General features: G+C 42.8%; 4 protein-coding genes across 4 annotated transcripts in view; all 4 read right to left on the reverse strand.

The window, feature by feature from the left end:
- Window positions 1-3,093: 3,093 nt before the first annotated feature.
- LOC125377589 (clumping factor B-like) lies at window positions 3,094-15,415 on the reverse strand (the record flags this gene model as incomplete). The annotated part of the gene is made up of 2 exons (XM_048391564.1): window positions 14,993-15,415; window positions 3,094-3,486 (listed from the first exon to the last, which is right to left on the reverse strand). Coding segments are annotated over exons 1-2 (816 nt in total), but the record flags the coding sequence as incomplete, so codon positions are not given.
- Window positions 15,416-30,689: 15,274 nt separating this feature from the next.
- LOC124121206 (mucin-2-like) lies at window positions 30,690-41,542 on the reverse strand. Its single transcript, XM_046484206.2, has 3 exons — window positions 41,166-41,542; window positions 33,009-33,462; window positions 30,690-32,564 (listed from the first exon to the last, which is right to left on the reverse strand). The coding sequence occupies exons 1-3, from the start codon at window positions 41,478-41,480 to the stop codon at window positions 32,296-32,298; spliced, it is 1,038 nt and encodes a 345-aa protein (XP_046340162.2). The 5' UTR covers window positions 41,481-41,542; the 3' UTR covers window positions 30,690-32,295.
- Window positions 41,543-45,992: 4,450 nt separating this feature from the next.
- Window positions 45,993-60,185, reverse strand: LOC124121204 (uncharacterized protein K04H4.2-like). Its single transcript, XM_048391565.1, has 10 exons — window positions 60,071-60,185; window positions 59,439-59,459; window positions 58,474-58,579; window positions 58,028-58,135; window positions 56,423-56,555; window positions 50,342-50,384; window positions 49,172-49,192; window positions 48,373-48,478; window positions 47,973-48,080; window positions 45,993-46,166 (listed from the first exon to the last, which is right to left on the reverse strand). The coding sequence occupies exons 1-10, from the start codon at window positions 60,101-60,103 to the stop codon at window positions 46,033-46,035; spliced, it is 813 nt and encodes a 270-aa protein (XP_048247522.1). The 5' UTR covers window positions 60,104-60,185; the 3' UTR covers window positions 45,993-46,032.
- Window positions 60,186-70,166: 9,981 nt separating this feature from the next.
- The window catches only part of LOC125371586, a 7,863-nt gene continuing 5,940 nt past the window's right edge, over window positions 70,167-72,089 (reverse strand). Inside the window, exon 5 of the mRNA XM_048386575.1 lies at window positions 70,167-70,360. Within this exon, the coding sequence (XP_048242532.1) occupies window positions 70,227-70,360 (134 nt within the window). The 3' untranslated portion in view covers window positions 70,167-70,226. The remainder of the gene's footprint in view (window positions 70,361-72,089) is intronic.

A 72,089-nucleotide genomic window follows, 5' to 3' on the forward strand; every position in this document is an offset into this window, starting at 1 on the left:
TCCTTGTTAACGGATCGTTCTTAACGGATCGTTCTTAACGGATCGTTCTTAACGGATAGTTGGATACTTAACTCTCTGTCCCTCGCTGAAGCTCAGATCCTCAATTTTGGATAAATCACCAACCATTACATGTCACTTTGTTAAACTACTTTTTCTCTACTTCATAACAGTATCTTAAATTATAGTGATGAGTTGGTACAAATATACAACTTGTTCATGCCATTTTAGACGAATTGCTGCTTTTGAATGTATATCCACTTTGCATTTCATCGGTACGATATTGCAGCAAACGGACTATAATGTACATATGTTCTTCTGTCGCCCAAAGTGAATGACTATGGTTTCATGCCGTTTTTAGCAATATTGCAGCAGTATCACGGCGGGGCACACCAGAAATGGGCTTCACACATTGTACCCATGTGGGGAATCGAACCCGGGTTTTTTGTGTGACGTTCGAACGCCTTAACCACAATGTTCCCCAAAGCAGGTTCATAGCAATATCTTATCATACATCATACGTCATATGTCAAAGGCCAACATCACTTCGGGATTTCCTCCCATATTAATACTGACACACTGTAATATAATTGAAAGAAGCGTTAAAACTCACAATATGTGGTGATTACTTAATCCCAAAACGAGGCTTACATTATCTTGCTATTTTTAAACGGACCTAGACTTACATTTATCCTCTGAAATCCTTTTATTACACGTCAATATCCTTCTTGACTCTGAAAATAAAATATGAATTCCCAATATATGCTGATTTCATAGAGCCAGATAGCGCTGGCTAGACTTTTGTATATGTGTCTAGATTAAAAAATTTTCATAAAACATATATATTCCACGGTCATGGTGCAGGACTAAAACGAGCCTAATAGGTAGTTATAACAATAGAAGAAAACTTTTAGTTATAACAGCACGCAGAAAGGGTATCATTCCATCGTGACGTATTTATGTCACGTGTTACATTAGGCTTTCCAGCCTTTGGGTTTTCTGTCGATGGCTTCCTTTAAACGTGGCCCACTTAAGCGCTTGTGGGAAGGATATCACAATTGCGCAAACGTTCGAAATAATCTCCTCTCGGGTCCGATGTCCACACACTGCTGGGAGCGTCATCCTTCACGAAGGATTGCAGGAAACACCATTTTTCGCTATAATAATATTCATAACTCTTGCACGTGAAAGACGGGTATTGTACGCAGAACGTTTCACACGTAGATACGGAGGAGACGCCGAAATAGCTGACGTTGTTAAGCAGCCAGACCACGTAGCCCTGAATTCTGCTGAAGGAATTAGAATACGTCGAGCAATCTGCAACAGAGGTAAGTTAAGATTGAAAATCGTAGCGCTCGGAGAATGGGCTTGTGGGTTAATATGGCGCAATATTTATTTATTTATAGGATTGGCAAAGAAATAGCATGTCTCGAATATCGTTTTCTCACCGAATAATAAATTCAATTTGTGACATAAATGGCCTTTGTTGAACGAAACATATATATACTCACACGCAAAAGAAACGTAAGTCGAGTATGCAGTATACATGTTATTTATTTTCAACAGTAAAATCAAAAAAATTGACTGAAGGCAGTTTAATGGACAGGTGACATAATTTATTTTTTTTCAATTGTTCAGGGCTTACACAGTTTCGAGTCAATACCCAAAATGTCAGTGAATACCTGGTGTGAACACCATTAGCATTGATCACTGCCACAAATCTCCTGTACATTGAGTGGATCAGACGATTTGTGAAGGCCCTAGGGATCCTCCTGCACATATCCAGAGCAGCCGTGCGTAGTTCATCGGCAGTTGTAGGGATTTGGCGCACATTGTGCAGACGCCTTTGAACCGATTGGGTTCAGATCAGGGCTGAGGGCTGGCCACGGTAGAACACGGATGTTCTGTTGTTGCAGAAAGGCCATGGTAGCCCTGGCAACATGGGGACGAGCGTTGTCCTGCTGGAAAATGTGTTGTTGATGTTGTGCCAAAAAATGGAACAACGTGGGGTCTGATAACTTGCTCGATATACCGCTGAGCAGTGAAGCCGTGTTCCCGACCTTGACCAACATTCAGAAAGTACATGGGTCCAAGTCTCGCATTGAGTCCAATCCCTGCCCAAATCATGACCCTAGGTCCACCCCATGGATCCCTTTCCACAACGTTTCTGTCAGCGAAACGATCATCTCAACGCCACCAAATTCTGACTCTTCCGTCTGCATGGGAGACACAAAAGCGACTTTCATCAGAGAAGATGACACGCCTCCACTCACGATGACGTCAATTGTGATGACCCTGTGCCCACTGAAGTCGTGCTTGTCGATGTCGTGGTTGGAGAACAGGACGACGTGCTGGTCGGCGACATCTGAGGTCGTTGGAACGGAGACGTCGGATCACAGTGTCCCGGCTAATGTGTCGATTATGTGTTCCTATGGTCTGTCGATCACTTTCACTTGCAGTTGGTGTTGACGGGTAATCTGCCGATCTTGTCGAGGTGTGGTGACCCTAGGACGACCGCTCCGAGGAAGGTCATCTGTGATCTGTGTAGCATTGTATCGATGCAGGAGACGGTAAATTGTGGTTATGTGAACGTTGAAATGACGGGCAACATCTTGGACAGACTCTCCAGCTTCCAAACGTCCGATAGCCTGGTTTCTCTGAATTTGAGTTAGGCGTGGCATTGTTGACCAAGGAGTGGTAGGTCCAAGAATCGGCCACAGTTTTATACCCACTACAGTTCGTGACAGTTCGTGCATTTTAGATTTCGCGAGAAATGGGTGCATGATACCCACATATTCATTGAAATGGTGCGTTTTGGCGATTCGTTTTTATGTTGCGTTTTTACTCGGGGCTTCCAAAAATATCGATAACACCATCATGCTTCACTACATGCTAAAACTCGTATCAATTTATGGTTCCATGTTTGTTACCTATTTGCTTAAAACCACTTGCGTTTCTTTTGCGTGTGAGTATATAATATTTAGGTGTTCAAAAGTACAGATATTAACATCAAATCTATTGTATGTATTTTCCCTACCTGGCGTCGTAGTTGTTGTTGTCGTTGTTGTTGTTGTTGTCGTTGATGTCGTTGTTGTCGTAGTCGTTGTTGGAGTCGTTGTTGTTGTTGTTGTCGTTGTCGGAGTCGTTGTCGTCGTAGTCGTGGTCGGAGTCGTTGTCGGAGTCGTTGTCGGAGTCGTTGTTGGAGTCGTTGTTGGAGTCGTTGTCGGAGTCGTTGTCGGAGTCGTTGTCGGAGTCGTTGTTGGAGTCGTTGGAGTCGTTGTCATCGGAGTCGTTGTCGGAGTCGTTGTCGGAGTCGTTGTTGGAGTCGTTGTTGGAGTCGTTGTTGGAGTCGGTGTCGTTGTCGGAGTCGTTGCCGGAGTCGTTGTCGAAGTCGTTGTCGAAGTCGTTGTGGGTGTCGTCGTTGACGTTGGAGTCGTAGCCGATGTCGTTGTAGGAACAGTTACAGCCGTTGTTAATGTTGATACTTGATCATCGGGAAGCAAGCATACGAAGTTTGTGGTTGACGTCACGGGGATACAAACCTCTCCAAATGCACACGGGCTTGGTATGCAAGCGTGATTCTGAAAGGCATAAATCGATTTACACTTGACTGGCCGATTGATTGATATGATTAATAGATAGGGAGTGAGTGAGTAAGGTTTAACGCCGCTTTGAACAGCATTCCAGTTATATCATGGTGCGTCGGCTTAATGTGGGAGGAAAACCCGAAGTGATGCAGGTCTCAGACGTTTACCACGTCGGTGAAACCCACGAGCACGGGTGTGGTGCTGACAAACCTTGAAACATAATCGGGGCGAAACGGGATTCGAACCCACGATCATTGGCTTCTGGCGTGCCCAAGGCACGCAACTCTGCACAGCGAATATAATCCTATATATTTAAATTCTATGTGATTTCCTGCAATTTGTTAGACTATCGAGGAAAGCACCTTTGTGGTCATAACTCGATGAATCGAACACATATTGTCCAAGTCCCCACCCGAACTACTTTAGAAGCAAAGCCATCTTGTGCCTGTACCCTTCCAAACACGACGTTAAATGAGTACTTGGACTCAATCAAGTAGAATGTACAGGCTTGTGACTTTGAGGTTTAACTTCTTTCAAATAAATTCAAATTATTTCAGCATCAGAGCCTAATCATGTTGTCTTATATTAGTGGTGGGTACTTCATCTCCCAAGTTAGTGAGTGAGAGTGAGTGAGTGAGTGAGTGAGTGTGGTTTTACGCCACTTTTAGCAATATTCTAGCAATATCACGGCGGGTGACACCAGAAATGGGCTTCACGCATTGTACCCATGTCGGGAATCGAACCCAGGTCTTCGGCATAAAGAGCGAACGCTTTAACCACTAGGCTACCCGACCGCCCTCATCCCCCAAGAAGACGTCTAACTGGTAACTACGTTGTAAAAAGTGTTTTATCCATTATCCAAACTAAAACGCGTCTTGATGTCCCCCCCCCCCCCCTCCCTCCCTCCACACACACCACACACACACTCATACCCCCCAGCCCCACACTACCCCCCCCCCACACACACACTCACTACCCCCCCCCACACACACACACACACACACACACCCATACCCCCCAGCCCCACACTACCCCCCCACACACACACACACACCACACAAACCCATACCCCTAGCCCCACACTACCCCCCCACACACACACACCCCACACACACACCCATACCCCCCAGCCCCACACTACCCCCCCCACACACACACACACACCACACAAACCCATACCCCCCAGCCCCACACTACCCCCCCCCCACACACACACACACACACTACCACACACACCCACCCATCCACCCACACACGCGCGCGCACCCACACACCCACACACACACTCCCCCCCCCACACACACACACTACCACACACACATACACACATACCCCCCAGCCCCACACTACCCCCCACCCCCCTACACACACAACCCCACTACCCCCCCCACCCCACCCCCCACCCCCACACACACACACACACTACCACACCCACCCACACACACACACACACACACACACACACACACACACACACACACACACACACACACACACACACACACACACACACACACACACACACTACCCAAACCCAAACCCCATACCCCAAACTTGTTTGGAATTGTTTAGGACGATTATGTTTTAGGTAGAATAGGCCTTCAGCAACCCATGCTTGCCGAAAATGGCGACTATGCTTGTCGTAAAAGGCGACTAACGGGATCGGGGGTCAGGCTCGCTGACTTGGTTGATACATGTCATCGATCCCATTTGCGTTGATCGATGCCCATGATGTCAATCACTGGATTATCTGGTCCAGACTTTACAGAACGCCGTCATATAGCTGGAATATTGCTAAGTGCGGCGTTAAACAACAAACCAAACCAAACCTAAATGTGTTTGAATTCAACGATATTATCAAATAAGAAAATGTGATTGATCACTTACAGACTTTAATGGTATCACACAACGATCGACATTTCTTTTCTGACTTGATTTTTTTGCACTGTGATTAATTTCCCCCGAGACACTGCGTGAGTTTGATATAACGATTGTTAGGACAGTAGATCTGCTGTAAACGTGCGTGCCTCGTATTGACGCGCGAAAGGGATGGGGTAGCTATGGAATGAGATCATGAACAATATTCCACAGTTTTTTTAACAAGCTTTGTTCAAAACATGATAAGATGTTGGGATGTAGAGATCCTTGGTGAGGGGAGGTGAAATTGGTTTTAACGTCGCGTCCAAGATTATTGCACTTATATAGCGACGAGCATGCACGTGTGTGTGTGTGTGTGTGTGGCTGCTTGTACTAGTTCGGACTGATGCCGATTTATAGTGCTAGCCCACTGAGATACCATGCCGCAGTTTAACATGAATACCCCACTCAGACACAGTATACTGACTCCGAGCCGACCAGTCCTTGTTTAGCCCCTTAATGCCGAGCGCCAGACAGGGTAACAACAAGTACCATCTTTTAACGGGAGATCCTGGCATGTGTTATATGTCATAACGTTTCTCTAAGCACGTTTAGAGCTAAATATATCTAGCATCCGTTTTATACCTTCACACAGTATTACAGTGTATAACTGTGGTAATATCTTATGTACACGGCATGAAACAACTCTGTATTGCAGCTGATGGCAGAACAAAGTCATTGTAGTGTGTACGTATCATAAACTAGATTTGATAGTGATAGGGATCATTATACAGCTAGTTTGAATCTTAATGGTCTTATTTTCAAGTGCTAGATTCTGTTCATGTGTGTACAAACAGAACACAATACCAGAGAATACTGCTCTAGGGACCATGTACCGTTCCCTTATATCACACACACACACACACACACACACACACACACACACACACACACACACACACACACACACACACACACACACACACACTTGGAAAGGTCATATATGTTATAAAATCATTTCCATTTAGAACGAGGAAATCAAGGACTAAAACTATGACTATTGTTATGAATATGATAATAATATTAAATTCATGACATCATATCTGATAAACTACCCTTAAAACTTCGTACAGTGAAGGACCGTCTCCGTGGTCCAGTGGAAAGAGGGTCTTCTTGGAGAGCAGAAGGTCGGTGGTTCCACCATACCAAAGGACGTTCAAGATGGCACTTGTTGTCATGGTATCTTTGGGTAGCAGTATAAAACCGGCATTAGTTCTGACGAGTAAACCCCATTACGCGACGTTAAACCCCATTTCACCTATCCTCACCACGCTCAAAGAAACCCCTTACTGAAATATCGTCAGTGCATTTGGTATATTCACACTTGTATCGCTATAACCGGTCCGGCCAGGAAATTCGCGAAAGTCTGGTTGTTATAGCTAGTTGCACTGTTGATAAACCGTTCTCTATTGGTTTATTATTCATAGAAGACTTGTGTCTGGAACGCAGCATGGCGACATAGGTACATTGTTCCTGTATGTCTTGAGAAAATATATTTCTCGCTTTTACTTGTCACTTTTCCTTAAAATTCATTTTTTAATGTTACTTTTAATACTCTACCCCCTCGTCATACCGACCTGTATGTGTTTTGTGATTTAAGTTAGGAACATTAATTTTGTGAATGAGTGAGTGAGTATGGTTTTACGCCGCTTTTAGCAATATCCCAGCAATATCACGGCAGGGGACACCAGAAATGGGCTTCACACATTGTACCCATGTCGGGAATCGAACCCGGGTCTTCGGCGTGACGAGCGAACGCTTAAACCACTAGGCTACCCGACCGCCCCTCTGTGAATGAAGAGTGTACATTACTCTAATACAGTACTGAACGTACCTCACACCAGTTATGCATCTACAGAAGCTTGTAATATTTCTGTTTCATTCCTGAATAATCAAATTTTCCTTGTGTTCATTGAAATTCCTGTATTCTGATTAGCTGAATTGGTCACGTGTTATTGAATTCATTTCCAAATGAATGTAAAAAATTTAGCCACGCCCACCGAGGCGGACTACTTTTATTGCTACGTAATGTCGGGGAATCCCATTATTACAGTCGAGGGAATTCCCTTTCTGCTCACGTGTATCGTCATGCACAGTCATGCATTTAGCGAAATTCATGCATATTCATTGTCCATACAACCCTTGAGACCGAAGGCCGAGAAGGAATGAAACATCAAACGTGCAGGCCCGCTCGCATCGGATCCACAAATTTCATGTCTTCGGGTTTAATTTGTAACTAGCATTTTCCAACTGTGTCTTCCCGTTCTCAGGGATCTAATGTTTGAATATGGCGGCAACTGGCCATGTCATTTGAAACAGCCGCCTTCTCCCGGACATATTTGTTCTGACTCGTGACAGTCTGACCTTTGCAGTTCTTTTCGCCTCTTGCCTTGACTGACAGGTCCTATGAACTTTGCTTTGATTCTACTCTCTACTCTCAAGATATACGCATAAATTAAACAATCACCTGATTCATGTCACGCCACAGTATGTATTCCTACACCTGGAATGTTTATCAATCTCGTCATTTTTTCCTTCTTTGACAATAAACAACTGTTTTTGGTTAAACTATTGTATGTTTTTGTTGTCGAATTTATTATAAGCATTGGAATTTTGTAAGAATCCGCTACGCGGATTCATACAGTATGCACATCGGTTTTTTTATTCATACCTCAATGAACCGAAAAAAATACACAGTCAATCCTTAATTGCACTTATAATGACGATATCACGTGTTTCTGAAACTCTCGATATATTGCACATTATCAATAGGACAAGGCGTAGTTTCCTTTAATTGGCTAAATACGGTCTTCCTGACAATATTCGCAATGTACAGAGAAATGTGATTACGTCCCTCGAATGAGTGAGATCGACATGTGGAATGGAACTCGAGTCTGCGGCGAGCTTAGCGAACACTTTTACTGCAAGGCCATCCTCGCCTGATTACACCTCTGAAAAGCAGCGCCACTGATTCCAGTTAGTTGGTTGGTTTGTTGTTTAACGCCTCACTCAACAATATTCCAGCTACATGGCGGCGGTCTGTAAATAATCGAGTCTGGACCAGACAATCCAGTGATTGATATCATGAGCATCGATCCACGCAATTGGGATCGATGACATGTATCAACCAAGTCAGCGAGCCTGACCACCCGATCCTGTTAGTCGCCTTTTACGACAAGAATAGTCACCTTTTACGGCAAGCATGGGTTGCTGAAGACCTATTCTACCCCGGATCTTCACGGGAAGCCACTGATTCCAAAGATGTTTTGTTTGAGAAAACCAAAACGGAAATGACACTCTTTACAGCAGAGAGCACATCAGCAATGACCATTTCTCGGTGTAAGTTTCACGTTATTTATTGGGTTAAAGGGGCGGTCGGATGGCCTTGTGTTTAAAGCCGTTGCTCTCCACGCCGAAGACCCGGGTTCGATTCCCTACATGGGTACAATGTGTGAAGCCCATTTCTGGTGTCCCCCGCCGTGATATTGCTGGAATGTTGCTAAAACCGGCGTAAAACCATACTCACTCATTTACTTATTGGGTTGAAGGTTTCGACTTAAATACACTGAAGTGTGGCGTAATTATAACACTTCTTGTTGACTCTGTACCACTGTGGTTTGGCTTTAAGAATACACTCCAGATGAATAGATCATGGCGTCAACTTGCAATCGGCAAACAATAGAATTGTACATATTTCCCGTAAAAGGATTGTTTTGTTGTGGCAACGAAAGTCTGAAAGTTCTTTGGCGTCTGTTACAGCGTTTCCACTGTTTACAAAGACATAATATCGATTTGGAACTTTAATTGAGCATGAACACAACACCGGAAAATATCATGAAATATTAATGGCACATTATTCACCTGATTCAAGTCACATAAATGACACGACCGTTAAGTTTTTCCCTGCTTCTTACTCTGAATGTTATAGTTGACAATTGATCTTGTCGCTATGCTACGTTGGTGTAGAACAGGCAACCTGAGAGAACTTTCACATCTGATAAAAAGTTGACTATTTCAGTCTCAAACCTCAAAACAGTATTTGTGCAACTTGAGCTAACTGGCAGTAGTTAATAAAGTTTCATGGACCAGTGAAGATCCGCGGTAGAATAGATCTTCAGCAACCCATGCTTGCCGTAAAAGGCGACTATGCTTGTCGTTAGAGGCGACTAACGGGGGCGGGTGGTCAGGCTCGCTGACTTGGTTGATGCATGTCATCGTATCCCAATTGCCTGGATCGATGCTCATGATATCAATCACTGGTTTGTCTGGTCCAGACCCGATTATTTACAGACCACCGTCATATAGCTTGAATATTGTTGAGTGCGGCGTTAAACAACAAACAAACAAACCAACAAATCTTGCCACATTGCCTCAAGGTTCTATTTGTCATAATTTGTCAACATTTTGAGCATAAAGAATTGAAATTGCATTAGCAACACCAAACGAATGATAGAAAACAAATTCACATCAGGAATCATAATAATGTGCAGTCACTTGGTATACAAAACAACATTCTTAATGTGTTCTTGGTTATGCTTGTTAGTTTTCCGTTACCGTTGTTTTCTGATACTGAACGGCACCCGTTTTTGACATATTTGCCCTAATGTTATCATGAGGTTATACATGTAGCGTGTGCACGAGTGCAAACTTGAATCAGTGGAATAAAACGTTAGCATTAGCATGTTATTGTCATGTAGACTTCCTCACATGACTGGAAGTATAATAATGTGTCCTTACTTAAGAATGCATTATCAGTTACATTTACACAGATGTTTCAGAACAGGGAGGGGGAAAACCACATATATACACAAACATCATACGCAAAAAGTCATTCAAATGGACAGCGCTTTTTTGTGTATAAAAAACATTTTGGACAAAGTGTAGCTTCATTACAGGTTGATAAAAAAACAACATGTCAGATAGCTTTGACGACCATTATGCCAGACAAGTGCTGGTTCGTTCATAGGCCTAGCAACTGCGTTATTTCAACATCGATAAGAATTTCACCAGCTGTGATCAGCACAGCGTGAGTTCATTCATAGCGATACAGATCTTTGTTTATCAATGTTCAGTGATATGACTAAGTCAGTTAACGAGAACACAGGAGTGGAAGCCAATGAGTTCCATTTCATGCGCTCTCTGTCCATCATGATCATGTTGTTACAGTATTATCATTCTGTTATCATTACTCTACCTACTCTACCTACTCTACCTACTCTACCTATCCCACTCGTGTACAGCTATTGTTACTGTGACTCCTCTACTGTTAATCCTCCACCTACTATGTATATTCTGTTCCATGTTCTTCATTCACTCTTGCTTGACAACGGTATAAGGATTTATACCGAAATGTCGGCTTTACAGTAATTAAAGAAGTCTTTTATCCAGAAATTGCGTCTTCTTTGTAAATTATGACTAAAACAAGAATTGCAGTTAGATCCGCTCTCTGTCATAGATCTCCTTAAACCAAGAGATGCAATAGCGAAGGCCAAACTAACTCTATTTCTGAGAGATGGACAGCTACTCGAACGAATATGAACATAGCAGCCAAAGATAAAAATAAAATTATATCAATATACTAAAAAATAGAAATCAAATCAATACAAAAACAGACATTCTATGAAAACCAAAACTCGCAAAACTTGTGTACCCTGCTCACACACTTAAGTCCCAAAGAGGGACAGGTCAGCCGAAATTGCTGAGGCAGAAGGCGACCTTTTAACCACTTAAAGCAAAAACAATCTTCATTCAGTCTTGCTTGACAACGACATAAGAATCTATACCGAAACGTCGCCTTTACAGTAATTAAAGAAGTTGTCCATAAATTGTCTCCACTTTCTAATATTGCAGCCATATAACGTCGAGAAAAGGGTACGCATTATAACATATATGTCGACAAAGGACAGTACAACAGTAAGATACATAACAGATTTAAAATAAAAAAAGGTAAAAAAATAATAACACGTCAATATACAATAGATTACGTCCAATTAGAAAACAGGTTATAGACCATCGGTAACCAAAGTGAGACCACCTATCTGGTGATCAGGGGGGGCGGTCGGGTAGCCTAGTGGTTAAAGCGTTTGCAAGTCACGCCGAAGACCCGGGTTCGATTCCCGACATGAGTACAATGTGTGATGCCCATTTCTGGTGTCCCCCTGCCTTGATATTGCTGGAATATTGCTAAAAGCGGCGTAAAACCATACTCACTCACTCACCCTGGGGATCATAAGGGCCATACAGTATCTCTGGTTCCTGCATGATTCCCCTGCAGGATTTATGCCACACTCTGGTCACCAGTGGTTGTTTGTAGTGCTAGCCGATATTAGAAACTAAATAACAAGAGAATAAAACAACACTCGTTGATATTACATTCTTTTATTTAGATCGGACTCACATGACACTAGAGGGGAAACCTTGTTTTACACAACTAAAACCTCAGCATCCAGCATCCACCCCCGCCCCCCATCCCATAATCTCATTATTATTATTATTATCATCATTATTATTATTATTATTATTATTATTATTATTATTAATTTTTTTTACAGATTAAATTTTTTAAAATGCAGCAAAGAGCGTTTGGGTGATCCTGGCACAGTCAGGCTGGTTAGGCTCATCATCAGCTCAGGGCCCCTGCCCCCTCTACACGCAGCCCAGACAGCGAATGGGACTTCTCCCAGGAAGCGCTGCCTAGTCAAACCCAACCGGAACGTTTCGGAGAATGTGAAGACTCTCCAACACTGCAGCCTTCTGTATTACCCAGATTATCAGAAGGGCTGTATTCCTGATAGCAAACCCGTGTACTCCAATGTCAGTCAACAGGTACCAAACCAAAGGCATCGAGAACAATGGGGAGTCGGACAACTTGGTACTTGGGATGCAAGCGTGACATTTCGAAAGCGTATATTTGCCATGTTTTTCCTCAATCTTGTCAATCACATTAGTCTCAAAGGGGACAGAAAATTCAATTATATAAATGATTTCATTAGATTTAGGACAAGATCCGGTTTGTTGACCTGGATACGTCTAAGGCTATAAACGGGCCTATTCCAAAGAATTTTGTATTTATCATTTTCCATGACGCCCTCTACATATTCCGGGTCGTACCATGGGTGGACCTCTGTGTCAAAACCACAAGCAAGTCGAAGACGTAATAAAAAAATAATGATCGAGCGACACCATCATGTCGTTTAAGATACTGTGTTTGTGTCAAAGCTGGGCATCCACTGACAATGTGTTGGACAGTCTCATTAAATTCATTACATAATCTACATTTTCATATTTACATTTTGATGAAAAATCACACATTGACGGTTTCGAGTGGGAAGTGACTGATCCTGAGCAGCGAACAGAGAGCCTTCAGTTTCACTTTTTAGGCCAGACGACTTCATCCAAGCGAAGGACTCTGCAGGATTGCTGATCCTCTCAACACACAGCAACTTGTTTGTTTGCTTGTTGTTTAACACCGCACTCAGCAATATTCCACCTCTTTAACGTTGGTCTGTTGTACTCGAGTCTGAACCAGACAATCCAGTGATTGACATCATGAGCATCGATACACGCAATTGGGATACGATGACATGTATCAACCAAGTCAGCGAGCCTAACCACCCGCTCCCGTTAGTCGCCTGTTACGACAAGCATAGTCGCCTCTTACGGCAAGCATGGGTTGCTGAAGACCTATTCTACCCCGGATCTTCTAACACGGGTTTAGGTTAAGATGTATAAATTGAAAAACATGAAAACTAAAGAAAGCAATATAAATATGAAACGTTTCTGTGTTCCAAATGTTAGGTTGCTGAAGACCTATTCTACCCCGGAGATTGTAACATGATAAGGTTACCAAGTATCGACATACGTGAGGTTCATTGTTACATGTCACAGCGTGACTGACTTGGATTCAACGCCGCTATTTCGGCATTACTGCCTGCAGCTTAATTACGCAGGTGAAACGCAGGAGCACGTACAGGGATCTCAAGATAGTGAGGTGAAATTGGGTTTAACGCCGCGTCAAAGATTATTGCACTTATATAACGTGTGTGTGTGTGCGCGCGCGCGCGCGCGTGTGTGTGTGTGTGCGCGCACGCGCGCGCGTGTGTGTGTGCGTGCGTGCGTGTGTGTGCGTGCGTGCGTGCGCGTGTGTGAGTGTGTGTGCGTGTGTGTGTGTGTGTGTCCTTGTACTAGATAAGGGTAACTGACTACGTGTATACTGTTTGACCACTTGACCATCCGTTCTCTAAACCTGTTATTGAAACCACGAAACACTCACGGATTTATTGTTAAAATGTTTTGTAAAAACTTAAATTTGATGATCAGCGAAAACAATTAAGGATCCCAGCTGCGACGTTAGATAACGGAATCAGCGTCATTTGATATTAACTGACGGCAAAAGAAATTTTGACTTGAAGAACGGATTTGTCTGAACAAATATTTGCCAAACATTATCAAGACGTTACTAGGTTGAAAACAGTCGCCGAAACACGGTAAACTGAAGGTCCAAAACGCGACGGTGATACCAATATCAAATAATTTACATCACCATCGAATAACCATTTCATGCTTGTTTCATTTTAGCCACCATGAAGCATGGGTGGATTCTTTCTTTTGCTCGGTAGTGTATGTCTCAAGGGACGACCAGGTACTCTCACACCAATCAGTTGTTCGAAGATCGGTGAGCTTAATACCCTTTTGATGAACACCGGATTTTACGAAGTCGGATAAAGCGACATACCAGCAAAAACCAGGGCCCAGTTCAACAGAGTGATGTTAGGGTACCCTTCCATTAATTACACACGCCATTTGTCATATCTTTTTTTGACAACTGGGACATTTGAAGCATCGACAACTGATGGGAGGGAACGGATGTTAACTACGGTTATCGTAAGATGGATGAATCGAACTAATTTTTATTCCGAGCAATGGTTGATTGGTTGGTCTGTTGTTTAACGCCGCACTCAGCAATATTCCAGTTATATGACGGCGGTCTGTAAATAATCGTGTCAAGACCAGACAATCCAGTGATTGATATCATGAGCATCGACCCAGGCAATTGGGATCGATGACATGCTTCAACCAAGTCAGCGAGGCTGACAACCCGATCCCGTTAGTCGCCTTTTACGACAAGCATAGTCGCCTTTTACGGCAAGCATGGATTGCTGAAGACCTATTCTACCCCGGATCTTCAGGGGTCCCGAGCAATGGTGACAAATGTTCTTGTTCTTGTGAATATCTATTTTCGGATATTACGAACATATTTTCAAGTGTCCTTTGAGTTCGGTATATCCGAATTTGGTATATTCTGGGATGAATTTTAGGTAATTGATTAAATATCTTCATACATACCAACTAACCAGCCAACCAACTAACTAGCCAACCAACCAAACAACCATCCAGCCAACCAACCCAACCAACCCAACCAACCAGGGCGGGACCATTCGGGACAATATGAAAATAATGATGGAGTGAAATATACTCATCAAATGGCATACCTGGATGTTGGGGCTCAGTGCAGGGACGTACACGTCTCCCGTGGACGGCATCAGAGAGGCTCCAGGACCGACGTCTTCCGAGTTCAGTTGACAAAACCTTGTCTTCATGTTCCAATTTACAGACAAACATTTCGGCGAGTACAGACAAACTCTGTGACAATGTTCGAGGGTTTGCACTTTTAACAAGTCATAGCCATGACCCGGGAGAATGTTGTCATATGAACCACCCACATTCAGGATAGTGGTGGGGTTGATGCCGTTACAGATGACGACGATACACAGGAACAGAATCACGCGGGATGTTGTCAGCTCCATGGCGGACAGCCAACTCAGGCGTCGGAACCTTTCAAATACACGTTCACGTACTCTCTTTAGTCGACTTCGAAACAATGACCGTCTTAAAGTGGCCAAACGCTTCGTCATTTAGGTTACGCGCGTGAACGGATAAACGTTTGCGACGCTCCCAATGGACATTTCCAGGTCTCCGATCATTTCTCAAAAGAACTAATATGTACAGTCACGGAATAACACATGAAATATTTAAGACCTCTCTTTATTTGAAGTAAAAGCGATGTGAGAGGTCGCATGGTCCAGAAATACATCTCTGTTCACCATCACAGATTCTAAACAAACATTTCATGATTGGGGGATCGGTTCCAAGGATGAGTGATCATCTTCCTTCAGTGTCAGAACGCTATAACTAGAGCTGTGCCAATCAGGTTGCTTACAGTGGAGTTATAACTCAGTAAGTGAAAGTCTCAAAGTAAAGATGTCGGCTTATGATGTTTCTGATATTTAAAGGGGGACTCACAGTAAAGTTGCCACCTTCTGATGTTTCTGATATTTTAAAGGGGGAGTCAAAGTAAACAGCTTCTGATGTTTCTGATATTTTAAAGGGGGAGTCAAAGTAAACAGTTTCTGATGTTTCTGATATTTTAAAGGGGAGTCAAAGTAAACAGTTTCTGATGTTTCTGATATTTTAAAGGGGGAGTCAAAGTAAACAGTTTCTGATGTTTCTGATATTTTAAAGGGGGAGTCAAAGTAAACAGTTTCTGATGTTTCTGATATTTTAAAGGGGAGTCAAAGTGAAGATGGCAGCTTCTGATATTTCTGATATTTTAAAGGGGAGTCAAAGTAAAGATGGCAGCTTCTGATATTTCTGATATTTTAAAGGGGGAGTCAAAGTAAACAGCTTCTGATGTTTCTGATATTTTAAAGGGGGAGTCAAAGTAAAGATGGCAACATTCTGATGTTTCTGATATTTTAAAGGGGAGTCAAAGTGAAGATGGCAGCTTCTGATATTTCTGATATTTTAAAGGGGAGTCAAAGTAAAGATGGCAGCTTCTGATATTTCTGATATTTTAAAGGGGGAGTCAAAGTAAACAGCTTCTGATGTTTCTGATATTTTAAAGGGGGAGTCAAAGTAAAGATGGCAACATTCTGATGTTTCTGATATTTTAAAGGGGGAGTCAAAGTAAACAGCTTCTGATGTTTCTGATATTTTAAAGGGGGAGTCAAAGTAAACAGTTTCTGATGTTTCTGATATTTTAAAGGGGGAGTCAAAGTAAACAGTTTCTGATGTTTCTGATATTTTAAAGGGGAGTCAAAGTAAAGATGGCAGCTTCTGATATTTCTGATATTTTAAAGGGGAGTCAAAGTAAAGATGGCAGCTTCTGATATTTCTGATATTTTAAAGGGGGAGTCAAAGTAAACAGCTTCTGATGTTTCTGATATTTTAAAGGGGGAGTCAAAGTAAAGATGGCAACATTCTGATGTTTCTGATATTTTAAAGGGGAGTCAAAGTGAAGATGGCAGCTTCTGATATTTCTGATATTTTAAAGGGGAGTCAAAGTAAAGATGGCAGCTTCTGATATTTCTGATATTTTAAAGGGGGAGTCAAAGTAAACAGCTTCTGATGTTTCTGATATTTTAAAGGGGGAGTCAAAGTAAACAGTTTCTGATGTTTCTGATATTTTAAAGGGTGGGTCAAAGTAAACAGTTTCTGATGTTTCTGATATTTTAAAGGGGGAGTCAAAGTAAACAGTTTCTGATATTTCTGATATTTTAAAGGGGAGTCAAAGTGAAGATGGCAGCTTCTGATATTTCTGATATTTTAAAGGGGAGTCAAAGTGAAGATGGCAGCTTCTGATATTTCTGATATTTTAAAGGGGAGTCAAAGTAAAGATGGCAGCTTCTGATATTTCTGATATTTTAAAGGGGAGTCAAAGTAAACAGCTTCTGATGTTTCTGATATTTTAAAGGGGGGGGGGGGGTCAAAGTAAAGATGGCAGCTTCTGATATTTCTGTTACTTTAAAGGGGGAGTCAAAGTAAAGATGGCAGCTTCTGATGTTTCTGATACTTTAAAGAGGGACTCAAAGTAAAGATGGCAGCTTCTGATGTTTCTGATATTTCAAAGAGGGACTCAAAGTAAAGATGGCAGCTTCTGGTGTTTCTGATATTTAAAGGGGGCGTCAAAGTAAAGATGGCAGCTTCTGATGTTTCTGATACTTTAAAGAGGGACTCAAAGTGAAGATTGCAGCTTCTGATGTTTCTGATATTTTAATAAAAAATACACATTGCCGTCCGCGTTTTTGAATGACAGAGCTGGGAACATGTTGTTACGAGAAAGCTCTGCTACACGTGCGAAATTGGTTTAATCAAATTCTGCTCATAGTTATATTTAAAGGTTGCATTAAATGCGGTGTAAAATTAGTTTGATGTACTTATTATATGTAATTACTTTTATGACTGTCATATATATATTTCTCCTTATCCCTGAACCGCAATTGATAATCAAAATAATTATAGGTAGCACAAGAGTAGGGCATGTTTTTCCAAATCCAACAAAACCGACGTCGTCCTGGGTCGATATTGTCTTTTGTTTTGGTTCATAAACACAAGTATCGAGTTTTTGAAAATGGCATTTCCTTTTACAATGAAACGAACCACTTGCATGTGCCGTGTATTGAATACACGACTTGTCGTCCATTGATCATCATGGGGAAAGTAATTAACACGAGAACCCACGAGCTTATTGGTATCGATGACATGTCAATCCATTGTCAATCCATTGTGAATACATTGTGAATACATAAGGAATAATGTGCATCGAGAAAACGTAGATTACCAATCAAGTTCATCACTGAGAAAGGATTTGTGTTCCCAGTATTATGATTAAAGTAATCAGCTGTCGATATAAATAGACCCATTCCCCACCCACCCTCAACAAAATTAACAGGACTATCCAACGTTTCACGAACTAAACTAGTGGGAAAAACAAACGCTACCCACATTTACATGACAAACTTTCAATAGAACGCGCCATGATATATAATTAAAGTGTGATGTTTCAACCAACGCAACTGTTGATTCGATTGCTCGAATGCATTAGAAATGACTTTCAACGATAAGAAATGTAGTTCACGTTCTCCATTGTTCTCGAAATCAGTGATGCTGGTGTCGTGTTTGTTCCGGAATAAGAGGTGGTCGTCTCCAAAGCAAATAGTAAATAATTCAGTAAATAGTTCACCCAATTAGATGTGAGTGGGTGAGTATGGTTTAACGCCGCTATTAGCAATATTCAAACAATATCACGGCGGGGGACACCAGAAATGGGCTTCACAATTTGTACCCATGTGGAGAATTCGACCCGGGTCTTCGGCGTGACGACCGAACGCTTTAACCACTAGGCCCCCTTCCCCCAAGAAGATGTGTATTATATAGCTTACATGAGCGCACACTTTGAAGCACATCACAGTTAATTTTCATTACTTTTTCTTACAATATCCATACCCAAATCTGCAGTCAAACCGGCAAGGTGTGTGCATTCAGTGTGTCCGTCATGGGTGATGGGACTTTAAGAGCGAATTTGAATGGATTCATTTATTTGAGACGAATCCTTTCAAGTGTAACTGAAATACATGATAAGCAAATTGTTATTCAATAATTAAAACGGTATCTTTTGAAACGCGGAAGGTATTGTAAGCTGATTTGTTTTTAAGTCGATTCGTGTCCCGACAATGGCACCAGTATCATTTATGTGGACAAAGGAGAGTCTATTGCAATTCTTGTGAATTCTCAATCTTTGACATTAGGGCTGGGACGGGTTGGTAAAATGTGTTAAAACACACTTTACCAGAGCTACAGTCAAATGTTTCCCAATCGGACAGAATGAGAATAGAGGATCTTGGTATGCTCCGGTACAAGCGTGGTGTATGAAGACAAGTTATACATGCACATACCATATGGTAACTGTTTTTCACTATTCATATTCTAATTTCTAACTACACGTAGATTATTTAATTGTTGTCTCTTTTATTGTTTGCATTGTACAAAGGAGGATTTTGTCTGTCATCTTGCAGATTTAGTCTCACAATGTGTTCATTCATGTTTCCCTACCTCTTGAGACCTACAGCTTATTTATTTATGACAATGGGCCTTACAGACCTGGGTGCCGTTGTACAAAGCGATCTTATCGCTTAGGGGATTGTAACTCCCACACCTTAACATAGACTTACGACAGTCGTAGCGCTAAGGTTGTTTTGTGCAATGGTAACCTGTCTGTGTTTCCGCGTGCTGTTACTGTCGTGTGTGAGATCAAAATGTCCCACGTGTTTCCCTGGAGGGCTAAATTTGAATATGACCAGAAACCATCTGAATATAACGAATAATGGCTGTCCTTTATCGTGTTGTGCATGGTATGACGTAAAAACGGACAGACGTGACACGTTGACTGTGTATATATAGTCGTCACGCCCAATACCCGGCTTGGGTCCGACTCGGGTACAATGTGTGAAGTCCATTTCTGGACTCCCCCGCCGTGATATTACTGCAATATAACTAAAAGCGGCGTAAAACCATACTCACTCTATCTATCTATATACAGTGGTAGTATTTGTAGTTATTCTAGTTGTAGCACTAGTAGTCTAGTAGTAGTTTGTAGCAGTAGTCGTAGTAGTAGTAGTAGTAGTAGTAAAACTTTTGCGAAGCTACGCCGATGACTACGCAGAGGTTTTGGATCCGTTTGAATGAGCGAGTTTGTTTGAGTGAGCGGGTGTGTTTGAGTGGTTTGAGTAAGCTGCTGTGAGTGAAGGACGGGATGTGGTTGTGTGTATATAGGATGCTTGTACGGGGGCTATTATGGATGTTATTTTCAAAAGTACTATTAAATGTGTTGTGTACATATATAAAATATTGTTTTTATGAGTTTTTTAGTGTCCCGTGGGCCATTTTGGCGGGCCGCTGAATTGCACTGATACGTACAAAGCACAAACATCAATTAGACTGATAAACTCATAAATCTTTAAATCCATTGCCTAATAAATGCATGTACATTCATACACCTATGGATAGGTATCTCGTACCTAAATGGTTTTGGAATGTCACATGTTCAGCTATTGGCCACAACTGCAAGTTTTTATATGAAGACAACCACTGCATATTTGGCATGAAGATCACCGCTGCATATTTGGCATGAAGATCACCGCTTCATATTTGGCATGAAGATCACCACTGCATATTTGGCATGAAGATCACCATTGCATAATTAGCATGAAGATCACCATGCTTTACAAGAATATCACCGAAGTATGTTTTACAATCGTATGATTGTACAATCGTCTGTGCTTTGGGCAGAGATTTCTTAGGAATAATGAAAGTTTATGTCGCATCTTTTTACATGAAGATTACCACATCATCTCATTCTCTTTTGGGTCTTTGGTTTTTTATTTAAATAATTATTGAATAATTATACAATTGTCCGTCTTCAGTTACGTGTTCCTTCCTTGGATTCGACACCATTCGGTTATACCGAATTCAAAGGGACCACTAATTAATTTTAGTTCGTTATAATCGTATTTCGTTTTAAGCGAGCGAATAGCATATATATGCCCAAATGCAGCATGTAATAGTACCATGTAGTTTCATATTATTTCAGACAGCTGATGCCCAAATGCGACAGCAGGATATTTTCCATTTTCATATTTAAGGATATATATATATATATATATATAAACTGAGGGCCAAAAGAAACGTTACCAACATTAACTGATTTGCCACTTTGAAACAAAGATGCCAACCTGTTCAAAAACAGTAAAGAACACATCTCACGAATACAGCCTTCGTGTTCTCTGTCGTTCTTTGCACGTGCTTTACGGATTTTGGGAGATATTAGTGTTTTTCAGCAATTTTTTAAAACATTCTTTCCCAAATTATCTTGCAATTTCCGGGTATAAATTACGCGTGGATCTGTTCCCTATCATTTGTTGCGATGATTAACACCAACGAACATGCCAATACTGACCGCTGTCCAGAGGGTGAAGGCCATAGGTATGCTGCAGATGGGAGCGACACAGAGAGCAGTTGCCATTAACATGAACTGCTCCAAGATGACCATTACCAGACTGGTTGCACGTCTCCGACAGACTGGCAGAACCGCAGACAGACCACGGAGTGGCAGACCAAAGGTCACGACCCAGCAGGATGACCGCTTTTTACGGGTACTTCATCTGAGGAACAGATTTCTTACTGTGACGTCATCAGCTGCCAACAGCTAAGGGCATCCGGTCAGCAGACAAACAGTGACCAGACGACAACGACATTAGTGTCTCCGGGCTTATCGCCCTTTTAAGGGCATGACCTTGACCCGTCAAGATCGACGTGCAAGATTGACGTGGTGCAGGCAAACTCAGCGATGGCAACAAAGGGAAAGGCGGCGAGTGCTGTTTAGTGACGAGAGCAGGTTCAAACTCTTCAAACCTGATGGGCGGACGTGAGTTTATCGACGACGTGGTGAACGTACGGCTCCTTGTTGTGTCCAGGAGGTGGAACCTTACGGGGGCTGAAGTGTGATGGTCTGGGGCGGCATTTGCGGGGACAAGAAGACGGAACTTGTCATCATGCATCGAAGGCAATCTGACAGCACAATGCTACATTGACAATATCTTACGGCCAGTGGTTCTTCCTTTCATCCAGCATCAACAACGGACGGTGTTCAAACAAGATAACGCCACACCCCCTAAAGCCCGTATTACTAGAGACTTCCTCAACGCCAACAACGTGACTGTCCTGCCGTGGCCAGCTCGATCACCAGATCTGTCACCCATAGAACATCTCTGGGACCAGCTGGGGCGTCGTCTTCGGAAACGTCAACATCCTCCCTTCACGAGACAAGCGTTGATCGTTGCCCTCCGTGAGGAATGGAATCGGATACCTGCAGTCGATGTGAGGACGCTTGTCTACTCAGTTCGACGCCGCATTCGAAGAGGCATTGCCGCTCATGGAGGTCATATCCCGTATTGAACGGTCTGGGCCGTCGTCACCTTAAAGTTGTAGCCAATGTTGTTGATCGAATACATGATGAATGACCCCTTGTCAAGAAATGTCCCTGTTGGAGGTCAAGGACTTTGTTGTTGAATTAGTAAATTCGCATTTTACTGTTCTGAATGATGAATTTCTACAATACAATTGTTATTGCTGCTTCAAATTGTGTTGGTCATATTTTATCCTAGAAATATCGTTGGTAACATTTCTTTTGGCCGTTTCATTTGGTTACTATCATCTCTACCGGGTATGTGTGGTATAATTGATTAGTGTCCTTCACTTGTACTCAGTTTCAGTTGATCGAGGTACCTCCGACCCCGCATCGGTTTATCAGTAACAACAGTCAATCTATATGTAAACTTAATTAATATTTAACAAGATGTCGGTTATACCGTACAAATATTTGGCGATAAACATTCTGCTTGAAGATCTGTACGAATATTTAAACAGAAACACTTACCTAAACAAACATACATATACCCAGTTACACCCAGGTACTTATCTATTATACATAATAATGAACTTTGCAAGGTTCTATATTTATTTCACATTTCTGGTACTCAACATTTTCTTGTATTTTATTATATTCGGGAATTGCGTATATTTATTTGAGATAAGTTAAGATCTAGATTCACGGAACGCTTAATGTTAATACAGGTAGTGGAATTCATCGGCTATAGCTGGCGACATACCCAGTTTACAGGTCCTAAATTATCTATCTATACCCAGCCAACGGCCAACTTCGACAGGTGGATTATGGTTACAGGTTCTATGTTTTAGAATAGGATAGGATAATAAATTTGTTTAGATAGGAGAAGAAAGTTTTCAAATGACGAGATATATTTTAAATATTTATAATAATACCCTTTTGAACTTCTCTCGACGTCAGATCTCCAATTTTGATAAAACTGATCTTTTAAGTTTTTTTTCTATCTGAGCAGTTGCCACTCGCTGGAAACGCTTTGTGGGTCATAAAATACATAGGACAGACCACACTTATTAAGTTTTTGCCTCACATTTCTTGTCCAGGAATTTTGTTCATTAATAGATAAAACGTGCAAATGAGCAAAATTATAAATAATTTGCGATAGTTTCGGTGCAGGTCCGGGTTTGCACAGCTTATGCCAAAAGTTAACTACCCGTTCAGCTGCATAAGTCGATAAAGGTATTCTACCTAGTTCTCCATAAACCATAAACTTTGGGGTCCCATTTCTAAGACCCCATGCTAGTTTAAGGAATTTAAGATGGGTCTTTTCAATTATGTTCATATTTTCGTATGCCCATTTTTAACAGCCATATGATAAATAAAATGTTGGTAGTGTCATTACATCAAAACCCTTAAGTAAACAATCCAAGGGAATGTTAAAATTTCTCGATTTTTTTTTAGAAGACAGAACATGGCTTTAGATGCACTCTCCGCTAAACATTTTATTGCTGGCTTGAAATTCTGTTTCTACTCAACATAACACCCATAGTACGTATACTTGTCTACGATATCATTTTCCGTATTCTCCAAATAAAAAGATAACCTACTGTTTTTGGACGGCCCGCTTCCAAAGATCAAAACTTTAATTTTTTTCAGGTTTACGTATAATTTCTGGATATTGCAATAACGTTTAAACGAATCCAACATGTATTCTGGAGGACAGTGTCATCACAGCATACAGAAGGTTAGGAAACAGATACATAAATGTAGGTCGTTCACATCGCCAATTGTCACACTCGTGCATCCGTAAGAGAAAAAGTATTGTAGATTCACCTGTAATTCGTCCGACTTTGTAATAAAATACAACTTTCACTTAGGCGAGTTAAATTGTGTATAAAAAGTTAAACTGACCAAATTACAAGAAGAGATTTTACTGAAGATATTAGTCAATCAGCATAAAAAGAGAAACAGTTACAATGAATTCCGATTACTAACATCATGTGCGTGTATTCATGAACAAATTAAATAATCGTTAACAAAATTTAAAAACCTATATACAATATCTACTCTTAAGGATCTCACGTAATTAGCAAGTTTCTGTATGTTCTAATAGCAACAGGGCATATACGTAAGGAAGGGAATATATGATGTCAACTTCTTTATTATCAAGAACACAATGTTTTTGGGTATATGCTTATTCACCTGATGAAGGAGTGCCATGAGGCAGAGACGGAGAGCATATATATGTACATGTACATGATGAAGGAGTGCCATGAGACAGAGACGGAGAGCATATATATGTACATGTACATGATGAAGGAGTGCCATGAGGCAGAGACGGAGAGTATATATATGTACATGTACATGATGAAGGAGTGCCATGAGACAGAGACGGAGAGCATATATATGTACATGATGAAGGAGTGCCATGAGACAGAGACGGAGAGCATATATATGTACATGTACATGATGAAGGAGTGCCATGAGGCAGAGACGGAGAGTATATATATGTACATGTACATGATGAAGGAGTGCCATGAGACAGAGACGGAGAGCATATATATGTACATGTACATGATGAAGGAGTGCCTTGAGACAGAGACGGAGAGCATATATAGGTACATGAAAGAGTGCCATGAGACAGAGACGGAGAGCATATATATGTACATGTACATGATGAAGGAGTGCCATGAGACAGAGACGGGGAGCATATATATGTACATGTACATGATGAAGGAGTGCCATGAGACAGAGAGGATATATATGTACATGTACATGATGAAGGAGTGCCATGAGGCAGAGACGGAGAGCATATATATGTACATGTACATGATGAAGGAGTGCCATGAGACAGAGAGGATATATATGTACATGTACATGATGAAGGAGTGCCATGAGGCAGAGACGGAGAGCATATATATGTACATGTACATGATGAAGGAGTGCCATCAGACAGAGACGGAGAGCATATATATGTACATGTACATGATGAAGGCGTTAGCATATACTCCGGGGTGAAATTGGGTTTAACGTCGTGTCCAAGATTATTGCACTTATATATCGACGTGCATGTACGTGTGTGTGGCTGCTTGCACTAGTCCGGACTGATGCCGATTTATAGTGCTGGCCCACTGATATACCATGCCACAGTTTAACATGAATACCCCACTCAGACACAGTATACCGACTCCGAGCCGACCAGTCCTTGTTTTAGCCCCTTAATGCCGAGCGCCAGACGGGTAACAACAAGTACCATCTTTTAACGTCTTTTGGTATGACGCGGTCGGGGATCGAACCCCGGACCTTCCGCTCTCCGGGCGGACGCTCTACCCCTAGACCACGGAGGCTGTCCATACGGATTAGACATTACAGCTGCTGTTTTTTCTGTACTGTTCCCGATTTCAAACCGAAATGGGAATGCATGTAAAAGTTGCAGTTGTATCACAATATTCACTCGTTTCCATCAAACGACGGAATATCCTATCACCCATTTTCGAACATCCCCGCACCCAAACATTATCGATGTACATGGTAAATACATTCAATTTAAGGTTCTACATTCCAAAACTGCTCAAAACCCCAGTGTACATGTTGTTGGAGCTTGTTCTCACCTGTGTCTGGGACCCGGTTACAAATGATTAGCGCACAATGTCTCCAGCACAATGAACATGCATGGTATGACGCGGCCGGGTATGGAACCTCGGACCTTCCGCTCTCCGGGCGGACGCTCTACCACTAGACCACGGAGGCTGTCCATACGGATTAGACTTTACAGCTGCTGTTTTTTCTGTACTGTTCCCGATTTCAAACCAAAAGGGGAATGCATGTAAAAGTTCAAATGTTCATATGAGGGAGGTGATGATGACTGCGTGACCACACTAATAAGGGCGTCCCTCCGTACATGTACATTGTATGTGTTTTTTAACCAAGTAAATGTACATGTACACACATCAACTGTTCTCAAACCAGTGTCAGAGTGGTTTTTATCAAACAACCACATAAGTATATCATACTAGTACCTATATGTATTCATGTAGATTTGTGGGGGCACGGGTGGCCCAGTCGTCTAAGGCGCCGCGCTTCGCTGTGCAGAGTTGCGTCCCTTAGGGAAGCCAGAAACCTGTAATTGTTGGTTCGAATCCCGGTTCGCCCCGATTATGTTTCTAGGTTTGTCAGCACCATACCCGTGCTCGTGGGTTTCACCGAAATGGTAAACGTCTGAGACCTGCATCACTTCGGGCTTTCCTCCCACATTAAGCTGACGCGCCGTGATATGACTGGAATACTGTTAAAAACGGCGTTAAACCCAACTCACTCACTCATGTAGATTTATACAAGACAAGAGACACAATGCAAGTTGATCATAATCAAATATCATGTCAACATTATTATAGGGATATTTTACAAACTGGTGTTCACATGTATTTATCAAATGTACCTGTTATCCGTTCACAGCGTTGCATCATAGTATGTATGGAGAGAACTGCCATGGCCCGCAACGCGTTGGTGGCGTTATAGTCACATAAAACTCCTATTTAGTTCCATAAAACTACAATTGTTTTCGCAGAAATCCGCGGATCATTCGCGAATTATTTGCAAATTATTCGCAAAATTATTCGATAATTATTTGCAACGCATCCGCGGAATATCCGCGGATTATTCTCAATTTTACTGCAGAACACGATAATAAACTTTTGCGTTTTAGTGTAAAAGGACAGCTTACGCGTACCACCCCACATGTTATCCCATGTCATCCTCCCACCGTCATCCCCAAGGCGGATGACGTCACAATCTATCTTTAGGTATATGACATCATTGCTATATTTAGACAGGGGAATGGAAGTCCATGACCTTCTAATCTTTATGTATAGAATCGTGGGCAGCTGTGTATAGAAACTGACATCATCGTACTGTGAGTGAGTGAGTATGGTTTTACGCCGCTTTTAGCAATATTCCAGCAATATCACGGCGGAGGACACCAGAAATGGGCTTAACACATTGTACCCATGTCGGGAATCGAAACCGGGTCTTCGGCGTGACGAGCGAACGCTTTAACCACTAGGCTACCCGACCGCCCCTCATCGTACTGTGAAATGATTGGTTGGTCAAATAAATTCTAAAAGACAAGCATAACAAAAGAATTGAATTAATATATACATTTTATTATCCCCGTACTTTGAAGTAGGCACATGTCGGGGACCCAACCTACGTCTACCTTTACAACATAAATATTTGATCATTATATATCATGTACATCAGATACATTTGTCCATGAATTACATTCCTGCGGCCAATGCAACCACTTGACAACATATTGTTTACTGGGGCCTTGCACAAAATAGTCTCCACTCTTCAAAAAGACGTTTGCTCTCACATCCATTTTTGCAGTCAAATTTGTAAAATATTCCCCGAATGCCTTCGCCACAATAACATTTTAATATGTAGTCGCTGTGGTAAAGGTAGAAGCAGTAGTGATCGTTGTGATATATGTAGTTGTACAGTTGACCCAAAATAATATGAATACCATAACCAATAAAATCGCTTAATAGATACGTTAAAACAACAACAGCTTAGCCGAGTAAGCATCAAAGGATACCTCCCTGGGACTTCGTGCGAAAAATTTTGGTCAAAAGGTTGGCGTACGCGTCCTATGAATACCCATACACACCCACCCAGCCTCAACCCCCAACCGACTCCCCGGCCCCTCCCAGCCATGTGGCAACAGCCTTACAGTAGGGTCAGGTCGAAGCGCAACAGACCACTCGTGACCAGGCCCAACGAGAACAGCGACCTTCGTTTCAGCTTCATCCACTCTTGGTCGTCAGGTCAGCAGGACAGCGTCTTGGAGATTGAGACTGCGTAGTATTCAGGCATATAGACCGTTCCGTGGAGTATGCCTGAGACGCCAACATCGACGTCACAGACAGATGGGCATGCACCGTACGTCAGTGGCAGGACAGGAACTGGCAAAGATTACTCTTTTCTGCTGAGAGCTTGATCAGGATGTTTCACATAGTATATCAGTGGGCTAGCACTATAAATCGGCATCAGTCCGGACTAGTACACACACACACACACACACACACACACACACACACACACACACACACACAGAGAGTTTATGCACGTCGCTATATAAGTGCAATAATCTTGGACGCGACGTTAGACCCCATTTGACATACGCGACATTGACTGATCTGTGTGATTCATAACTGGGCCCGTAACATCATTATCTCCGATAATTATTTGTTAAAACTCTGAACACACACGGCAAGGTGATGTACCTTAAAAAAATTAAATCATTTTGTTTTGAATAATTGCTTTGTGGTCTTTTACAGAAAATGCTTTGTTAATATCTTTAGTATCGATTCTTTCGCCCGTCTGTTTATCACAATTCACTAAGCATGTCGTATGTTAAATGCATCCCTCCTCTTTATAAAAAGGAGACACAAAGGGGGAGGATTCTAAAGAGAAGGCGGGAGAAAAAGATGCGGAGGAGTGGCGGAAGGAGAAAGAACAAAATATGCAAGTCATAGATGGATGTTACAATGTGTATTGACATACATGTACAATATTGATATTACGATGTATTGACCGCATTTATTGAACACATTCTCTACCACAAGATTATACATTATTGAATTTGTCTTTCACTGTGAACATATCATTATTTCACGGTACGAAAATGATTAAATCAACCTTATGATGGTTCTTTTAAAGTAACCGTATATCGTTATGACAACAAAGCAACTATTGCCAACGTGCCAAATAACGATCGAACACGTGAATAGATACAGTAAACAAAGGTTATAATGAACTCAAAGAGAGTAAAGTATATATACAGCAGGTATACAACAAATGGCCGGGACTAAAAAATAAGTTCGTTATATCGGTCAGATCGTTATAAGCGTGTTCGTTATAGACGTAGTTTGCTGTATATGAACGAAAAAAACACTCCTGGGTTTAACAGCCGAAGTTTATTCGCTGATACTACGAGAGCGGGGTTATACTGTTGGCGAAAAATGGCTTTGTGAATCAATGTCATCGTCCACATACTAACTTGGATTAATTGTAATCAGGCTTAAGGAACCGCAACAAACAGCAATAAAGTAATAGCGATAAAGTAATAGCAATAAAGTAATAGCAATAAAGTAATAGCAATAAAGTAATAGCGATAAAGTAATAGCAATAAAGTAACAGCAATAAAGTAATAGCAATAAAGTAATAGCGATAAAGTAATAGCAATAAAGTAATAGCGATAAAGTAACAGTAATAAAGTAACAGCAATAAAGTAATAGCAATAAAGTAATAGCAATAAAGTAATAGCGATAAAGTAATAGCAATAAAGTAATAGCAATAAAGTAATAGCAATAAAGTAATAGCGATAAAGTAATAGCAATAAAGTAATAGCAATAAAGTAATAGCAATAAAGTAACAGCAATAAAGTAACAGCAATAAAGTAATAGCAATAAAGTAATAGCAATAAAGTAATAGCGATAAAGTAATAGCAATAAAGTAATAGCAATAAAGTAACAGCAATAAAGTAATAGCAATAAAGTAATAGCAATAAAGTAATAGCAATAAAGTAATAGCGATAAAGTAATAGCAATAAAGTAATAGCAATAAAGTAATACCGATAAAGTAACAGCAATAAAGTAACAGCAATAAAGTAATAGCAATAAAGTAATAGCAATAAAGTAATAGCGATAAAGTAATAGCAATAAAGTAACAGCAATAAAGTAATAGCAATAAAGTAATAGCGATAAAGTAATAGCAATAAAGTAATAGCGATAAAGTAATAGCAATAAAGTAACAGCAATAAAGTAATAGCAATAAAGTAATAGCAATAAAGTAATAGCGATAAAGTAATAGCAATAAAGTAATAGCAATAAAGTAACAATATGATAACCAGATAGGAAATCCATCTGAAACGGATGCAATAAAACTTACCAATTATACCACGTTACAATTAATTGTACTTTAATAGCATTTGGAGTGTAGGGCAGAGTCCACTGCATGACTTATTGAAATCTCTACAGATTAAACTCGTGAATTGGCCACAGGAAAGCTTCGTATTCGTTTAGAGTGAGAGGCGAGAATATGAAAATTTGGTTTCAATTGATGGTGTTGAAAAAAGGGCATTAATAACTCTACGAGTTTAATAACTCTAATGCCGCTTTGTACGATAAGAAATATCCTGCATAGAAACTGTCAAATAAATCTTGATTTGCAAAAAAAATATAAGAAAAACAAAGGAAGGGAGGGTTGAATGGATAATAATTGATTAGAAACAATATTTTACTAATAGAAATTTTTCTTTTAAAACAGAAAATTTCAAATATTTTGTCCTTATTTCAATTATTTTCTCGAGGCTATGAAGATGTGCTCTAAGTACATAAGATGTGTTCTAAGTACATAAGATGTGCTCTAAGTACATAGGATGTGCTCTAAGTACATAAGATGTGCTCTAAGTACACAAGTATGGCGAAAATGCGTTTAATATCGTCCGTTCGTTCGTACGTACGGTATGGTATGTTATTTCCACTCAAGTTATGAACACAACAATACATTTTATGTTTATGATAATATTTAATCGATAAATAAACAAATTGAAACAGAAAATAAAAACGTGTACATACATTCATATGCAGTAGCCCTTTGGTTAAAGTGTTCGCTCGTCACGCCTGAGACCCGGTTCGGCTCTCAGCACGGGGACAAAAGTCCTTTTCCAGTGTTCCTCTTCGTGACCTCGCAGTAATATTATCAAAACGGCTCGGAACATAACCTAGTCACTGCACAATTATATTTAATGTCATTTATGTGAAAATATAATATCATCCAAGCCAACGGGTGATCGACTGTCCATCATTCAGGCATTCTGAGTTCTGGTATTGACAGTAAGTACACTAAATCAGAATAGCGCGAGTCTTCACGAATGAGTCCTCAGAATCTTGGGAAAAGATGGAAACTTGTGGATGCCGTCACGTTAATTACACAGGTATGTTATTCATGCCCACAATCGTTTTCAGGACATTCGTAGTTCTTGTACGATCATTGTCTTCAATCGTCTTCATGACTATCGAAATTCTAGTTGAGCGGTCTTCGGGATGCTAATAGTCTTGTTCAACGGTCTAAGGCGCCACACTCGTCTTGGGGATGCTGATAGTCTTGTTCAACGGTCTAAGGTGCCACGTCTCGGGAATGCTAGTAGTCGTGTTCAACAGTCTAAGGCACCACAATCGTCTTGGGGATGCTAGTAGTCGTGTTCAACAGTCTAAGGCACCACAATCGTCATGGGGATGCTAATAGTCTTGTTCAACGGTCTAGGGCGCCACAATCGTCATGGGGATGCTGGTAGTCTTGTTCAACGGTCTAGGGCGCCACAATCGTCATGGGGATGCTAATAGTCTTGTTCAACGGTCTAGGGCGCCACAATCGTCATGGGGATTCTAATAGTCTCGTTCAACGTATTAGGGCGCCACAATCGTCATGGGGATACAAGTAGTCTTGTTCAACGGTCTAAGGCTCCACAATCGTCTTGGGGATGCTAGTAGTCTTGTTCAACGGTCTAAGACAAAACAATCGTCTTGGGGATGCTAATAGTCTTGTACAACGGATTAGGGCGCCACAATCGTCATGGGGATACAAGTAGTCTTGTTCAACGGTCTAAGGCTCCACAATCGTCTTGGGGATGCTAGTAGTCTTGTTCAACGGTCTAAGACAAAACAATCGTCTTTGGGATGCTAATAGTCTTGTTCAACGGTCTAGGGCGCCACAATCGTCTTGGGGATGCTAGTAGTCTTGTTCAACGGTCTAAGACAAAACAATCGTCTTTGGGATGCTAATAGTCTTGTACAACGGATTAGGGCGCCACAATCGTCATGGGGATACAAGTAGTCTTGTTCAACGGTCTAAGGCGCCACAATCGTCTTGGGGATGCTAATTGTCTTGTTCAACAGTCTTGTTCAACAGTCTAGGGCGCCAGAGTTCGCCGTACCAAGATACTTTTCAAGGTGGGACTAAACCTCACTCACATGGCAGAGATGATACAACAAGCTAGACTTCCCATTTAAATAAACGTTGAAAATAATCCCCCCTCGAGTCCGCTGTCCACACACTGAGAGCATCATCCTTCACGAAGGATTGCAGGAAACACCATTCTTGGGCATAATAATATTCATAACTCTTGCACGTGAACGCCGTGTGCTGTATGCAGTATTGTTCACACTTTGATACCGAGTTAACATTGTAGTATGATTCGTTGTTGAGCAACCAGACCACGTATCCTTGAATTCTTCTGAAGGAATCAGAATATCCCGACAAATCTGAAAGAAAGATTAATTTCTTCATGAAATCAGAGGCAACATTCCTACTTAACAATCTTCTTATAACGAATAAATATTTTCATTCTCAATGAGCGTGATCACAGCTGGAAGTTAATGTGTCAGGTGAGTGAGTGAGTGAGTGAGTGAGTGTGTGAGTGAGTGAGTGAGTGAGTGAGTGAGTGAGTGAGTGAGTGAGTGAGTGAGTGAGTGAGGCGTGCGTGCATGAGTGCGTGCGTGCGTGAGTGCGTGAGTGAAATAACAAGTTAGGTGAAACCAACGAGCAAACCAAGAAACAAAATCAGGGCGAATCCCACGAGCCCACGATCATGCACAGCGATTTGTGGCGCAAAAACGACTTGAACACAGTGCCCCGGTGATTGATATAACATAACGGCATAACTAATGTCAACATGAATTTTATTAATATGACATGGTGTTGCCTACCTTGCGTTGTTGCTGGAGTGGTAGTTGTAGGGGATGTGGTTGTCGGAGTAGAAGTAGTTGTAGGGGTCGTCCTAGTTGTACTTGACGTTATAATCGAGGTCGGATTGGATGTCGTAGTATAAGTGGCAGAAATAGTAGAAGTAGTAGTAGTAGTAGTAGTTGTAGTAGCGGTGGCAGTAGTAGCTGATATCGTGGTTGTAGGTGGAGTGTTCGTGGTAGTAACAGTAGTAGCACCGTTCGCTGATGTTATAGTGGAGGTCGATGTGGGTGTAGTCGTTGTGGTTGTCGTGGCGGCAGCAGTAGTAGGTGCGGCAGTCCCTGCTGAGTCCGTTGTCGGAGATGCTGTACTTGTATTTGTTGCAATGTCAGGACGCAAGCAGACGAAACTTTTTGTTGCCGTGACGGGGATACAAACATCACCATATCGGCACGGGCTTGGTGTACAAGCGTGGTTCTGAAAGCAACACAACATTAACTGAGTCATCCCTGACTGACTGACTGACTGATTATTACACAAAACACTGCGTTAAACGCTGCACAGGTTTGGCTTAACAACGCTAAGAATTGGTTGAGTTCTGTTAGAAATTCAATGATCGTCTCATGATACTTGTTTGTTTGTTTGTTTGTTTGTATGTTGTTTCGAATTCTCAACGTCAAGCTTATACACTACTGCCTAAAAAATCATTCCGCTTACACGCGTTGAGAACGCGTGTAACACGCAGCACAAAATGGAGTTGAAGGGATCTTGGCTAACTTCAAAGACAGCTATCAGTTAAAATAGGGAACAATCAATCTGATCCTATGTCACTGGACAATGGCACACCACAAGCCAGCATTATAAGCCCAATCCTGTTTAACATCATGATCAATGATCAACTCTCCTACCCAAACTTCAAAATTCGCTGATAACGGAGCAATATGGGTAAATCACAGAGATATTTAAAAAATGCGAAAAAAAACTCCAGTCAGCCCTGGACGGAGTAGATCAATCGTGCAATAGATGGGGGTTCACCCTTACATTTGAATAGAACTGTGGGAGTTCTATTCAAACTCAGGGGGAAAGATGCTATGATACCCAATGTCTCCATAAAAGGCAAACCAATCAAATTCGAAAAATCCGCAGTATTTCTAGGGGTGATCCTTGATCAACACCTCACTTGGCGCAAACATATAGAATATTTGGAAAACAGATGTCAAAAAGACCTGAACGTATTATAGGCAATTTCAAGCACATCTTGGTTGTAAGGCATTTCACTCAGCATCAAATACTGCCTTGAGCCGCCTCGACAGAATACAATACAAAGCCCTAATGCTGGCCACAGGTGCAGCAACAGGCACTTCACTAGAAGCACTACAAGTAGAAACAGAAGAACTCCCATTGAAACTGAGAAGAGAGCAGGTAATATTATCGTTCTGGGGACGAACACCAAGCCCTTTGGTGAAAAAGATATGGCAATACAAAAACGAGATGAACCCCTAGTTCTGAAAAATCCCTCACTAAAGTCATCTGGGATATTATTACGAGCCACCAGAAAGTCACTACGAAGGATTACACCCTCCCTGACACTGCTTTAACATCAGAAGTCACTAGAAAAGAAAACCCAACCCTACTACGATCAGTAGCTATCACTCAAATTCAACCTATACGGGCAGCTGGGCCCGTATATACACTGATGGATCCAAAAGTCCTACCAACAACAGTGCTGGTTACGGAATCCATATCAACAGCTGCAAACCCAAACATATTCGGTTCGCCTGCCTGATGGTCAGTCATTATTCACTGCTGAATTGGAGGCAATTCATCATGCACTCAAACTCATACCGGAACTACCAGAAGCAAAGGCAGTCGTCCTATCAGACTTGTTAAGTGCACTACAAGCCATCACCGGCAGAAACTCAATGTCCAGACCAAACACAGTCAATAATATTCAATACGAATATACAAAACTATCGGACTGATGGAAACAGGTGGAGCTGTGTTTGATCCCCTCTCACATAGATATTCATGGAAATGATAAAGCAGGCACATTGGCGAAGCTAGCTCAAGACAAAACAGAGATACAGCCTATTCCGATTAGTAAACTAGAGATGAAAAGCAAAATCAAAGCCTCCATACCCGAAAGATGGCAAGCCCAGTGGGACGCAAGTAAGATCGGCAGATGGCGGTACAAAATTAAACCCAATCCAACAAAAGCCATACTCATACTCAAATGAAAGGAAAGTTGAAATTGCCATCTCACGCCTCAGACGATGACAAAAACACTATGACAAGGTTTGTCCATCTTGCAATCAACCTGAATCCATTGCTCACTTGTTACTGTAACGTCAAGACCACGCCCCAGCCCGGACTTGGTTAAAACAAGAATTGCAGTTAGATCCGCTATCTGTCGTAGATCTCCTAAAGCCAAGGGATGCATTAGCGAAGGCCAAACTAACTCTATTTCTGAAAGATGGACAGCTACTCTAACGTATATAAACAGAGCAGCCAAATATAAGAATGAAATTATATCAATATACGAAAATAGAAATCATATCAATACAAAAACAGAAATCCTGTGAATACCAAACTCACAATAGATATGTGTACCCTAGTCACACACAGGAGTCCCAAAGAGGGACAGGTCAGCCGAAATTGCTTAGGCAGAAGGCGACCTCTTAAACACTTAAAGCAATAACATCTCTGAATATCACTCTCAACTATGGCTGACTTTCTAAAGAAGGGTATAGAAGTTCAAACATTAGACCATGGTACATGTACTTTGGACGAGGGCTACGATAGTGGACGTAGATCCACGTACCAGACACGCTTTTTCATCAGTTACAATGGTTGCGCATCTCAGTGGAATCGTTGGATAAAGATAGGTAGGTGATTACTTCTGGTTGGTTGGTTGGTTTGTTGTTTAACGCCGCACTCAGCAATATTCCAGCTATATGACGGCGGTCTGTAAAATAATCGAGTCTGGACCAGACAATCCAGTGATTGATATCATGAGCATCGATCCACGCATTTGGGATCGATGGCATGCATCAACCAAGTCAGCGAGCCTGACAACCCGATCCCGTTAGTCGCCTTTTACGACAAGCATAGTCACCTTTTACGGCAAGCATGGGTTGGTGAAGACATATTCTACCCCGGAATCTTCACGGGTCGATTGCTTCTGGAAGAATGCGTTTAGTAAAGCATTTCCAATTTATACTTTTCATAACATATATGGCATCATATGTAGGATTCATTATGTTTTAGTCGATTGTGTTAGTAATAGTATGAACTATGTTGACGCATTACCAATACAACATTCGCAGCACCATGGGGGTGTACATAAAATATACTCCTGACCTGAAAGTGTGTAGGTTCAACTGTACAAGACTCATGTTTGCCATAGGGCATGCGTAGATGGAACCCTTTGAGCATCTGATATAGATGTAAACCAGATCCAGTGCGATTCCCAAGAGCTTCAGAGTCCATCGACAATCTTATCGAAATAAACGGGATAATACTAAAACGGCAAACCCCTACCTCTCCCAATTAAGGGTGCACGGGTGACCCAGTCGTCTAAGGCGCCGCGTTCGCTGTTCAGAGTGATTGTGGGTTCGAATCCCGGTTCGCCCCAATAATGTTTCTAGGTTTGTCAGCACCATACCCGTGCTCGTGGGTTTCATCGGAGTGGTAAAGTCTAAGACCTGCATCACTTCGGGCTTTCCTCCCACATTAAGCTAACACGCCGCGATATAACTGGGATACTGTTAAAAGCGGCGTTAAACCATCGCCTGAAGACGCAATGGTCGTATAAAAAAAGATGGATCTATTTGGCCACAACTGTACTCATTGCCTCTTAAGACAAACATGGGTTACTGAAGACCTACTCTACCCCGGATCTTCACGTCTCCCGGATCAGTACAGCGGCTTCTGAGTTGGAATAAATCACATTTTATTCAGTTTATTATTAGCAAGCAAACCGAATATATTTGTAGGTAATTTAAAAGCTGCAAATGTTTGAGAGAAAAAACAGGTAAGAAAAAAAAATGACATAAAATCAAGTTTTCATTGTCCATCACACGTGTTAACTACGTTTTTAGCGCTGCGCATGCCGGGGAGTCACCCATGTTAAAGATCACGTTAATAACACGATTTCAGTGACAGAAAAAAACATTCATTAACCCAGTCCCGGCCAGGAATAAACACGAACCGATTATAAATATAGATATGTAAATATAAACCCATGTGAACGCGGCGAGTGTTGGCTCACGTCATGTTCAATTACATGACTACCTAGTCCGGGTATTGTAGTAAAAAATCGCTTTATCGTATTGACGTATTTCCTAAATACAATATCCAGAGCGCATGAGTGACCCATTCGTTCAAGGCGCTTGCGTGATATACACAGTGACCGCAACAAGTGGCCCACATTTGTAAATCGGGTAGCTTCATTGCATGCAATGCAGGAGTTTTATTGCATCAGATTATATTCTCGTGTTGCTATGACGATGGAAAATGCCATATGGTCTCTGAATAAGTTGACTGAAAAAAGTGTACGAATTCTGTCCTGTGGAATTCCTTAACCTTCTGGATGCCGAGTTGTTGTTTTTCTGACGCACATTTTGCTAAGATCGGAAAAGTGAAGGTTGTGAGAGAATTGCGTTCACGCGGCACTGCATCTACCTCTGGCTATAAAATTAAGCAGAGGTGGAGAATATTAAATTCCCTGTTTGAGGGTGTAAAGGTAACTGCAAATATTAAACCGGTTTAAAAAAAATACACTTCTAAGTGTTTTCCGACAATTTATTCTGCATTGAAAAAAAAAGTAAATTTCTCCGCTTTTTATCGTACACCGATAAAAGTACTGTGCGACGATTTACCTAATTTATTTTCAGGGGTCATTTTGAGTACTTATGCTTGGCCTAAAATGCCAGTGGATGATATCACAGAACAGGGAATTTCCCGCCTTATTCAAAACTGTGAAGTGTATTTGTGTTGGTGATGTATTTTGAATTTTATTAGACTTCAAAGTGAGGGTTGTAGAGGAGGGACATATATGTCCCTCAGGCATCCAGGGGGTTAGGAACGTTTAAACGTGCACGCGTGTGTGTGTGGTTGCTTGTACTGGTGCGGACTAATGCCGGTTTTATAGTGCTCGCCTTTTGAGACATCATACCGCAATTTCACGTGAATATTCCACTCGGACACAGTATAGACTCCGAGCCGACCAGTTCTTATTCACCCCCTTCCGCCAGGCAGGGTAAAAACAAGTAACTGCACAATCTCTTAACCTAGTTTAGCATGCTGAGGCTGGGGATCGAACCACCGACCTTCCGCTCTCCGTGCTGACGCTCTATCCACTAGACCACGGAATACGCCTCCAGGATCAGTACAAACACGCAATGACCAAGATGCACTAGGAGGCACACGTGGCTCAGTCATGGAGGCGCCGCAATTAGCTGTGCAGAGTTTCTCTTAATTCAACATTTAAAGCCTCTTTTATGAGAGGAGATGATGTTGGTGTGAGGAAAACGACATGTGAATATATATAAATTAATACTTCGTTTGAAGGGTATTGTCAGTGTTTCCACTGTGCATATTTGATACCTTCTCAAAACACTGGATTCTTTAAATGCTGTTTCACTCATGTTCTACACTCCACGTTCGTTCGGAAATAACCATTCTATACATGTGTTTGCAATGAAGCGCTTCCCCGTGAAGATCCGGATTAAATTTGGTATTTAGCAACCTATGCTTGTCGTCAGAGGAGACTAACGGGATCTGGTGGTCAGGCTCGCTGGCAATTGTGCAGATCGATGCTCATGATATCGATCACTGGATTGTTTGGTCCCATTATTTAAAGACCGCCGTCATATAGTTGGAATATTGCTGTGTGCGGCGTTAAACAACAAACAATAAAGATGCCAAGCTAGACTACCAGTAGTTGTCGGTTCCAGACAAAATTCAGCGTCGTCAAGTCTGCGAGTAACGTAACTCATTTGCATATGGGCCAATGCCCCCTTCATGCAATATACAATTGCATTATTCAACAATGACAAACAGCATGTTTATCTCCCACTTGACTCACTAACCCATGGGGGGCGGTGGGGTAGCCCAGTTGTTAAAGCGTTCGCCGAAGACCCAGGTTCGATTCCCCACTTGGGTACAATGTGTGAAGCCTATTTCTGGTGTCCCCCTACCCCACCCCACCCCACCCTCGTGATATTGCTGGAATTTTGCTAAAGGCGGCGTAAAACCATACTCACTCACTACCTCATGAGGCGAGGGGGTCAGTTCTGCAGAGCAGAAACATATGATCGTGGATCCGAATCTCAGAAACTCTCTGATAATGTTTCTAGGTTTGTCAGCGACAAAATAACCCAGGGGTCAGTGTCAGTCATATGTTGGGGCACGGGTGGTCCCGCTGCCGTGTCAGGCGCCACGATAAGAGTTGATTCTCGTTGGCGTGCCAGAAACCTATGATTGTGGGTTTGAATCCCGGATTCACCCTGATTTTATAACTGGGTTTGTGTGGTCCAGCTGTGCTCGTGGCTGCTACCAAAGTGGTCAACGACTTATACCTGCATCACTTTGGGCTTGACTCCCACATCATATTGACACGTCATTGTATTAAGTCTTTGAATGGCATTTAGAAGTGAAACACAGAAAACAAAATGTGGACACAACAATGGAAGCCAACAGATAATTGCCACTGATGGGTGCTTAGCAAAAGACAATAGATGCCAACACTTTACGGTAATTAGCGCTGGTGGTTATGGACAACTCGACGTCAGCCCTTTAATTATCATTGAATGGTAATGGGCAATTGACAGTGGGCAAACGGGAGGCCGGGAGTACTTACCAGCTTCCAGTTGTCCATAATCATCAGTGCTAATTACTTTAAAGTGTTACTTCTATTGTCTGTTTCTAATCGCCCATCAGCGACAATTATCTGTTGGCTTCCCTTGTTAAGTTTCCACCTTTTGTTATCTTATTACTTTTGTTGTCCTTACATGTACATATATGTGCTCTCTGCCTCATAGCATTCATTCACCTGATCAAGGAGTAAGCATGTACACCGAAACGTCGTCTCTCGTCATAAAAAAGAAGTTGATATCCATAAAAAAATGCTCTTCCTTATGACATTGTAATATTGAAATGTTCAATGACTGTTCAATGGGGCGTTAAACCAATCAACACACACAGATCCGTGAAGATCCGGGGTAGAATAGGTCTTCAGCAATCCATGCTTGCCGTAAGAGGCGACTATGTTTGACGTCAGAGGCGACGAACGGGATCGGGTGGTCAGACTCGCTGACTTGGTTGATGCATGTCATCATATCCCAATTACGTGGATCGATGATCATGATGTCAATCACTGGATTGTCTGTTTCAAACTCGATTATTTAAAGACCGCCGTCATATAGCTGGAATATTGCTGAGGGCGGCGTTTAACCAACCTATGTTAGACGTATTTAGACAAGAAGCAGAACATGGATGTCTTCAGTGCAGCATATGTTTCTCCGATCATTCATGAAGCCTAATACAACACAGCGAATTCAATGAAGACCACCGCTGATAAAACAACCAACCAACCAAATCTAATTCTTTAACTACATACATTGCAATAAACCTTAACTACACACACCTCTATACCCATATAGCTCTTAATACGTTTCCCGGATCATTCATGAAGCAAAACACAACACGGCAAATTTGATGAAGAAATAATGATGAAGATAAAACTGTGATCTCCCATCCCTTACATTTCTGATGTAATATTTGTCAGATAATATCATGTACTTGTTTACTAACAGGACTGGATTATTTACAGATCGCCATCATATAGATAGAATATTGTTGAGTGCGGCGTTGAACAACAAACAAACAAAACTTGGTTAGACGTATTTAGACAAGAAGTAGAATATGGAGGTCTTCAGTGCAACATACGTTTCCCCGATAATTCATGAAGCACAACACAACACGGCAAATTTAATTAAGACCACCGCTTGATAACGGTGTTAGAACCTACACCGAAACGTCGCTCTTAATTGTAATAAAGAAGTTGTTCATCAATAAATTCTTATCCTTGCTTAATAAACAAACAAACAAACCCGGACGGGACCAATGGGGGCTACATAAAATATGATGGAGTGAAATATACTCATCAAATGGCATACCTGGATGTTGGGGCTCAGTGCAGGGACGTACACGTCTCCCGTGGACGGCATCAGAGGGGCTCCAGGACCGACGTCTTCCGAGTTCAGTTGACAAAACCTTGTCTTCATGTTCCAATTTACAGACAAACATTTCGGCGAGTACAGACAAACTCTGTGACAATGTTCGAGCGTTTTAACTTTTAACAAGTCATAACCATGACCCTGGAGAATGTTGTCATATGAACCACCCACAATCAGGATAGTGGTGGGGTTGATGCCGTTACAGATGACGACGATACACAGGAACAGAATCCCGCGGGACGTTGTCAACTCCATCGTCGACAGCCAACTCAGGCGTCTGAATCTGCCAACAGCACTTTAGCACTTCACTCACTGAACAGCGCGCGTGTTAATAGGCGCTTCGTGATAATCATGCGCATGCGCATTAAGAAGTGATTATGTAAGCCAGCGGAAGGCGGAACGTGCAATGGACAAATCGGGAAAGGCGTTCCTATATATTTACATCTCAACAGACCAATAGAGCTAAACAGGACCCATACACCATTAACTCAACGCAGATGCGCGTTAATGATTTTCACTTTTTTTCACGTTGTGATCGTACACTTTGATGGAAGTGTTTGCCGACAATGCTGCAACCGCTCCTTGAACTTATAAAAAGACATTGCCTTGTTGGGTGATGACAGTAATGCATTGATAAAAGATATTTAAACGAACCATAATTGTGTTATTTAGATACATTGGCGTATTAGCTACTGTGTGGACAACAACAGTTTGCTTGCCAGATCGGAACAATACTGTTTGATGATTGTTAAAATTGAAAGGGACATTGATTGATAAGACCACGTCGTCATATTATTAGACTATTACTTTGTGCGGCGTTAAATACCAAATACACACGATGACAAGCGAGATCTCTTTCATAGAGCGTTCTGAGAAGTTGAATTTGTCAATACAACGAAGGTCGGAAGGATCTAGGATCCGGGATCCGGCAGCAGTTGGGTGGGCGGTCAGTTTAATCAATCAAAGTTGGGGGCATGGTGGTAGATGTTCTGAATAATATTTCCATTTTATGGTAGACACGTGGAGGACATTTCCAAATTTGACGCATCAGTTACAATAATGATGTCCTATACAATTCCCTATTTCCACTTGTAACATATGTTCCCGCGTTTTTTCAGGTGAACAATTGACTTTCCTTTGCATGTGTTTGTGACGGGTCCACTGGTGGTATCACTATTTGAAACTCATTCATAAACACATGCTCATGATATGGTCGGAATCGTGCTGAAAGCACATATTTCTTATGAATATGGAAAGGATTTGTCGCTTTTATGTATAAATAAGAAGTAACAAATCTACAGTTATACTTCTTCAAATTTCAAAACACAGCAGGTGTTTCCCCATTCTACCATGACGACAAGAAGGCATTAAAAATGGTTCTCCTTTGGTTCGCGTAATTACACACGAGCAAAAAGGTCAGCTATCTTAGAACATTCTGAAAAGGGTCACGGGTTGTCAAAACGTAACACATATTACTCAAAGTGTTACATCTGGTATTTTTAAACAACATTGTTTTGATAACCATAATTACATATCAAAGGTTTTCTGCTCAGCTGTGAGAACGCAGTGTGAGTTTGTCTGCACGTCATGCACGTGAAATGCGTTCCTTGTGTAAGGCGTTTGCACTGTGCTCAAGACTCGGGTGACTTGGTTGATGCATGTCATCGATCCCAATTGCGTGAATCGATGCTCATGATATTAATCACGGGATTGTCTGGTCCAGACTCGATTATTTACAGACCGCTGGAATATTGCTGAGTGCGGCGTTAAACAACAAACCAACCAACCAACCAACCTCAAGACTCGGGCTATGATACGCCCCGGGGCAAGTGTGCCATTTAATAAAATGCATCAATATAACGTGACTATGCTAATGGTCCTATTATGAGTAAATATTGATCAAGAAAAGAGTACTTTTCCGTTGCATTTCTATTCACGAAAAACTGCCACATCACGTTCAATGTATAGCATAAAATGCTGTCAACACAACTATCCCTTACTCTTAGTCTTGGTGTTATTAATATATTAATTCCACAACCTTTTGGGGCGGTCGGGTAGCCTAGTGGTTAAAGAGTTCGCTCGTCACGCCGAAGACCCGGGTTCGATTCCCGACATGGGTACAGTGTGTGAAGCCCATTTCTGGTGTCCCCCGCCGTGGTATTGCTGGAATATTGTTAAAAGCGGCGTAAAACCATACTCACTCACTCACTCACTCCACAACCTTTTATCAATATCGCCGTTGCAGAAGATGACTTAAGTCAGTTTCCAGTGTTAACATTGTGACACGTTATTCGTCAAAATATTCTGTGGTTGATTGGCAAAAAAGAAGTTCCGTCATTGCGGGATTTAACTAACACTTCAGTTAGTTAACGGCCTGTTTAAGACAACGGAACATAACGATTTCCTTGTGTATCCAGAATACCATGATCATTGATCATTGGTTTCAACCTACAGATAAACTAGACCGTATATTTAGCATTGTTATCAAAACTCAAGAGGGGGCACGTGTGGCCCAGTCGTCTAAGGCGCCGCGTTCCGCTGTGCTGAGTTGCGTCCCTTGGGCACGCCAGAAACCTATGATTGTGGGTTCGAACCCCGGTTCGCCCCAATTATGTTTCTAGGTTTGTCAGCACCCGGGCTCGTGGGTTTCACCGAAGTGTGAGAACTGCATCACTTCGGGCTTTCCTCCCACATTAAGCTGACACGCCGTGTAAAACTCAGTCTGGAATTCTGTTAAAAGCCGCATTAAACACAACTCACTCACTAGTCGTTCAAGAACCATTTTGGAATGGTTTTATATCAATTTCTTTTAATATTTATTTTCATATAGAGAATGTCTCTGTCTATGGAGAAATTGATCATTTTAATATCAGGGGGAAAGGCTAGAAAAAGATATTTTGTTTTCAGGTTTTACAAAATAAATATCGTTTACTGGGCCTGTTGTGTTCTGAAATTATTTATCCTCACAGATCAGAGCAATCTCATTAAAATCAGATCTAAGTTCTTGCTGCCGCTAAACAAAGATCTGAGGACATCCCATTAAGGGTCACGTCAGGACGAACTTTCGCGAACTTTGACCACCCACTGAAACGACTAAAGTAACAAGAAGTCAGAAAGCAGCTTTCTCGAGCTTTACGGCACCCGTTTCAACCTGGCGACTTCCATTTCAGACTACGCTTGAAAAATATGTTGACACAGTTCTCGATTAAAATGTTGAAAACTGAAGAAAAGAACATTCCGGAGTCTAACATATTGTTGAGATAGTATAGCAGTGCTTCCTACATACTGTGCAAAGCTTCCTCCGTTCATGTGTTTATCCAACTGAAGCGAGAGACAGACGATATTTTTGACGGAATCATTCGTACGGGCCGTAACTGTCGTTCGGAATACCCCGTGGTACCGTTTTCGAGGTTGCATGATTAGAAAACACATTCCGACTGTCACTTTCATGATCTGGTAAGCGACGCTTTGATTGGCCGGATGAAAGGTCGTTCTGACGTGACCCGTAATGGGATGTCCTCAGATATTTGCTTAGCGATAGCGAGAACTAGGATCATCTGATTTTAAGGAGATTGAGATTAGAGAAGGTGACAAACCTAAAAACATATCCAGGACGAATCTGAGATTCGAACTCGCGATCACTGATTTCTGGTACGCCCAAGGGACGCAACTCTACACAGCGCATTAGGCAACTGGGCCACAAGTGACCCCGGAATGAACAAGGTAGACAATGTAAGAATATCTAAGGCTAATTTTGCACGTACGTATGTAGAATTGGATAATTGCTATGTAGACTGTTACATATATATTGGACTTCGCTTTGTATCTTATAGGGATTGAACCCGGATCTTGTATCGAGAAAATACCACCCCATCCCCACATTCGGCCCTACCCCTACCCCTACCCTACCACCGCTCGACCACATCATCCCCATATTTCACCCCTAACCCTACCCCTACCACCGCTCCACCACCCCATCCCCACATTCACCCCTACCCCTACCACCGCTCCACCACCCCATCCCCACATTCACCCCTACCCCTACCACCGCACCACCGTCCCATCCCCACATTCACCCCTACCCCTACCACCGCTCCACCATCCCATCCCCACATTCACCCCTACCACTGCACCACCATCCCATCCCCACATTCACCCCTACCCCTACCACCGCTCCCCCACCCCATCCCCACATTCACCCCATCCCTACCACCGCTCCACCAACCCATCCCCACATTCACCCCTATCCCTACCACCGCTCCACCACGCCATCCCCACATTCACCTCTACCTCTACCACAGCTCCACCACCCCGTCCCCACATTCACCCCTACCACAGCTCCACCACCCCATACCCACATTCACCACTACCCCTACCACCGCACTACCACCCCATCCCAACATTCACCCCTACCCCTACCACTGCACCACCATCCCATCCCCACATTCACCCCATCCCTACCACCGCTCCACCATTCAATCCCCACATTCACCCCTACCTCTACCCCTGCCACTACACCACCATCCTATTCCCACATTCACCCCTACCCCTACCACCGCACCACCACCCCATCCCCACATTCCCCCCTACCCCTACCACCGCACCACCACCCCATCCCCACATTCACCCCTACCCCCACCCCTATTCCTACCCCTAAATCGCCAAACAGTTCGGCAGATGATTCTATTACATGCATCCAGTGACACACACACTGTCGTGTATCATCGACCCAAATTAGTAATGAATTTTACAAAACAAGTCCACAACTTCATATGTCATTTTTATTTCAAGTACAAGAAGTTAACGTTTATGGAGGAATAGCACAGCTCGGGTTGGCGAAGCAGTTAGACCAATATTCGTGTTGATGTTTGGCGTAGGCCTCATCGACACACGTGGACGGTGGGCAACAGACGCCGGACATTGGCCGATAACAAGCCAGGCCTGCAAGCAATACAAAATAAATCATTGTGTGTAGGCTATTGACATGTGAAGGCAATGCGGATTCATTTTAAGAATTTATGATTGATGGGGTGAGTGAGTGAATAAGGTTTTACGACGCGGTTTGCAATATTCCAGTATTATCACGATGGGGGACGTCAGAAATGCGCTTCACATATTTTATCCGTGTGGAAACTCGAACTCGCGATCGGGCCTTCGGCTTGACGAGCAAACGCTTTAGCCACTAGGCTACCCGACCGCCTAACACCCTGCCGTGGAGCTACGATACACACGTCAATCTGCCCGATGGGAGTGGCCATTAGTCAGTGGGAAGTAAGATTTTACTTATTTGAATTAGCATGGTGGGTTTTGAAATCTTCTCTAGATGGTGTCTGAGGCTTTACTCCCACATCAAGCTGACACGCCGTGATATAACTGGAATACTGTTGAAAGCGGCGTTAAACCCAACTCACTCACTCTTTACATTTTGAACACAGAAACGTTTATTATTTATTTTCCTTTCGTTAGTTTTCATGTTTTTCAAATCGTACACCTTGACCGATACCCGTGTTAGAAGATCCGGGGTAGAACAGGTCATCAGCAACCCATGCGTGCCGTAAGAGGTGACTATGCTTGTCGTAAGAGGCGACTAACGGGATCGGGTGGTCAGGCTCGCTGACTTGGTTGATGCATGTCATTGTACCCCAATTGCGTATATCGATGCTTATGATATCAATCACTGGATTGTCTGTTCCAGACTCGATTATTTACACACCGCCGTCACATAAATGAAATATTGCTGTGTGCAGCGTTAAACAACAAACAAACAAACCTTGACATACCACCTCAAAGCTATCAGTAACATTGCAGTGTATGGATCTGGTGGGAACGGGAACACACCTGTTTCTATATTTTTACGATCGGGAATACATTCTTATTAAATGCGAAGCTGTATTTTAGTCATCTTTTTACGTTTAACGTTTCTGTTTCTGAGCTGTTGCATGGTAGTCAGTAAAACCCATCAAGGCCCCCCTCAAAGCGTCTCAAAGTTCCTGGGTCGATAAATTCTACGCAATATGATGCATGGAAACTCAACGCCAGTCGTGTCGTGTTAAGGAACCGCGTTTCATCACGTTTCAAGGCGATGACTGCATACCCAACCATAACATATTTAGTTGCGTAAAGAAAGCTAATAATGGCTGGATTAATCATTCAAACTAAGAAAAAAATATGCTGTTCAACAATTGCAAATCACCTTTGTTTGTTGTTTATATACTTTGGCTATCAGGTTACATTCAGTTGAACGTGATGGCTTTATTCATGAATACAGAAACAATGCATTCACTTGTTCATCCAGCTCGGGGCTAATTTAAGTAACAGTTTTTTCGGCAGGTGTCTCAACTAAACTTCCTCAATTCACCTGATTCATTCGCAATTCTTAAACTGAACTGAACTTCAATAACTCATCATAACTTCCACATCTCACCTAAACTTCCTCATCTCAATTGAATTTCCAAATCTCACCTCAACTTAAACATCTCACCTGGACTTCCACAACTCACCTCAACGTCCAACACTCACCTCAACTTCCAAAACTCACCTCAACTTCCAAAACTCACCTCAACTTCCACAACTTACCTCAACTTCCACAACTCACCTGGACTTCCACATCTAACCTCAACTTCCACAACTCACCTGGACTTCCACAACTCACCTCAACTTCCACAACTCACCTCAACTTCCACAACTCACCTAAACTTCCACAACTCACCTAAACTTCCACATCTCACCTGGACCTCCACAACTCACCTGTGTCACACTGGCACGAGCTGTCACATATCTCCCCCTTCACGGATTTCTTAGTGCTGCACGTGCCATTACGCGTACCTCCAAGCGTTCCAAACCCACCGAATCCGCCTGGTAATGACAACGATATTGACAAGGAGATGAGACATTGACCACTGGTGGGGATGAAAGTGATGAAGACAGTGTGATGGACATTGTAGTGGTGGTTGTGATGGTACTGATGTTAGAGGTGATGTTATGAAGGTGAAGTTGATTGTCGTGGATGCTGCCGATGTAAAGCAGGTATGAGATATAATTACTCTGATGACAGAGGCGTTCAGTGGCCGTCGGGTCGAGGCGAATGTCCTTCTTACAGGTTTAGTAAGTAATATTTCCATATTTAGTTTGTATTTCCAAGTCTCACCAAATTGTCCATTGCCCTGGTCTGTTGAAATGACCTTGTCGTTGCTGTCCCTGCAACAGCTGCCGCAGGTGTGGGAACTAGTGCAGTGCGTCCCAGGTGCCGCCCCCTAGTGTGGAACAAAACAGGAGTGAGTGAGTGACTATGCTTGTCGTTGGTGGCGACTAACTGGATCGGGTGGTCAGGCTCGCTGACTTGGTTGATGCAAGTCATCGTATCCCAATTGCATGGATCGATCCTCATGATATCAATCAATGCATTGTCTGGTCCAGACTCGATTATTTACACACCGGAATAGCTGGAATATTGCTGAGGGCGGCGTTAAACAACCAACAAAACAAACCAAACCAAATCAGCGACCAGTGAGTGGAATATTTTAGACAACACATGCCATAAGAAAGGGTTAATATAGATTATTAAGACATTGTTAAAGGTTGAACGCTTTTTGCTCTAACTGCCGGGGGAGGATTGGTAGCCTAGTGTTTAAACCATTTGCTCGCCACGTCGAAAGTCCAGGTTCGATTCCCCAGATGGGTACAATATATGAAGCCTATTTCTATTTGGTTTGATGGTGGCTAAATAAAACAAACAATAAATGGTTATTCGATGGTGATGGATTTGATACGGGTATAATAGTTGTGTTTTGACCCTTAAAGTGGCGGTATTTCGGCGAATGTTTTCGGCCCGGTAACGTTTTGATAACGTGTGTAATTTTTTGGTCAAATCCAATTTTCAAGTGTACACTTTCTTTTTCAAGGCAGTATATTTGCCGGGGATTGACGTCACAAAAGTAATACTCTACCTCGACGTGATAGAGGAGTACCTGAAATATAGATAGTAAAACAAAATTAGAAAAATGATTGAAACATGTTGTATACTATTGCGCCTTATTACTTACTCGTTACTCGCGGTACAGTTCCGGTACTTCCACAAAACCTGTGAGGTTCTTCGCAAAAACGAAATTACCAAGAAAACTGAAATACTCGAAACACAGAGCGGTTGTGAGGAGAAAGTGTCGACATAAAAAGAGGTTGTTAAGAGAAAGTGTCGACATACAAACAGGTTGTTAGGAGAAAGTGTTGACATAAAAAGAGGTTGTTAAGAGAAAGTGTTGACATAGAGAGGGGTTGTTAGGAGAAAGTGTTGACATACAAAGAGGTTGTTAAGAGAAAGTGTCGACATACAGAGAGGTTGTTAGGAGTAAGTGTCGACAAACAGAGAGGTTGATAGGAGAAAGTGTCGACATACAAACAGGTTGTTAAGAGAATGTGTCGACATAGAGCGGTTGTGAGGAGAAAGTGTCGACATACAGAGAGGTAGTTAAGAGAAAGTGTCGACATAAAAAGAGGTTGTTAAGAGAAAGTGTCGACATACAGAGAGGTAGTTAGGAGAAAGTGTCGACATACAAACAGGTTGTTAGGAGAAAGTGTCGACATAAAAAGAGGTTGTTAAGAGAAAGTGTCGACATACAAACAGGTTGTTAGGAGAAAGTGTCGACATAAAAAGAGGTTGTTAAGAGAAAGTGTTGACATAGAGAGGGGTTGTTAGGAGAAAGTGTTGACATACAAAGAGGTTGTTAAGAGAAAGTGTCGACATACAGAGAGGTTGTTAGGAGTAAGTGTCGACAAACAGAGAGGTTGATAGGAGAAAGTGTCGACATACAAACAGGTTGTTAAGAGAATGTGTCGACATAGAGGGGTTGTTAGGAGAAAGTGTCGACATACAGAGAGGTTGTTAGGAGTAAGTGTCGACATACAAAGAGGTTGTCAGGAGAAAGTGTCCAAACACAGAGAGATTGTCAGGGGAATGTGTTGAAAGTACCACAACGGCTAACTTAATATCAGTCAATTTGGTCATTGAATTGTCTGATCCAGACTCGATTATTTACAGACCGTCGTCATATAGCTGGAATATTGCTGAGAGCGGCGTTAAACAACAAACAAACAAACACAATAAGGAAAGACATACTCACCAACACAACACAGAGAGCCACAACCGTCTTCATGTTTACAGTGCTGGGTAGTGACAAACAGGTGATTCTTCACACCACACCTGACAGGTGTAACTTCTGATCGTGATAGTAGCCATAACGCCGTTATCTTGATCAGAACAAGGTGCTTGGTTCTGTGCTGATTGTTGGATAGGGTTATTGTACTTTGTAGTACACGCTTCAAAAAAGGAAACGCACAGGTAGATTTTAAGTAAATGTATTGCACCAAATTAAGTCGATATATTCAATTTAATATCAAAGATACAAATATGAAATTTTGGAGCTCGATAGTCACATGTTGTCGTTGTACAAAGGCATTGAAAACTGTTTATTGTCATTGTCACAGAAGGCCACAAGGTTGCGCTGAACTCAGTATCTCGTGTGACCGCCCCGGGCAACAATCACGGCTCTGCACCTCCTCGGCACTGACTGGATAAGTGTACGAATTCTGGAATTCTGCGGAATTCTGCGCCATTCTGTTTGTAACGCGTTGGCCAGTTGTGGGAGTCTCTGTGTCGTGTTCTGACGTTGATGTACACGTCGATCGAGTTCTTCCCAGAGGTGTTCGATTTTGTTAAGATCTGGAGATCTCGACGACCAGGGCAAGTCGTTGAAGTTGGCATTATGGAGGTAATATACCGAGACACGAGCTCTGTGCGGTGGGGCGTTGTCCTTTTGAAACAGATCCCTCTGGCAAGTGATGCAGAGCTATAATGCAGTGCATGATGCCAACATACCTACAAACCTAATGTGGGATTCGAACCCACGGCCACAGGTTTCTGGCGCAGCTAAGGGACACAACTCTGCAAAGGTAACTACGGCGTCTCAGACTTAGAAACTACTTGGTTAATATGCGTCACTGTATGCACATTTCTAGGAAGTAACGTCGCACTTAATCATTTCAAAATACATTTTCCATCGATATAGGAACATGAGAATAACATCTGATTCTATAATCAATCAATAAAACTCACTACCATGTATGCAATGAAACCTCACGGTTGACAAATGTGGGCCCACCTGTTGCGGTCACAATATGATGGAAAAAGTGGTCCCACAGTTTAGAAAATGGTTGTGGAAGAGGATGTGTACATCACACTCGCCCAGCTAAACTACTGACTTTTACCCAAGGGATTAAATGGCAAATTAATACTAAGATCGATGACAACGTACAGCGTGACTAATCCCACTTTTAGCAAATGAGTCATTATCAGATTGGAGTATAATTCATATCACCCCAAGGTTATTTTTGTCTATCGGACAGTTATGATATTTGGCAATTTTATAGATAAGGTTGTATTCTGACATAAAATCCAAATGTGAGTATTTAACATTAATTATTTTTTAAATATTTGGTTGATGGGGTTGGGGTGAACACCATCTGTGCCCAACTTCTTAGTCAACTCCGTATCGTACACTTGTGGCAGGCATTCAGAAACGTATTCGATCTTGACTTGAGTTCCACTGCAATAGGGAGCACCGGTAGCCTGAACCTTCTGACTGTAAGTCACCAATTTCTTCACGCTATGTGACATTTGGAAGACTTCTTCACCAATCCATGCTAAGTTTTCACAGTGAACTTTCGCAGTTACATGTCCACTCTCTGAAGATCCGGGTAAGAACAGGTCTTCAGCAACCCATGCTTGCCGTAAAATGTGACTAATCTTGTCATAAGAGGCGACTAACGGGGTCGGTGGTCAGGCTCGCTGACTTGGTTGATGCAAGTCACCCTATCCCAATTGCCTGGATCGATGCCCATGATGATAACTGAATTGTCTGGTCTCGATTTTCTTCAGACTGCCGTTATATAGCTGGAAAATTGCAGAGTGCGTCGTTGAACTACAAACAAAACATGCTTATTTTTGTTTTTATTTTTGGATATACTGTGAGAGTGGACATATAGATGTGACGGTGTGTATATAGATATGATAGACTGGACATAATGTAGATGTGAGACAGTGGCGACGTTTAGTAATCATTTTCATTCTGTCAAATACATCATTACATATTTATATCAAAAAGAATAACCATCATCGCCACCCTCACCCGGTGTGCTAAATCCATTTGCCACCCTGATGACCTCAACAGTGAACTTCACCATTGCAAGAAAACCTTCACGTCCTTCAACAGTTACCCTGCCCACTTGGTCTCCAAAACCATATGCAAGGCCCTCAAGAACTAAACCTGCCCATCAGAATCACCATACCCTACCAATGCCCTGTCACTCATCAGATTTCCCGCCTCATCAAGAACAAAGCCAACATATTAAAAAGATCAATTTCTCCTGAAGCAGAGACATTCTCAATATGAAAACCTTCTCTAGCGGCAAGTCCATCAAGACCCATCTACAAGCCAATGGCAGAGGCACAAGCAGTTTAAGTCCCAAGACCAGAGGATGTGTATACCAGATCTCCTGCAACTGTGGCCACCAATACATTGGAGAAACCATCAGACCCCTCAACACTAGACTCAAAGAACACCAGACCTCTGTAAACAAACTCGACCTGAAATCCGCTATTTCGGAACATATAATCAAGAACCAAGACCATAACATCATGTGGGAAGTCACCAAAGTCCTGTCCAACAACAACAACAACTGGCGACGAAGAAAACTGCAAGAAGCCTTTGACATCAGGAGACACCAGCCAGCCATGAACCGTGACCAGGGAACCTATCTGCCTCGTGCTTGGGACTTATTGCACTGATCTTCGTCAGTATCTAAATTGTTTGATGGGCATTACTTAGAAGTTAACGGATGACTAAGTAGATACAATTTATGGATAACAACTTCTTTAATTACTTATGTATGCAATTGTTGTTACTGTTAATCCTCCACCTACTATATATAGTATGTACTAAGTCCCTCATTCAGTCTTCCTTGACAACGGTATAAGGATCTATACCGAAACGTTGCCTTTACAGTATTAAAAAAGTTGTTACCCATAAATTGTGTCTGCCTATTATCTAGCTGGCTTCCATTTGCCCATTGATGTTTCTATTCTTTTACCTATCAGTGCTAATTACCCCCAGCCTCCCGTTTGCCCATTGTCCATTGTCAGTTATCAGTGATAATTTAGTCCTGGCTTCCAGTTGTCCATAACTATCAGTGCAAATTATTGTAAAGTGTTGGCTTCCATTGTCTATTGCTAATCACCCATCAGCGGCAATAATCTGTTTGCTTCCATTGTTAAGTTTCCACCTTTTGTTATCTTATTACTTTTGTTGTTCTTACATGTACATATATCTGCTCTCTGCCTCACTGCATTCATTCACCTGATGAAGGAGTAAGCATGTACTACGAAACGTTGTGTTCCTCGTAATAAAGAAGGTATCATCCATAAATTCTCTTCATTAAAAGAATAACTGTTTCTGTCCCTTTGTTCCAGTTTATTTGCAGGAGATAAATATGTTTGATATATATAAAATTCCACTTAGCCTCTCCTCGTTTAGATTACCCATGCCTTTGACGGCTGTTGAGGACTAACAGGCACGCAGCTGTAACACTGTCGCTAGAGCTGAATACGTGTAGAAGGAATTATCAGGGCAATCAAGGAAGGAATCGGGTAGATTCAAGACAATAATCTCCTCCGTCCTGGAGGTTAACCTACTATGTGGCAGTAGATAGAATTTTATTTCTGGTAGGGGACACGGGTGGCCCAGTCGTCTAAGGCGCCGCGATCCGCTGTGCTGAGTTGCGTCCCTTGGGCACGCCAGAAACCTATGATTGTGGGTTCGAATCCCGGTTCGCCCCAATTATGTTTCTAAGTTTGTCAGCACCCGGGCTCGTGGGTTTCACCGAAGTGTGAGACCTGCATCACTTCGGGCTTTCCTCCCACATTAAGCTGACACGCCGTGATATAACCCAGTCTGGAATACTGTTAAAAGCCGCGTTAAACACAACTCACTCACTAGTCGTTCAAGAACCACTTTGCAATGGTTTTATATCTATTTCTTTTAATATTTATTTTCATATTGAGAATGTCTCTGCTTCAGGAGAAATTGATCTTTTTAATATCAGGGGGAAAGGCTAGAAAAAGATATTTTGTTTTCAGGTTATAAAATATGAATATCGTTCACTGGGCTTGTTGTGTTCTGAAATTATTTATCCTCACAGATCAGAGAAAAGTCTGTATATCTTGAAACTCCGCCTGAACAGCCTGATGTGGGTTGAAAGCCCGAAGTGAGACAGGTCGTAGACGTTTACCGCTTTTATGAAACCTACAAGGTGACAAACCTAGAAACATATTCAGGGCGAATCTGGGATTCGAACTCGCGATCTCTGATTTCTGGCACGCCCAAGGGACGCAACTCTACACAGCGCTTTAGGTAACTGGGCCACAAGTGACTCCGGAATGAACACAGTAGACAATGTATGAATATCTAGGGCTAATTTTGCAAATACGTATGTAGAATTGGACACTGTATGGAATGTTACATATATATTTGACTTTGTATCTTATAGGGATTGAACCTGGATTTTGTATCGAGAGAACACGTGACCTGTTGAGCTTTTCATGTGACCTTGACCTAAACAGAATCAACAAGAATTCTCCAAACTTTATTTTAATGTTTTTTAATTTCTGTATTTGTACAGTATTTGTTTGAATTATTTCGTCATTGTTGGTAATGCGTCTGTTCATCAAGCCGAAGTCCGGGTTCGATTCCCAAGATGGGTACAAAGAATGGTTACTCTACAGTCATACGGCTTATAAATATCATTAAGGGGCGTGAAACCCCCCTCACTTATCTTCGATTAAAGTTATGATGAAATTCCGTGAAACGTTACTTTCAGTATGATTGCACGCGTGTGCGTGCCTGCGCGCGTGTGTGTGTATGTGTGTGTGTCGGCCTCTCCTAGTTCTATCCCCTTCATGCCGATCCCCAGGCAGGGTAACAACAAGTACCATCGTTTAACGTGTTTTGGTATGACGCGGCCAGGAAATTGAACAACCGACCTTCTGGCAGCCAAACAAACCACTGTAAACCCATGTGACGATGTGGTGACACAACAACCATATAGTCATTGACTGGCCGCCCACGCATAAGCTGAAGACATCATTTAAGAAGGTAAAGACATTGTGCAAATTTCAAACACTGATGATCAGCCTTTATTTAACAACAGCGCCCACATCCACAACCATCCCACCACGACAAAAAAAACACACTCCCAATCCTCCCGCACCCCTTCCAAAATCACACCACAACAACCACCCCACCCTGTACCACCACCACAGCCACCCCTACGACTACCATCACTCCACCACCACGACTACACCAACCCCTACCCCCACTCATACCACCGCTCCATCACCACATTCACCCCTACCTCTACTGTTGACAATAAGTGAAATCATTTTTCGTTTTAATTTAAGCTGCTACTGAATAGCAATTTATGTTTTTCCGTAACTTTCGAGAATTACTTCCCCTTAGTTTCACCTACGGTCACATTCGTCACCACTCGCCCCTTTCCGTAACCTGCAAGAAGACTCGACCCCCTATCGATGAATGTTATGTGCGAAAATACGACAAACCAATCAGAATGCGTGTATGATTTCAAGTACTTCTTCAAAGAATCCCTCAGAAATAATTTTTGATTTTACATATGTCTTGCATCTAAAAATATACCCAAGACAGTTAAATGTGTTCAATCATACTGTATTATTCCGCAAGTCCCGATGTGCTTTAAATTGCATCTGAAATATATATGATATATGGGGAAATATATGTGAACCATTACGCAACGAATTGACAATTGTTTTAGGTATGCCCGTTTGCGCTAAGACGGAACCCGGTCGCAAAAATGGCCACGAGAGGGGCACGAGTCGCTATTCGGCTTGTCCCGGAATAACACGAGTTGGCCACGAATGCTGCGGTCCAACACATCAACACCCTTATTACCGTTCCACCACCGCAGCCAACCCTATCTTCCCCTCAATCGCCAAACAGTTCGGCAGATGATTCTATTACATGCATCCTGTAACACATACACTGTAGTGTATTATCGACCCAAATTAGTGATTAATTTTACAAAACAAATCTCACAACTTATAAGAAGTTACCGTTTATTTAGGAAAAGCACAGTTCGGGTTGGCGAAACAGTTAGCCCAATATTCGTGTTGATGTTTGGCGTAGGCCTCATCGACACACGTGGACGGTGGGCAACAGACGCCGGACATTGGCCGATAACAAGCCAGGCCTGCAAGCAATACAGAATAAATCATTGTGTGTAGTAGGATATTGATATGTGAAGGCAATGTAGATTAGTTTTAAAAATTCATGATCGATGGGGCGAGTGATTGAGGAAGGTTTTACGACGCGGTTTGCAATATTCCAACATTATCACGATGGGGGACGTGAGAAATGGGCTTCACATATTTTATCCATGTGGAAACTCAGGGTGACGAGCGAACGCTTTAGCCACAAGGCTACCCGACCAAGTCATTGGGCAGTACGATCTTACTTATTTGAATTGGCGTGGTGGATTTTAGGCCTTATTCCAACATTAAGTTGACACGCCGTGATATAACTGAATACTATTAAAAGCGGTATTAAACTCAACTCACTCACTCTTTAGATAGTAAACATTCTGAACACTGAAACGATTATTATTTATTCTCCTTACGTTAGTTTTAATGTTTTTCAAATCGTACACCTTGACCGATACCCGTGTTAGAAGAATTAGAAGAATTGGTCTTCAGCAACCCATGCTTGCCGTAAAAGGCGACTATGCTTGTCGTAAGAGGCGACTAACGGGATCGGGTGGTAAGGCTTGGTTGATGCATGTCATTGTACCCCAATTGCGTGTGTTGATGCTTATGATATCAATCACTGGATTGTCTGTTTCAGACTCGATCATTTACACACCACCGTCATATAAATGGAATATTGCTGTGTGCGGCGTTAAACAACAAACAAAAAACAAACAAACCTTGACCCAGCACCTCAAAGCTATCAGTAACATTGCAGTGTATGAATCTGGTGGGAAAAGGAACACACCTGTTTTTATATTTTTACGATCGGGAATACATTCTTATTAAATGCGAAGCTGTGTTTTAGTCATCGTTTTACGTTTAACGTTTCTGTTTCTGGGTTGTTGCACGGTAGTCATTAAAACCCATCAAAGACCCCCTCAAAGCGTCTCAAAGTTCCTGGGTCGATACATTATACGCAATATGATGCATCGAAACTCAACGCCAGTCGTGTCGTGTTAAGGAACCGCGTTTCATCACGTTTCAAGGCGATGACTACAGACCCAACCATAACATATTTAGTTGCATAAAGAAAGGTAACAATGGCTGGATTAATCATTCAAACTATAAAAAAAATATTTTCTTCAACAATTGCAAATCCCCTTTGTTTGTTGTTTATATACTTTGGCTGTCAGGTTACATTCAGCTGAACGTGATAGTTTTATTCATGAATACAGAAACAATGCATTCACTTGTTCATCCAGCTTGGGGATTATTTAAGTAACAGTTTTTTCTGCAGGTGTCTCAACTAAACTTCCTCAATTCACCTGATTCATTCGCAATTCTTAAACTGAACTGAACTTCAATAACTCATCATAACTTCCACATCTCACCTCAACTTCCACAACTCACCTCAACTTCCACACCTCACCTAAACTCACCTAAACTTCCACATCTCACCTGGACCTCCACAACTCACCTGTGTCACACTGGCACGAGCTGTCACATATTTCCCCCTTCACAGATTTCTTGGTGCTGCACGTGCCATTACGCGTACCTCCAAGGGTTCCAAACCCACCGAATCCGCCTGGTAATGACAACGATATTGACATGGAGATGAGACATTGACCACTGGTGGGGATGAAAGTGATGAAGACAGTGTGATGGACATTGTAGTGGTGGTTGTGATGGTACTGATGTTAGAGGTGATGTTATGAAGGTGAAGTTGGTTGTCGTGGATGCTGCCGATGTAAAGCAGGTATGAGATATGATTACTCTGATGACAGAGGTGGTCAGTGTCACAGAATTCTTTAAATTATGACGCCCAAATTATGACTCGAAGTGGCCACCGGGCCGAGGAGACCCTCCTTCTTTCAGGTTTAGTATGTATTGTTTCCATTTTTAGTTTGTATTTCCAAGTCTCACCAAATGGTCCATTGCCCTGGTCTGTTGAAATGACCTTGTCGTTGCTGTCCCTGCAACAGCTGCCACAGGTGTGGGAACTAGTGCAGTGCGTCCCAGGTGCCGCTCCCTAGCGTTAAACAAAACAGGAGTGAGTGAGTGAGTGATTGAAAATTACCATTATTCTGATAACTTCTCCATTATTCATTTGTCATCTTCAACGAATAGGTCTTCAGCAACCCATCCTTGCCTTAGGAGGTGACTATGCTTGTCGTAAAAGGCGACTAACGGGATCGGGAGGTCAGGCTCGTTTACTTGGTTGATGCATTACGTGGATCGATGCTCATGATATCAATCACTGCATTGTTTGGTCCAGACTCGATTATTTACACACCGGAATAGCTGGAATATTGCTGAGTGCGGCGTTAAACAACAAACAAAACAAACCAAATCAGCGACCAGTTGATTGGAATATTTTAGACAACACATGCCATAAGACAGGATTAGTATAGATTGTTAAGACATTGTTAAAGGATGAACGCTTTTTGTTCTAACTGCCGGGGACGGTTGGGTAGCCTAGTGGTTAAACCATTCGCTCGCCACGTCGAAAGTCTAGGTTCGATTCCCCAGATGGGTACAATGTAGGAGGCCTATTTCTGGTGTCCCCCGCCGTGATATAGCTGGAATATTGCTAAAAGCGGCGTAAAACCATACTCACAAACTTCCGGCGAAAAGGAAGTATACACCCAAGTTTGATGATGGCTAAATAAAACAAACAATAATTGGTTATTCGATGGTGATGTATTTGATACGGGTATCATCCTTGTGTTTTGACCCTTAAAGTGGCGGTATTTCGGCGAATGTTTTCGGCCCTGTAACGTTTTGATAACGTGTGTAATTATTTGGTCAAATCCAATTTTCAAGTGTACACTTTCTTTTACAAGGCAGTATATTTGCCGGGGATTGACGTCATAAAAGTAATACTCTACCTCGACGTGATAGAGGAGCACCTGAAATATAGATATTAATATAATATTAGAAAAATGATTGGAACATGTTGTATACTATTGCGCCTTATTACTTACTCGTTTCTCGCGGTACAGTTCCGGAAACGTACTTCCACAAAACCTGTGCGGTTCTTCCGCAAAGACGAAATTACCGAGAAAAATGTTTAGAGATATATTCGAAACACAGAGAGGTTGTTAGGAGAAAGTATCGACAGACAGAAAGGTTGTAAGGAGAAAGTGTCGACATACAGAGAGGTTGTTAGGAGAAAGTGTTGGCATACAGAGAGGTTGTTAGGATAAAGTGTCGACATAGAGAGAGGTTGTTAGGAGAAAGTGTTGACATAGAGAGAGGTTGTCAGGATAAAGTGTTGACATACAGAGAGGTTGTCAGGAGAAAGTGTCGACTTACAAAGAGGTTGTTAGGAGAAAGTGTCGACATACAGAGAGGTTAGGAGAAAGTGTCGAGAGGTTGTCAGGGGAATATGTCGAAAGTACCACAGCGGATGTCTAGTCCAGACTCGATTATTTACAGATCGCCGTCAAATAGCTGGAATGTTGCTGAGAGCGGCGTTAAACAACAAACAAACAAACACAATAAGGACAGACATACTCACCAACACAACACAGAGAGCCACAACTGTCTTCATGTTTACAGTGCTGGGTAGTGACAAACAGGTGATTCTTCACACCACACCTGACAGGTGTAACTTCTGATTGTGATAGTACCCATAACGCCGTTATCTTGATCAGAACAAGGTGCTTGGTTCTGTGCTGGTTGTTGGATAAGGTTGTTGTACTTTGTAGTACACTCTTCAAAAAAGGAAACGCACAGGTAGATTTTAAGTAAATGTATTGCACCAAATTAAGTCGATATATTCAATTTAATATCATAGATACAAATATGAAATTTTGGAGCTCAATAGTCACATGTTGTCGTTGTACACAGGCATTGAAAACTGTTTATTGTCATGTCACATAAGGCCACAAGGTTGCGCTGAACCCAGTATCTCGTGTGACCGCCCCGGGCAGCAATCACGGCTCTACATCTCCTAGGCAATCACTGGATAAGTGTACGAATTCTGTCCTGTGGAATTCTGCGCCATTCTGCTTGTAACGCGTTTGCCAGTTGTGTGAGTGTCTGTTGCGTGTTCTGACGTTGACAGACACGTCGATCGAGTTCATCCCAGAGGTGTTCGATTGGGTTTGAGATCTGGAGATCTCGACGGCCAGGGCAAAACGTCAAAGTTGGCATTATGCAGGTAGTCTACCGTGACACGAGCTGTGTGCATTGGAGCGTTGTCCTGTTGAAACAGCTCCCTCTGGCGTTCAATGATTGGAAGAAGGTAAGTTGAAGAATTTGATTCATGTAGCGATTTGTTGTCCAATTTCCCTGAACCACAACCAAGTCAGATCTCGTGGTGTAGGATATGCCCCCCCACACCATGACACTACCGGCACCGAAATTGTCGAATTCACCTACACAATGTGGGGAAAAACGCTCATTTCTACGACGATGGTTCCTGACAGTCTGGTCCGATATCCTCCTGAAACCAAGGATGCGTCCTGCAGTCTCCGTAGCGGCATTGCGATGACGTTGGTGGAACAGTCGAATGCAGCGATCCTTTGCAGGGTGGTAACTCTTTGTCGGCCGTTTCTCGGGCGGTCTGCAATGGAATTGAACTGTGTGTATCGGTCTCAAAGGCGGCAAATGGTGCTGTGTTGGATGTTGAAGTGGCATGCAACAGAAGACTGCGATTCCCCTCTTTGGATACGTCCTGTGGCGATGTCTCTACATTTTCGAACTTGAAAAATGTTGACAATTGAATGACAAATTATTGGCTAATGCTTACCTTTTTATAGCCTCTACAACGAGTTACGAATGCCATAACTTGCAGGCGCATTTTGCTTTACTGTTTTCCTCCATGACATGTTTGAACAAGTGCGAAAACAATGCCGTTTAAGACATTGCAAATCGACTATTTTGAAGATCTTCCGTTTGGATATAGTAGTTAGTTTGCTATTCGTGTTTTTCCCATGTTAAGAAACACATCTTGGCTAAGCGCCCAAGACTATTGTATTCCCCGGCTGTCAAGGAGAGATTGACCTCCCAAGGTCCAAGGGGCGCAACTCTGCACAGCGAATCGCGGCGCCTTAGACGACTGGGCCACCCGTGTCCCTTCTTTCACAGTAATGCTCTAATTTAACTAATCAGTCATCTTTGTCAGTGCAGATTGGGTTTATTTGAACCTTTATAGTGTCATCTATTGATACAATTAGCTGTTAGTAATAAACATGTGAACCTATTACCACGTTTTCATTATTACTCGTTCTGACACCCCTGATTATATTGGATCACTGATCCGTGACAGATTCCAATACCGACGTCTGGAGTTGATGACGTTACAGATGACGACGATACACTGGAACAGAATCACGCGGGATGTTGTCAACTCTATGACCGAACGTCATCAGGCGTCCAAACCCGCCAACAGCACTTTCGCTCTTCACTAGTCATAACCATGCGCATGCGCATTAAGAAGAGATTATGTTAGCCAACGGAAGATGGGACGTAAATTGACATGTATGCATCTCAATAGACCAATAGAACTAAACACGTCCTAAAATCAACTCCCCGCAGATGGCTCACGTGAGGTTAATGATTTTCACTATCACCATGTTTAACGTAATGATCAGGAGGTCGTACACATCGATGGAAGTGTTTGCCGACAATGCAGTGACCGCCACTTGATCCAGTAAAAGGACATCGCCTTGTTGGGTGATGACGGTAATGCATTGATAAAAGATATTTAATCAAACCAATATTGGTTTATTTGGAGACACTGGCGAATTGGTTATTGTCTGTGAACAATACGGGTGGAAGGATCTAGAATCCGGGATCCGGCAGCGATGGGGTGGGTGGTTAGTTTAATTATTTAATCATTTATTATAATCAGAGCTGATGGTGGTAGATGTTCTGAATAATATTTTTATTTTATGGTGGACATCTGGAGGACATTTCCAAATTTGCCGCATCAGTGACAAAAATTGTGTCCGAAGCAATTCCCTATTTTGACTTTTTGTACCAAATATTCCCCTTTTTTTTTTTTCAAATGAACAGTTGACTTGCCTTTGCGTGAGTTTGTGACGGGTCCACTGATGGGACAGGATACGCCAACCTTTTCGCGACCACCAGGTAGCGTCATTATTTGATACTGATTGATGATTAACACATGATCATGATTTAGCTGGGATCGAAGAATCGAGATTTCTTGTGAATGTGGACAGGTTTTGTCGCTTTTATGTATAAATGAGAGGAACCAAATCTATAGTTATACTACTTCAAATTTCAAAACACAGCAGGTGTTCGCCATTCTACCATGACGACAAGAAGGCATTGAAAACGGTTCTCCTTTGGTTCGCATAATTACACACGAGCAAAAAGCTCAAATATGACAATCTTAGAACCTTCTGAAAAGGGTGACGAGTAGTGATAAGCGTGTACGTTACTCAAGTTTAGAGTAATTACTAATATTATTACAGGTATTATGTAAAACAACATTGTTTTGATAACCATAATTGCATAATATTAAAGAATTTTCTACTTAGGTTTGAGAATACATTGTGAGTTGTTTGCACGTCATGCACTTGAGGGGGCACAGGTGGCCCAGTCGTCTAAGGCGCCGCGATACGGTGTGCAGAGTTGCGTCCCTTGGGCACGCCAGAAACCTATGATTGTAGGTTCGAATCCCGGTTCGCAACGATTATGTTTCTAGGTTTGTCAGCACCATACCTGTGCTCGTGGCTTTCACTGAAGTGGTAAACGTCTGAGACCTGCATCACTTTGGGCTTTCCTCCCACATTAAGCTGACACGCTGATATAACTGGAATACTGTTAAAAGCGGCATTAAACCCAACTCACTCATTCACTCATGCACTTGAAATACATCCCTGAGTGAGGCGTGTGCACTGCACTCATGACTCGGGTTATGAAATGTCCCTGGGAAAATATTTGAGCAACTGCAACAATCAACACATTAATGTCACTTGCAAATGTTGATGGCCAGTAAATATTAAATCGTTTATTCCACCTTTTTTCCATGTCGTCGTTGCAGAAGATTACATAAGTTAGTCTTCAGTGTTGACTGTTGTGACACGTTATTTGTCAGAATATTTTGTCGTTGATTAGAAAGAAGTAGTTCCATCCTTGGGGTGTTTAACAAACACTTCAGTTAGCTAACGCCCCGTTTAAGACAACAGAACATAACGATTACCTTGTGTATCCACAACATCATGACTATTGATCATTGGTTTGAATCTATAGCAACACTAGACCGTTATAATTAGTATTGACATCAAGACTTATTAGTCGTTCAAGAACCACTTTGCAAATGTTTGTTTTCTATTAATTTCTTTTAATTTCTTTTAATACCTACATAAATATAGGGAGTGTCTCTGTTTAAGGAGACATTGATTATTTGGTTTTAAGGGGAAAACCTGGAAAAAATATATTTATTCAGGTTTGCAAAAAAATCGTTCACTGGGCATGTTGGTGTTCTGAAATTGTTTGTCCCCATTTATCAGTTGTGTCTTTCTTGATCAGCTTGATGTGGGAGGAAAGCCTGAAGTGCTGTTGTCTTAGACCTTTACCACTTGGTGAAACCCACAAGGTGACAAATCTAGAAGCATAATCAGGGCGAATCTTGGATTCAAACTCACAATCATAGGATTCTGGAACGCCTAAGGGAAGCAACTCTACACGGAGCATTGCGGCACCTTCTACGACTGGGCCACCTAGATCCCGGAATATACATAATATACAATGTATTCAATAATCGCCAAGAAAAATGAAGAACGGGGCGTGATTTATTTCACGACGAAACGTGGTTCTGTCATGACGTCATTTCTGATTCGAATATGCGGTCGCAACTCGATGACGTCATATATTGGATGATGTTATTTTTTAGATGGAAGTGTCTTGTAAGTTGTACCCCAAAGATGTAGGTGGGCTAAGCAGATAAACTCAGTGCCCGAACGATCGTATCCAAAAATGGAGAGATATGACAATCAGTATTCAGAGAAAAGGTAGGTAATCGACGTGGTGATTGCGGGAAAAATCAAACTTAACCTACCTGTTTGTAAAATGGACTTGTCCGACATTTACGAGGTTTGATTCTATTCAGCGGGGTCATCAAATGTTATTAAAATTTGGGCTTGTACATATTATATCATCAGCCTTAAAGAGACTGTACATTATGTTAATATATCATATAAGAAAGAAAGCTATTTAGTAAATACGTAAGTAGAACGGGACACCGTTGAAACCTACATATATATATATATATATATTGGACTTCACTTTTGTACCGAAACGTTACCCAGACCTTGCAACGAGAGAAGAAATTACTTGTTTCGCTTCTCATGTTACCTTGACCTTAACAGAATCTACAAGATTTCTACCATCTGTATTTTAATGTTATTATTAACTGTAGTTTGTTTGTTTGACTTATTCCGTCATTGTGAGTAATACGTCTGTTCATCGCGCGGAAGTCCGGGTTCGATTCCCCAGATTGGTAGAAAATATGGTTACTCCGTCATTCAGCTGGGTATTCGTCACCACTCGCATATTTCCGTAATCTACAACAAGGCTCGCCGCCCTCTCGAAGGTCGCCATGCGTCAAAACTACGCAAGCCAATCAGAAGATGTTGTTACGTGTAGGGCCATGTTGATTGATAGATTAAAATGTACACGTGCGTTTGTTTACATTCAGGAAACTAGTGCTTTAACAATGATGTTTAACTTTGCTTTATTAGCACATAAGCGGGGGAATTCGTGTTGATGTCAAAATTAGGTTAGTGGTGATATATTTTAAACTGATTTGATTTGTTTAAATATATATTTGGGTGATTATCTGGTGAAACACTGTTAATCAGCCTTATTTAACAGCCGCGCTCTTTTCCAGAACTACTCCACCACGACAAACACCCCATCACCAATCCACTACAACCCAACACGCTTTCGCCAACCACCCCCACACCCAACCCTTCACACAAGTGTGATCACTCCACAAGCGCCCCAAACCTCCGCTCATACCACCGCCCAATCACCACATTCACCCCTACCCCGCCCATACCACCGCCCCATCACCACATTCACCCCTACCCCGCTCATACCATCGCCCCTTCACCACATTCATCCCTACCTCTACTAATACCACCGCCCCATCACCAAATTCACCCCTACCCATCTCATACCACCGCCCCATCACCACATTCACCCTACCCCACTCATACCACCACCCCATCACCACATTCCCCCCTACCCCTACTAATACCACCGACCCATCACCACATTCACCCCTACCCCTCTCATACCACCGCCCCATCACCACATTCACCCTACCCCATTCATACCACCGCCCCATCACCACATTCCCCCCTACCCCGCTCATACCACCGCCCCATCACCACATTCACCCCTACCCCTCTCAGACCACCGCCCAACAACCACATTCACCCCTACCCCTCTCATACCATCGCCCCATCACCACATTCACCCCTACCCCGCTCATATCACCGCCCCATCACCACATTCTACCTACCCCACTCATACCACCAGCCCATCACAACATTCACCCCTACCCCACTCATACCACCGCCTCATCACCACATTCACCCTACCCCACTCATACCACCGCCCCATCACCACATTCACCCTACCCCACTCATACCACCGCCCCATCACCACATTCACCCCTACCCCTCTCATACCACCACCCCATCACCACATTCACCCTACCCCGCTCATACCACTGCCCCATGACTGCATTCACCCCTACCCCTACTAATACCACCGCCACCATCACCATATTCACCCCTACCCCTCTCAGACCACTGCCCCATAAACACTTTCAACCCTACCCCACTCATACCACCGCCCCATCACCACATTCACCCCTACCCCGCTCATACCACCGCCCCATCACCACATTTACCCCTACCCTGCTCATACCACCGCCCCATCACCACATTTACCCCTACCCTGCTCATACCACCGCCCCATCACCACATTTACCCCTACCCTGCTCATACCACCGCCCCATCACCACATTCACCCCTACCCCGCTCATACCACCGCCCCATCACCACATTTACCCCTACCCTGCTCATACCACCGACCCAACACCACATTTACCCCTACCCCTCTCATACCACCGCCCCATCACCACATTTACCCCTACCCCTCTCATACCACCGCCCCATCACCACATTTACCCCTACCCCTCTCATACCACCGCCCCAACAACACATTCACCCCTACCCCGCTCATACCACCGCCCCATAACCACATTTACCCCTACCCTGCTCATACCACCGCGCCAACACCACACGCACCCCTACCCCTCTCATACCACCGTCCCATCACCTCATTCACCCCTACCCCACTCATACCACCACCCCATCACCACGACCAGCCGAACCTCCGCTCATACCACCGCCCAATCACCACGACCACCCGTACCCCGTCATACCACCGCCCCATCACCACGGCCATCCGAACCTCCGCTCATACCACCGCCCCATCACCACGACCACCCGTATCCCGTCATACCACCGCCCCATCACCACGACCACATGTACCCCCGCTCATACCACCGCCCCATCACCACGACCAGCCGTATCCCCTCATACCACCGCCCCATCACCACGACCATCCGAGCCTCCGCTCATACCACCGCCCCATCACCACGACCAGCCGTACCCCGTCATACCACCGCCCCATCACCACGACCAGCCGTACCCGCTCATACCACCGCCCTATCACCTCGACAACACGTACCCCGTCATACCACCGCCCCATCACCACGACCAGCCGTACCCCAATCATACCACTGCCCCATCACCACGACCACCCGTACCCCGTCATACCACCGCCCCATCACCACGACCAGCCGTATCCCCTCATACCACCGCACCATCACCACGACCATCCGAACCTCCGCTCATACCACCGCCCGGTCACCACGACCACCCGTACCCCGTCATACCACCGCCCCATCACCGCGACCTTCCGAGCCTCCGCTCATACCACCGCCCCATCACCACGACCACCCGTACTCCGTCATACCACCGCCCCATCACCACGACCACATGTACCCCCGCTCATACCACCGCCCCATCACCACGACCATCCGAGCCTCCGCTCATACCACCGCCCCATCACCACGACCACCCGTACCCCGTCATACCACCGCACAATCACCACGACAAGCCGTATCCCCTCATACCACCGCCCCATCACCACGACAAGCCGTATCCCCTTATACCACCGCCCCATCACCACGACCAGCCGTACCCCGTCATACCACCGCCCCATCACCACGACCACCCGTACCCCGTCATACCACCGCCCAATCACCACGACAAGCCGTATCCCCTCATACCACCGCCCCATCACCACGACAAGCCGTATCCCCTTATACCACCGACCCATCACCACGACCAGCCGTACCCCGTCATACCACCGCCCCATCACCACGACCACCCGTACCCCATCATACCACCGCCCCATCACCACGACCAGCCGTACCCCGCTCATACCACCGCCCCATTACCTCGACCACACGTAACCCGTCATACCACCGCCCCATCACCACGACCACCCGTACCCCCGCTCATACCACCGCCCCATCACCACGACCAGCCGAACCCCCGCTCATACCACCGCCCCATCACAACGACCACACGTACCCCGTCATACCACCGCCCCATCACCACGACCACACGTACCCCGTCATACCACCGCCCCATCACCACGACCAGACGTATCCCGTCATACCTCCGCCCCATCACCACGACCACCCGTATCCCGTCATACCACCGCCCCATCACCACGACCACCCGTATCCCGTCATACCACCGCCCCATCACCACGACCAGACGTATCCCGTCATACCACCGCCCCATCACCACGACCAGCCGTATCCCGTCATACCACCGCCCCATCACCACGACCACCCGTATCCCGTCATTCCACCGCCCCATCACCACGACTGGCCGTATCCCGTCATACCACCGCCCCATCACCACGACTGGCCGTATCCCGTCATACCACCGCCCCATCACCACGACCACCCGTATCCCGTCATACCACCGCCCCATCACCACGACCACCCGTATCCCGTCATTCCACCGCCCCATCACCACGACCAGCCGTATCCCGTCATACCACCGCCCCATCACCACGACTGGCCGTATCCCGTCATACCACCGCCCCATCACCACGACCACCCGTATCCCGTCATACCACCGCCCAATCACCACGACCACCCGTATCCCCTCATACCACCGCCCCATCACCACGACCACCCGTATCCCGTCATACCACCGCCCCATCACCACGACCAGCTGTACTATACTTATACTCACTTTTGGTTGAGTGAGAGAGTGAGTCAGCATTCTTTTATACGGACGCCTGATATACTTAGAAACTACTTTGTTAATATACGTCACTGAAATACCTTTCCTGGTGGTCACGTGATACTTATTCATTTAATATTCACTTTCCCTCGCTATAACAACTCGAGAATAACATCTGATAATTAACCCAAGCAATAAAAGCCTGTTCCATTTATGCATTGAAGCTTCCCGACTGCAAAATATAATCCCACCGATTGCGATGAATATTTGATGGTAAAAAGTCTGTTCACATTGAAGAAAAGGATTGTCATCACTATTCATATCAAAGAGGATACGAGCATAATTATTACACTCAACAAGCTACATGTCCAACTGCTGACTTTCTCACGATGTCGATCACTGGATTATCTGGCCCAGTCTCGAGTATTGACTTGAATATTGCTGAGTGTGGCAAACAAACATATACCAGTAATGTAGAATACTTTTCTACGCCAGGGATTAATCCTTAGACCAACGACAATGCATATGCGTAGCGAGACTAACCCCATTTGTAGGAAATGAGTCGTTATCAGATTGCAACATAATTCATGTAAATATATGGGTTTTTTAAAAACTGTCTTTCAGATAATTATGACATTGGGCAATTTATTAGAAAATAGTTTATACTAACATAACTTCAATGTGAGTATTGAATTTATATTCTTAAAAAAAACACAAAAAACTTTCGTGTCGTTCGGTTCTAGATGTTGGCTGGACCTATATAAGGTGAGATTTATGACATTCTACAACCTTACATGGTCGTATTTTCTTGCCATGTGCGGACCATGTACTTACCTAAATTAACCGACTTCCTGCTAGTACAATCTTCCAACAGTGTTTCCGGATTCAAGAACGTAGTACGTGCCACTTTCAAGACATTCAACCCGTTATCCTGACTAAATTCTGAACATTTATTATGGGGGCCTGTTATTTACAGCTGCTGTCTCCTCATTGACCCATTGCAATCTTGTTATTCCTTTTTTACTTTGTTACACAGTGGTTTTTGCTTGGTAATATGATCTCCGTTATATGTCTTCAAGATAAGCCATCCCAAGGCCCCTCTGCATAAGGACCAGCACTGAGTCTGTTAATTGAATGTCATTTTGAACCTTGAAACTCCACAATCTCTGCTCAGATCCGAGCACATACTGAACACTGGAGGATATAGTATTTTACAACATATGTGACAGAGTTGACAAATATATGTAACCTCACAAATTGACTGTTTTTTTGTTAAAACAATAATGTGCCTGAAGCGTGCTTTTTTTATTGTCATACATAGGTAATATTTATTCCCAGTAAGGAAGGCATCGTTTATGCTGGAAGAGCACAGTTCGGGCTGGCGAAACAGTTAGACCAATATTCGTGTTGTTTCTTGGCGTAGGCCTCATCAACACACGTGGACGGTGGGCAACAGGCTCCAGTCATTGGCCGATAGCAGGACAGGCCTGCAAGCAATACATAAACAAATTCAGGGACCACCATTCAACATTCTAAGGTGTTGTGGAGCTGCGGTGTTTTTAGACTGGAAATTTTCAGTCATTACTTTAAATTATAGCAACAAAACCATTTACATAATTATAAGAAATATATTGGAAAACCAGAGTCAATTGTACCATTCGGACCAAACCATAAGGATGCGTTTATGAATCACTATGAAATAGGATGACACGAGGTGTTCGCGACGTGATGCAATTGTTTTCCGTGTTTTCTACTCAAACACATTCCAGGACGCCCAATATGTCGAGTGAACTATTATTGTTTGAGTGTATACCTGAGAACAAATTATTTTTCTTTTCTCAAAATCCATCAGAAAGTTAAACCTTATTCTCTAGGTTCTTGATTTCGTATAATGTCCACAATCAAGTGTCTTGTTATATCGAAATGTATTTATGAAGTCCTTAATTTCGTTTTTATTTGCAGTCTACTTTACAGCTAGAACATGCTGCATTAAACCTTTAAGCACTATCATGTCAAACTAAAAACGTCATATATGAAATTGAATGTACCCTTTGAGAATTGATTTATGTTGAAATAACATAACAGAAAGTATCGACACGAGTCAGCCAGCATAGATCGGGCATCTACAGAAATGTTTCCGGTTGTGTCTACCAACATTACAATTCTGAAAATCACTCAATCCTTTGCATGAGAGTTAGGATATTGGGGAATATATGCCCATTTGATTCGACTGTTGATTACAGCAATGCCATATGGATGATATGACAAATAAATGACGTTGGCAGTATGTTTAACCAACGAACAGCCAACGTCAATGTATTGAGTCTGTTTTCGGCATCCCGAAGACGTCGACGCAGCCATGGTCACAAGAACGGACGAAGGCCAAATGATATCATTCATTTGGAAGATTTGTTGCCTCTCCTTCAGTAACCATTGGGACTGCACAAAGTAAGGACAAGACTATACTTTGTGTCATTGAACGGAAATAAACGACTCCGGCAACTTTTTCTGAAGGGTGGGTCTACAAAAAGTAAGAGCCCACAGCATCGACTGGGGAGTATAGTTCTTGATATCTTTTTTAAGCGTTTGGCCAAACCAGAAACAAGCTCCACTAAATAAGACAAAGACCGTATGTCCTTAAATTTGAAATTTGCAAAGAAGGGAATTGATGCCTTAAAATTAAGTAACATTCTCAGACACACAAAAAATTCCACATTGTCCCCCAATATTTTAAATTTCAGGAGCCACCAACAATTTCATTTTTCAAAACGAACACAATTTCATCCAGGATGTTCAATTATAGGAACCTGCTGCAGAACGTGGACCTTGCAGGTCATCACTTTAATTCCACTACTTGTGGCAGCCAGGACTCATCATACCGCTACCAACCTGTAGGCCCTATAATCACAGGGGACTTCTCTATTGTTGACAATAACAGCCTTCGTCAGTTATTCAAATATGGACCAAAATACCGTGAGCGACATCCTACCATTGGGATCACAAGTTTAAAATCAGTATGGATGCTGTCAAAGAATATATAAAAAATGGGCCACAAGAGAAGAGGAACCTGCTGAATGTCTTTCAGACTGGGTTAAGTCCGTGCGTGATGTTGTCATTGGTAAAATTCACAAACTTAAACAGAGGAAACCCATTCTGTCCCAGCCAGTTGTCCAAAATATGACTGCCTAACATGAAAATTTCTAGCTGGTCCCACTG

Source organism: Haliotis rufescens, unplaced genomic scaffold, assembly GCF_023055435.1.
Source record: "Haliotis rufescens isolate VD_foot unplaced genomic scaffold, xgHalRufe1.0.p SCAF_10, whole genome shotgun sequence".
NCBI lineage: Eukaryota > Metazoa > Mollusca > Gastropoda > Lepetellida > Haliotidae > Haliotis > Haliotis rufescens.

What these genes read in the sequence shown, in the direction of transcription:
- LOC124121206 (XM_046484206.2), bottom strand. Translation starts at nt 41,480, where the DNA reads ATGGAGTTGACAACGTCCCGCGGGATTCTGTTCCTGTGTATCGTCGTC. An exon ending in CACTGAGCCCCAACATCCAG is followed by an intron (nt 33,463 to 41,165) that starts GTATGCCATTTG and finishes TGTTGCTTTCAG; the next exon opens with AACCACGCTTGTACACCAAG. An exon ending in CACTCCAGCAACAACGCAAG is followed by an intron (nt 32,565 to 33,008) that starts GTAGGCAACACC and finishes TCTTTCTTTCAG; the next exon opens with ATTTGTCGGGATATTCTGAT.
- LOC124121204 (XM_048391565.1), bottom strand. Translation starts at nt 60,103, where the DNA reads ATGAAGACAGTTGTGGCTCTCTGTGTTGTGTTG. An exon ending in CCAGGGCAATGGACCATTTG is followed by an intron (nt 58,136 to 58,473) that starts GTGAGACTTGGA and finishes TGTCATTACCAG; the next exon opens with GCGGATTCGGTGGGTTTGGA. An exon ending in AACTGTGCTTTTCCTAAATA is followed by an intron (nt 50,385 to 56,422) that starts AACGGTAACTTC and finishes GTCACTACCCAG; the next exon opens with CACTGTAAACATGAAGACGG.